The following is a 72,089-nucleotide window of genomic DNA, read 5'->3' on the forward strand; positions in this document are numbered from 1 at the left end:
GAATATTCCCCAAAGTTTATTTCTGGGCCCCTCCTCTTCTTATGTAGTCGCATTTCATTCAATAGTGTTATGTCAAATACTAATTTTATATAGATGACTTTTCAATGCATGTCATCCCTAACTGGTTTTCTGACTTTTAGATCTTGGCATCACTAGTAACCTGCGAAACATCTCCACCTATATATCTCATTACCATTACAAGCTCAAGATATTCCAAAGAGACTTTATTAATGTCCCCAGTATATCTTTTCCTACATCTGACTCCCTAATTTCTGTCATTAATAGCATGTCTAAAAATAGTTTAAAAGTTTATGGTTATTCTTGACTTTTGTTCTGTCTCATTTCTTATGTCCAATTGGTCACCAAGAATTGTCAAATCAATCTGCTTAACAATTTTCATATTTGTTTGCTCTCCTACTAGTGTCACCAACTGGTATAGACTGTCATGTACCATCCCACATGGGGCCAGTGCATAGTGGTAATTAGGAAAGGTTAATCTTTGCCTGGAGCAAGGGAGAGCAAAAGAGGTGAAAGCAGATGTAAGCCAGAGGTCAGTCCAGGTCAGTTACCAAAATGACTACCAGGCCCCAATAGCCAATTAACTAAAAAGAGTAGGAGAACCAGTATCAGTCAGGGTCAAGAGCCAAGGCATTCTATTAAAGATTAGGGAGCCAAAAAGTAGACATGCCAAAAGGTTCACTCCTTGTATTAACTTAGGCTACTTCCCAGCAGACTTAATTATTTTTTAAAAAATATTTACATATTTTAAATACTTTTATAAAATATATTTTTATTATTAATCATTTTTAAAATTATTTTATTGTTTTTTATTTTTAGGTTTTGGAAGCTGATCTCATTACCTACCCACCCTTGATGAGTCTTGATTGCATATTGATTTTCTTTATTATATTAATGTTGTTGTTTAGTTGCTTTTCAGTCTTAGCAGTCTTACCTGACTCTTCAAGACTCACATTTGTGGTTTTCTTGGCAAAGATAGTTGAAGTAATTTTCATTTCTTCTCTAGCTCATTTTACAGATGAGGAAACTGAGGCAAATAGGGTTACATGACTTGCCCAGGGTCACAAGCTACTAATTGAGGTTACATTTGAACTCATGGAGATGAATCTTCCTGATTCTAGGCCCAGCATTCTATGTACTGCACTACCTAGCCACCTTAATATATCAATAGACTATGGCAACCAACTGTTAGGTCTTCCTCTCTCCAACCTCTTGTCTCTCCATTATATCCTTGATATCTCTGTGAAACTAAATTCTCTTCTCTTGAGATCGTATTAAGTCATTCCTCTTTTCAAAAATTTTCTGATTATCTAGTAAAACTTTATCTGGAATTCAGGGTTCTCCATAATCTGGTTGTAGCTTAGCTTTATTTCATATTTTTCTCTTTTGTATGTTCTAGCTGAACTAGACTATTCTGTCCATTGAACACAACCCATACTTTCCTGTCTCTGTACTCTGTGCTAGTAATCTTCACCTGTTATATTACCAAACAACCTATAAAAGCTCAATGCAAATGCCATCTCTTTTATGAAGCTTTCCCTGATTCCTTTTATCAGCAACAACTTTCTCTTTCAGACCTCATATAACTTTCCTCTTTTTTTGTACCTTTAATAAATATCTTGTGATACTGTGTATTATGGCCATCTATATTTCTGTCTAGCTTCCCCTAACTAGATTGCAAACTTTGTGAGGGCAGAGACTGTGGCTGATTTAAACTCATCTTTCTCAACATCTAGTTATGTACACAGTGGGCAGTTAAAAAAAAGTTGTTTCATGAATTAAATTTAAAAATGATTATTAATATTACCTTGTGTTAGAAGAATTCTTTCCCCCTTAATATACATAGTAAATACTCTCTCTCATCCATAGGCCTTTTTAATCACCCTCTTTTTTCTTCTTAAGGGGAATAAACTAATAGAAGAGGAAATTCTATAAAGGTGCAGGAGGAATATAAGATTAGCAGCTATGCAATGGATAAAATGATGGACTTCAAACCACAAAGACCTGAGTTCGAATCCCACTACCATTTACCATCTGTGTGGCCATGGACAAATCATTTAACTTTCCTGAGCCAGTTTTATTAACTGTAAAATGGATATAATATGATCCATAGTTCCTTATAAGCTTGTTGTGAGAGTCAAATGAGGTAGTAGATATTGTCAAGAATATTACACTCTTCTCATTTTAGGTGCATATGCATCATCATCATCAAGATCTTTGTCATCATTGTCATCATATCTGACATGTACATTGGAGCTTTAAGTGTTACAAATTGCTTTCATTTAATTTGCTTCTTACAAAACTCCTTTAGGATCGGTCAATAAATTTATATAAAGAACCTTCTGGGTTCCACATGTTAAGCACTGAGAATACAAAGAAAGGCAAAAAATCAGTCCCTGCCCTCAAGAAGCTTACAATCTAATAAAAGAGACAACATGCACAAAGCTATGTACAAACAAGTTATATGCAGGATAAATAACTAGGAAATAAACCAAAATTAGGAAGAATTAAGAAAGACTTCTTGTAGGTGGTGGGATTTTAGCTTGCACTTGGAGGTAGCCAAGGAATCCAGGAGGTAGATGAGAAGTTTGACCATTCCAGGCACAAAAGAGAACCAGTAAAAATGACCAGAGTTGGGAGATGAAAAAATACAGAGAAACCTGGGTTATGGGAGTGATGAGATCAGTTAGAGACAAACTTTGTAAATCTTTTGTTTGCATTGTAAAAGGAACTTCCTTCTTCCTTCCACACTCTGAGGGCCCGACCTTCAACCTCATTTGGATTGCATTGTTTTTCTGATGGGCAGCCAGGGAGCACAGGCCCAGGAAGACCACCCAAAAGAGACCCCTCCCCAAAAGGCAAAATCTCCACTGAGGGACTTGGGTCATTCCCAGGTCACCACCCCCTCCCATGAACTCTGGAATTTAAGGAGAAGGAGGGAGGTATTTGGCCCTTTTTACCTTCCAGCCTGCTGCTGAATCATGGCCAGTAGCTGGCCTGGCCAATTCAATCAGCAATCCACATGGTCTTCTCTTTAACCTCTTTTAACTTTTCCATCACTTTCTTAATATGCTGTAACTTTCTTAAATAAAATCTATTTTCTTTCCAAAACCTGCATTCTTGAGTCTGAGTCTTGATACTTCACAGGGCAGAACTGAACCCAAGATACAAATCAGCAATGACAGAAGGATACTGTTTAAAGAATAGAAGATTATTCTTCTTTTCAATTTAGAGATAAGGAACTTGAGGTTTAGCTAGATTCACAGTCTTAAAGTTTTAAATTTGGAATGGACACAGTGGCCATTTAATTCAACCCATAATCAGAAAGACTCTCCACTCACATACTAAATTAGCCATGAAGTCTTTACTCAAAAGACCTCCAATCAAGGGCAACGTATTTCTCCTATGGAAGTCCATTCTACTTTTGGATGGTTTTAGCTGGGATGTTGTGAGAGAAATGATTATTAATAATCAAGAATTTGGGGAGATTCAGACTCCCCCCATTTTCTCTATTCTCATGTCCAGACTTCAGTGATTGAGCAACCTTTACCTCTATCTGATGCCAGCCAGACTTCAGGGAATCTCTAGTCTAAGATTGAGACCTTTTTGTCTAAATTGCCTAAGGCTGGGGATGGTCTGAGTGTAGAAATAGTCTCTCTCATCCAAAGAGGACATGATTTCACTCTCAGTCTCTCATTGGAATAAGCCCATTTCTCACTATAAAGTGGACTTCTCATTAATTGTTAGTCAATCAGAATTGATTACCACCCTGGAGAACACATTCTTCCAAGGGCAAAAAAACTGTGAAGCCTCCATCATGAGAGGTGGTCTAAGAGAAGAAATAGCTGAATGACCATCCTTTTATTAAAATGTTGGCATTATTAGTAAAATGATTAAAAATTATGACTCTTAAACCTTTTAAAAACCATATAAGCTTAAATTAACATTTTTTTTTTTACTTAAGCTCATTTCTCTTAGTTCTGTCATTTCTGGCCAAAATGGACAAGTTAAATCCCTCTTCATATACACATACACAGATATTATGTCCCAGTTGAGACTTCTCTTCTCTAGGCTATACATTGTTATTTCATTCCACAGATCCTCAATAGACTCTTATTATCCTGATTTCTCTTCTGCTTCTCAATGTCTAACTTCAATTATAATGCCTAGAAATGGGGGGGGGGGGCGAGGAGGGGGGAGAGAGATATGTTTTGACCAACACAGAAAACAAAGATACTATCACCTTATTATTTCTGGAAACTTTGCTTCTCCAGGCATCTTAAGTTTGCGTGACCTTTTTGTCTGCTTTATATCATACTTCTGACATATTTAACTTGTAGATCACTTTAATTCCCAGATCTTTTAAAGGCAGACTACTGCTAATGGTGCCTCTTTGTGAGTATATAGTTAGTGTCAGAATCAGGATTTGAACTCAGCTCATACTAGACTCTAAGTTCAGCCCTCTTTCTATAACACCAAGCTTCCTCATTTATTTTCCATAAAGTTAATATGCAGGAACTCAACTTTTTTGGTCAGCTAAGTGATGTAGTAGATAAAGTACTAGTGTTAGAGTCAGGAAGAATCATCTTCTTGAGTTCAAATTTGCCCTCAGATGCTTACTGACCCTGGATAAGTCACTTAAGTCTGTTTAATTCAGTTTCTTCATATGTAAAGTGAGCTAGAGAAGGAAATCAGTCCCTAACCATTCCAGTATCTCTGCTAAGAAAACTCCAAATGGGGTTGTAATGAGCAGACACAACTGAAAAATGGCTGAATTTGGTTTTTTTTTGCTCCACTCTTCATTTCTAGTTAGATTGTGAATTTATTGAGATCTAGAGTCTATCATGTAATTCATTTATATTCTTTGAGTACCGGCTATGTAACAAGAACTTAACAACCATTTTTGATTAATGAATACTTCCTCATCAGTAGTGTTTGAGGATCCTTTGATTAAAGAAATTTACTATTGCATAAAGACTAGGGTTCTTAGGGCAGATAGGTGGTACAGTAGATAGAGCACCAGCCCTGGAGTCAGGAGGACCTGAGTTCAAATCTAGCTTCAGACACTTAGTGATTACCTAGTTGTGTGACCTTGGGCAAGTCACTTAACCCCATTCATTGCCTTGCAAAAACCTAGAAACAAACAAATAAAAAGACTAGGGTTCTCTTAAGTGTTTCCCTTTCTGTTAACCTTTCTTTCAAATCCAGCATCTTATTCTCATATAATTCATTATTACAGATATATCCACCTTACTTTGTCTGATGGCAGAACAAAATTTTATCTATTTCTGTGTTCCTAACAATGAAGTTGGAGGTATACTGGTGTCCTCTTATTTCTTATTTTAGAACCCACTACATTCATGGAAAACTCATTAAAACTTGAGCCAACTTCCATCTATCTGTAATTAATTCCTTTGGGGAGTCCAGAGGTCATCTTTGCATTTATGCTCACTCTTTGATGGGTGGGGATAGCAAGGGGAAAACTGTTGGGAGAAACAGGCATCAGCAGGGATAGGAACAGAGCCAAACACAAAACTCAGTTCCAACAGAGGCCAAGGTGAGCAGGAAACAGGTTTTAGTTGTGACGTGGGGGAAACTTGGTGGAGTTGCTGGGCTGAATCTTTTGACACCAGGCAGTAGAATTCCTGGATAAATACTGTTTGATCCAATCTAATTTTGTTGGGTCATAATCATCCCTTGAAAAGCTGGCAGGATACTGGCTTAAATTTTATTTTGAAGTAAGGACAAATGAGTGATCAATTTGAGTAGGCAGAGGAGTCCAGAATGAGCTGAAGAATAACAAAAGGGATTTTAGCTTGTGGCCAGGTTAGCAAAGGCTTTCCCTTCTTAATAGATTTTCATTCTAGTATCACTAAAGGAATGTTTGCTGGAGCCAGCTTATCTGTGTCAGAAAGCACTGGGGATCACCAGAACCATAAGAATGACTTTGGATAATTTATGGCTTTGGATCTTTGGGGAATACTATAGTTTTCTCTTAGAGTGATTTTGAATGTTGATTTACAGATCTTGAGAGCTGGAAGGGAAGTTTAGAACTCAATTTAATCTTCTCATTTTATTTCATAGTCATTTCCTTTAGTGCTATAGCACTAGTCACTTTGAAGGTCTTCCCATTCCTTGTCACTTACAGATACTGATACTTTTGAAATAATGAAGAACTACAATGAATCTAGGGTAAAAATAATCCTAGGTTTGGAGCCCCAAAGTTGAAAGTTATTTGACCTCTCTGAACTGCTGTTTTGTTATCTAAAAAAATGGGGAATAATCTTTCTAACTTTCAGTTTTCTCATCAAAAAAATGACTGTTATTGTTCAGTTATTTCAATCATATCTGCCTCTATGTGACCCCATTTGGGGGTTTTCTTGGCAGAGATACTAGAATGGTTTGCCATTTCCTTCTCTAGCTCAGTTTGCAGATGAATAAACTGAGGAAAACAGGGGCAAGTGACTTGCTTAAAACCACACATATTAGTAAGTATCTAAAGCCATATTTGAGCTCAGGAAGATGTCTTCCTGACTTCAGGGACAGTGCTCTATCCACCCCCCCCACCTAAATGATACTTGTAGCACATATACTATTTGCCTTAGAGGGTCATTGTGAGGAAAACACTACATAAGTGTGAATGACTATTACTTATATTATCCCTACTGGGACCAATGCAGGAAGATTAAACAACTGCTTATGTAATGCAACCTAAAGGATGCCCTTAATACTCTTCTTCCATTTATACAAGGACAACACAATATTTGCATCTGTTTACTCATGCTCAAATTTCACCTTGGTATTTATTTCTTTAGCTCTGATCCCTGTTAAAATGAAAATATTCCTGAAAAATGTGGCTCATCAGCAATTTATACCATAGAATAAATCCAACAGTTTCAGATTGCAGATAGAGAAAAAGAAATAGGGGAAGGGAAAGAAAATATGAGGGCAGTCTTTTGGGGGGAAGAGAAAGGACTCCAGAGATTTGGTGAAAGGGAAAGGAATTGTATCAATACTCTAATAAAATTAGAAATCAGAACAAAGTCACAAACCACAACAAAGGATTGTCTTCACAGGGATACAACTTGAATATATTTTATCTCTTTCAGCCCAGGTCCTCTAAACCTTTATCCCTCCAAGTTACATCCAATTTAAATGCAGGAGGGGTCATCAAGAGAACCCCCCACACACACACCATTTATTTAACATGGCCAGTCCACTTGAAGAGAGAAAACTTTGTCTGGAAGATATACCTTCCATGATTGTCAACTGAGGCTCAAGAAGATGTGTTTTGATCCGGTGGAACCCTAAGGAGGAAACTTAAGCCTGAACTTTTTTGAGTTTTTCACTATTCTTTAAATTTTCTCAGTAAAATCCATATGGTACTGTACTTAATGGAGTCCTAAGAACCATATATCAAATCTCAGCAAGGAGCCAGGACTCAAGTCCAATTCTGAGCAAAATGACTCTTTTAGACAAAGGTGGCCTACTTGTAAACTCATCAGTTAGATCACTTATACTGCATAAATCAGAAGAAATCATGGTAAGCACATGCACAAACACACACATACTTTAGTGTTAGGAATTTCTCAAAGCAAAACAATTTTGTATTAATTTTTGCTAATAACAAGATAAGTACATTCAGAGATGTGCTGAAGCCAGCTGGAATGGACTCACAAAAGCCAATTGTTATATTCTCACTGTGAGTTGTTATACTTAGAAATTGGCAAACACTAAACATCAGAGTTTGATTTATTATTCTGTTATTGTCTAGACAAGAAAGTGATGGAGAAAAAGGTAATAATTCAGATTAAATTTAATATGTATCATGCCTCTTTCTATCTCTTTCTCTCTTCCTCTCTTCCCTTCCTGCCTTTCCTTCCTTCCTTCCTTTCTTTCTTTTTTGTTTCTTTCTTTCTTCCTTCCTTCCTTCTTTCTCTCTTTCTTTTTTGTTTCTTCCTTCCTTCCTTCCTTCCTTCCTTCCTTCCTTCTTTCTCTCTCCCTTCCTTTCTTTCATTTCTTTCTCTCCTTCCTTCCTTCCTCCCTTCCCTCTCCCTTTCTCTCTCTCTCTCAGCCAGTTATTAAACATTCACCAGTAAAACTCTTTAATACAATGCTTTAATTTTTTTAAATCTGTGTCTAGACTTGTAATTTTCTTGGTGTAGAATCAATAATTTATTTCTAAATTAGAGGTTAAAGAGTCTTTCTAAGATACTGAGAGGTAATATACTTGCCCAGGGTCACACTATGTCAGATAAAGGATGACTTGAACTCAGAACTTCCTCACTATGTAGGATTGTCTTGCACATGCATTATATATCTATCAAAACACACACACATACCACTGGCATTTATCTAAACAAAGAAATTTTCCACTTGAAGATTTATCTCAAAACTTGCTTATTTTTCAATGTGCAAACAAAAGCATGGGGGGAGCCAAAAGCCTTGAATTCTTATTAATGGAAAGTTAGAACTGGGCTTTAGAGATATCAGCTAGCGAAGAACTATGCTGCTGTTATACCTGATTCATGAAAATCCTGAAAAATCAAACTATCAGGACCTTTCTAGAATCCTGTGATTCTGTCCAGAGCTTGTTGTTCCTTCCTTCCTGTGCACTGTTCTTTCTGTGGTGTGGCCGTTTTGGTTTTTTTTGGATTTGACTCTTATAAGGGGTAGGTGGAAGGGAAGGGAAGAATCAACAATCACTTATTAAGCACTTGCTTAAGTGCCAGACATTATACTAAGCACTTTATAAACTTCTCATTTGATCCAAAAGACATAGATAAATTCTATTAGTCCCATTTTACAGTTGAGAAAACAGACAGACAGAGGTTAAGTAACTTGCCCAAGGTCACACTGCTACTAAGTCTCAAGGATCAGATATGGAAATCAGAACTTTGTGAATCCAGGTCTAGCATAGGAAGTCCTAATCACCACCTAGCTACTTATGACTGAATTTGGGCAAAATCTTCATCACTGACATTTAAAAGCACCTATTGTGTGCTATTATTGCCTCTTTGATGGCAACTATTGTGTCCAATTATTACCTCATTTGAAAAGACTGGCACCATTATTAACCTCATTTTCCAGTTGAAGAAATTGAAACAGAGTTCAAGTGACTTGTCTAGGGTCACACAGCTATTACGTAGACCTGAACTATAACCAGGTCTGGTGCTCTATCCACTGGACAATTTGACTGACTTATAAAGCTGCTTATACAATGTTGAATGTGCATTTGAGCATCTTCTATCTAAACTAGAAGCAAGTCTTGGGGGTGGGGGGCTTAGTAAAAGAAGGAGTTGATGACCTCAAAAATCCAAAAAATATTGCTTATGAGATAAATAACCCTGTTTAAGACTTTTTTTCAGCCCTTTAGTTCCTCCTTTCCTTTTTGTTTCTTTCTTGGTGCTATGTTTGACTAATGTAATTCAGACAGGCCTGTAGCCATGGAAACCATAAGAAGACTGGATTACAGGATTCTTTTCACTCAGGCACCTTTCCCATTGCTCATAATACCTGTTTCTTTGGTTACTGAAATTATTTACGTTTTAATAGGAACATGAAGATGTTGGAGTAGGTTTGAAGTCTTGCAAAATAGTTTGCATTGCCAGCTTTCTGCTTCATGTTGCAGATGAAGCAAGAATGCCTTTTGGGTTGCTTATGGCTGGGCTGCCTTGGGGTTGCTGAGAGAATACTACTAGATAAAGATGGAGTGATAAAGTTAAGCTTGTATTCATCATTATTAGTTTTGGAGTAATAATTTACAGTAAAAATCTCTTAATTACTATTTGTTGAGCTATATGCTCCTAGGGTATGTATCTACCTCTGCCTTGAACAAGGTTGCTATAAGAATCAAATCAAATCAGTTAAATGTATGTGAAAGAGCTTTTACACTTAGAGAAGCTGTATGTATCTGTAAGTCTACAGGTTGAATATATGTGTGTTGTATGTGTGTGTGTATACACACACACACACACATATATATATATACATCTATAGAGAGAGTATGTACATAAACATAACTTTATCAATACATATGCATATATGCATGTTTATGTATTTAGAATTCTGGATCCAGAGTTGAAAGAATGTCAGAGACCATCTAGTCTACTAAACTCTATATTTTGAAGTGCCTGTCTTGGAGACTAAATGATTTTCCCAGTCATGCAAATAATGTGTCAGATGTGGGATTTGAACCTATGTCATATAACTCTAGAGTAAATGCTTCTTCCTGGAATCATCTTGCCTTCTGCTATATTATGTTTGTTTCTGTATATGTAGGCGGTAGTTGATCTCTGTCATGGTGGGACTTGATGGCAGGTGATAAAAGAATTAAAGTATCAGAATGATAATAAAATGGAAAGACCTGTTAAGCCTTTATGAAGTATGAAGAAATTTCTCCTTGACAGGAAAAAAAAAGGGACAAAGATTAATCCTACCCATGAAGCTGAAACCACTAGTTCTGAGATAATCCAGGACAGGCTGGGAGCAACTTTTTTTGTTCTTGGCTCCTATAGCTATAACAGAGGGTACTAGGGAAGGGAGGGGATTATCTCTCTCTTTCCCATTGGAGCCTAGCAATTCTCCCAATAGGAGACTTTCATCCATCAGTTCAAACTTACAGTTCTGGAGAGTTCAGGACTCAGCTGAAAGAGCAGAGAGACACACACATTCTCTTCAATTAGGCACAGGAGCTGAGAGAAAGTGATTTAAGGGATGAAACTTTTTTTTGTTTGTTTTGCAAGGCAATGGGGTTAAGTGACTTGCCCAAGGTCGGTAATTATTAAATGTCTGAGACCGAATTTGAATTCAGGTCCTCCTGACTTCAGGGCTGGTGATCTATCCACTGTGCCACCTAGCTGCCCCAGATGAAACGTTTTTAAGGATCATGGCTCCAAGAAGTAAGGAATACCATCAGCTATGAATTCAAGAAATTAGTCCTGGCAATTGAAAGTCAAGCAATGAAGAGGGGAAGACTCTGGGAACCTAGGGGAATAACTCTTCCAGAGGAAATATTGTGGCCAAGTGGGAACTACATGAAGACACCATGAGGGAATAAAGGAAATAGGAATCTGAGTAACTGAAGGCATTACAAAGCATTCTGAGTTGCCATGACCACATATCTACAAATGTGCCTTTTTACCACTGTGCTCAAAATATTTGCCCATTTTCCCCAAAGATTCAGTTTTTGTGGAAAAATGTTCCTTAACTTTATGGCAGCAAATGTTTTATAGCTAAAGTTCTTACTAATTCACCTTTGTAAATGCTATTGCTTTGAGGTCTTTTCTTCTTTCTTTCTTTCTTTCTTTCTTTCTTTCTTTCTTTCTTTCTTTTTCTTCTTTCTTCTTCTCCCAGTAGGCCACTTCATCCAGCAGTTTAAATTTTCAATTCTGGAGAGTTCAGGAAACTGAAGGAGCAGAGACACACTTTCTTTTCTTTTCTTTTCTTTTCTTTTCTTTTCTTTTCTTTTCTTTCTTTCTTTCTTCCTTTCTTTTTCTTTCTTTCTTTTGTCCTCCTCCTCTTCCTCTTCTATATTTAATTGTGTCTATTAATTGACGCTTCCTCCTCTCCCACCACCTTTTTCTTCTCCTCCTCTCCATATGAAGTCCTCAAATAGAGAAACCATGTGCGCTTTCAATCCTGATCCTCCAAAGAACCATGGCCAGGGTGTTGTAATAGATATTCAACACAATTGATTGAATGAATGTTGTGCAAATAATTTGTTTTTGTTTCTGTTTATTTCCTCTTTCCTCTAACTTCCTCATTTCTTATATCTTTCCCTACTTCTCTCTACCTCATTTTCTTTCTGGCTCTTTCAGAGCTAGACCTAGGTGTCTGACCTTCTTCTTCCTCTCACCATCAGAACTCAGGTTCTTTCTCAGGGACCCTGGTCTCTTTTATATGAGCTTTTTTCTTATCTTTCCTTGGACTATTTCCAAAGCTTGTCACTGTACTTGACCTAAGCCCCCTCCTCTGTGAACCAATCTTTCCAATATATGTTGTCTTTCCCTAGAATTATATAGGATCTTTTGAGAGAAAAGATTGACCTGTTGGCTTATCTTGTATTCTTAACCCTTAACTCAGTGCCTGGAAAATAGTAACTATTTTACAAAACATTTTTCATTCATTTCATAGAATCATGGAATTTATTTTATTATTTTTATTTTTAATATTTTATTTATTTTACAACTATATGCAATGATAGTTTTCAACAATCATTTACTGCAAGGTTTTGAGTTTTACAGTTTTCTCCCTCACTCTCTTCCCTCCCAGTCTCCACCTGACAGAAAGCTATCTAATATAGACTCTGTGTATGTGTTTGTGTATGTATGTGTGTGTGTGTGTGTGTGTGTGTGTGAAAAAAGTATCAAATCAAATGAGAAAATGAATTAGAGAGAAAAAATAATACATGAGGAAACTTTTAAAAATAATAGAAGATACTAAGCTTTGGTTGGTATTTAAATTCTGTAATTCCTTCTCTGCACATGGATTGTATTTTCCATCACAAGTCTTTTAGAATTGTCTTTGATAATTGCGCTGCTCAAATGAACAAGTCCAGCATAGTTAACCATCACCCAAAGTTGCTCTTAGTGTGTATAATGTTCTCCTGGTTCTGCTCACTTCACAGCATCTGTTTGTATAAGTCTTTCCAGACTTTTCTGAAGTCCTATTGCCTCATAATTTCTTATAGGACAAAAGTTCTATCACATTCATTTACCATAATTTGTTCAGCCATTCCCCAATTGATGGGAATCCCTTTACTTTCCAATTCTTTGTCACTACAAAAAAAAAGAGCTACTATACATATTTTTGTACATGTGGATTTTTATCTTTTTTGTGATCTCTTTGGGATACAGGTCTAATAGTGGTATTACTGTATCAAAGGGTATGCACAATTTTATTGTCCATTTGATGAATTTAAACCCATAAATAAAACTTAAAAGATTATCTCTTTCAGTCCCCTTATTTTATGAATGAGGAAACTGAAGGTCAAGCTGCTTATATAACCTGTTTAAGCACAAATATAGGTACAGAAAAAGGTTGAGGCTAGAATCCCTTTCTTTCAGTGCTATTAGACCACATTGCATATCATAATGAACATAGGTTGGTTGTTCTAGAAGGTATCTCAGAGGCCATTGAGTCTAATCATCTCTTTTTTCAGATGAGGAAATGGAGGACAAGGGAAGTTAGATGGCTTGCTTAAGATCATACATATAGTGAGAATTGGAGGTGGAATTTGAATATTTGACCTCAATCAAAAAGGTACTATTTCAATTGCAGTATGCTGTGTATGGTCATTTCTATTTCCTGATCTCAACTTTTTCATATGTCAGTAAATATTTCATCACCTTTGCAATAACATTTCAAGCATACATACATTTCTTAGCTATCCTTGAAAGCTAAACTCAGCTTTAAAAAAACAAACAAACCTGGGGGTGGCTAGGTGGCACAGTGGATAGAGCGCCAGCCCTGGAGTCAGGAGTACCCAAGTTCAAATCTGGCTTCAAACACTTAATAATTACCTAGCTGTGTGACCTTGGGCAAGCCATTTAACCCCATTACTTTGCAAAAACCTAAAAACAAACAAAAAAACCCCCTCTGGAATTTTGCCTTAACTTAAGAATGGCAAAATCCCATAAGGCAGAATCAAGAGCACAGGTAAAGTTGCAAGAGGTGAATTGGACTTAATGTCAGAAAAAAAAATCCCAAGAATTTGAACTGTTCAAAAGTAGAATGGATTGATGTGGAAAGAAGTGAATACCCCTTACCAGAGACCTTCAAGTGGAAATTAAATTATCATCTGTCAGTTATATTACAAAAGGGATTCCTTTTTCCTATGTACTAGACTATTCCTTCTGTCTTAGATTTTTGGTCAATTTGTTAGATCAAATTTTGCTTTCTCTGTGAAGTCTTCTCTACACTGGCCCTCAATGATCTCCCTCCTCTCAAAATGCCAACATATATGGTCTGTGTCATGAAATTTAGCTTTTAATTGTTATTATCTTAGTCATTTCAGTTATGTTCAATTCTTCATAACTCCATCGAATTGGTTCTTACCCAGCTCATTTTACAGATAGGAAAATTGAGACAGAAAGGGTTAAGTGATTTGTCCTGCATCACACAGCCACTAAGTGTCCGAGTTGAGGTCCAGTGCTCCTACTGAACCACTTAGTTACCCAGTATTTAATTATATTCTGTCTAATATTGTCCATTGCTCTTTTCTATCCTTGGTGAGCTTCTCAAGGACTTGTAGAAAGTATATCTTTTATTGTTAGGAAAGTGGGAAACCCCTCAGGCTCTCCTCTAAGGGAAGGATTAGGCTTGTGCCTCCTTCAAGTGTTTGTTACAGCTATCCTATAAGGAAACTGGTAGATATTTACACAGAAATCCTCACCAGCTAAAAAGCAATAGAGCTATTGTCTGTTATGGCTTCTCCCACTGCACCAAACATGATCCTTTGTCCATTGTAAACCCTTCACTGATCTGATAAGATGTGTTCAGTTAATACTAGATTGTCTGAACTGTTACAAGCTAATTTAACCAGTTACAAGGTGATAGAAATAGAGAAATCAGAGAATCTTAATTGGAGCTAAATGAGAAGGCAATTAAAATGACAAGGATAGCAGCTGAGACTTAGAGAGATGAACCTAGAAAAGATGGCACAATGCTCCACTTCCATTATTTCATCTAAGAAGTGTGTAATAAAAATAGCCCTAGTAAAAGAAGATAGAATATTGTTGGAGAAAACGATGCCTCTTCTGAACACCTCAGAAATGTGAACAGTGGCTTGAGGCCATGAGAAAGAAAACATTTATTTAATCCAGTATTTATTGAAGAGTGGTACTGAGCTCAGTTGTGGTATGAGAATGAGAACACACTAGGGCAAATTTGGAGTACAATGAGGAGAAGAGTAGGGAAGAACAGGTGAGGAAAATCTAAAACAGTAGGATGCACAATGGATGTATGTTTTTCAAAAGAGAGATCTGGCACTTTATATTTGAATTGACCAGGGTACAACTGGATGGAACTCTCCCTCAAAGTGAGAAGAGAAGACCTGTGGCTTGATTTGTGTACTGCAGGCTCATCTGCCTCCAGGCAACTTTAATTATCATCTCTTATCTGTACTGTACCAGTAACTTATATTGGGTGTATGTTACTCAATTGAATGAAAAAATACATGACTGACTTTTTTTGGAGACATAATGACTGATCCTTAATAAAAAAAAATCATTCAGTTTGGCTGTGCTCTTGATCACTTTTTAATTAAAAAGTTAGTATCAATCAAATTACCTCAGAAGTTAAAGACCAAATGTTGACAATATGATCATCAAATTGTTTGACAGCACCTCCCCCTAAGTCAGTCCCACTAAAGATACATATCTTATCTATCATTGTCTTGCTCTTGTCCCACCTAAACACCCATCTTTTAAATTGTAAACAAGTTAATTTTCTTCAGTTGAATTCAGAGATTTCTTTAATGTCCTCAAACTATTTTTTCATCTCATATTTTAGAGCTCGAAGTGACACTGGGAGTTATCTAGTCTAATGCCCTTACTCTAAAATTATTGAAACTGAGACTCAGGGGTGGCTAGGTGGCATAGTGGATAAAGCACTGACCTTGTAGTCAGGAGTACCTGGGTTCAAATCCAGTCTCACAAGCTAAATAATTACCTAGCTGTGTGGCCTTGGGCAAGCCACTTAACCCCATTTGCCTTGCAAAAAAAAAAAATCTAAAAAAAAAAGAAACTGAGATTCAGAAAGGTTTAATGTTTTGTTCAAAGCCATAGAATTATGAAATTCGAGAATTTGAAGTGGTTATCTAATTGAACAAATAACAAAGCAGATAACAGAAAACAATTTTCCAAAGACATCTAAAGAAGGTAAATACACCACCTCCAGAGGAAGTTCATTCCAATTTTGGAAAAACTAAAATTGTCAGGAGGGTTTTTGGATTTTTTTAAAATTCTTGGCATTAATCCTAAATTTGCCTCTAATTTTTAGCAACTGCTACTGGTTCTCTCCCTTGGGACCAAACAGAACCATTCTAAACTTCTCTCCTCCACATGGCAGCTTTTCAAATACTTGAACATAGCTCTCATGCCCCCTTTCTCTCCTCCCTGCCCATTTTGCTCTCCCCACAATCCTTAGTGTTTCATTCTACAAAGACTATCTAGTTCTTTCAATTTAAAGGTCATATTATCAAGGCCATCCACTAACCTGGTTGCCCCATTCTGGATATTGTCTAGCTTATCAACAACCTTTTAAAACCATAGCACCCAGAATTGAATATAATACTCCAAATGAGGTCTGACAAGGGCAAAGTACAATGGGTCTTTCACTTTCCTAGTCCTGGAAGCTATGTTTCTTTGGCTGCCACTTCCCATTACTGACTCATATTGACTTCTCTTACTAAAACCATAAGATCTTTCTTCAGAACATTTACTGTTTAATTATCTCTCACCAATCATGAATTTGTGAAGCTGATTTTTGTTACCCAAATGTAAGACTTCACATCTATTCCTATTGAATTTTATTTTATTAGATTCAAAACAATACACAAATCTATGAAGATCTTTTTTTGACATCTTTTATCCACTGTGTTAACCATCTTCCCTAGCTTTTTGTCCCCTGCAAATGTAATAAATATGTCAACTGTGCCTTTTTCCAAATGAGTTATAAAAAGATTAAAGAACACATGGCCAAAAATAGATTCCTAGAGTACTCCAAAGAAGGTACAGTAGATAGAGTGCTGAGCCTGAAATTGGGAAGATTTGAGTTCATGTCTGGTTTGATACTTAGTATCTGGTTCACTTTGGACAAATTACCTCTGTCTGCCTCAGTTTCTTTATCTGTAAAATGGGGTTAATAATAGCACATATACACAAGGTTATTGTGAGCATCCCATAGTAGGTCCTTCACAAATGACATTATTTAGTAGTAGTAGTAGTAGTAGTAGTAGTAGTAGTAGTAGTAGTAGTAGTAGTAGTAGTAGTAGTAGTAGTAGTAGTGGTAGTACTCCTAACAAGTTGACAATGAATAATCAACAACTGACTTCTCTTTAGGAATCACTATGCAACTAGTTTTAAATCTACTTAGTTTCATTATCATTTAGTTCACATCTCCCTTTTTCTACAGGAATGTTATCTGAAATCTGGATAAATGCTATCCACAAAATTTCCCTCATGTGCCAGTTTAGTAATCCTATCAAAAAAGGAAATGAGATCAGTCTGGCATGATCTCTTTTTGCTGGAGCTACACTGGCTCTTTGTAATCACTGCTCCCCTTTCTAGATGTTCACTCACCATCTCTGTAAAATTATACAAATGGCAGACTCTGAATAAGATACTCTTGGCCTCCAAAATATTTGTCCACTGTTCTAAGAGTTATGTCACACACACTCTATCAAGGGATCATTCTTTCCACAGTACAGCCGTGAGCATCCACTGCCTCCTGGACCCTCACCAGTCATTATGACTTCTGTCTTGTCAATGGATTTTGATGACTCTGGAGGAGAGAGTGAGACTTACAACTTTGTGCAGCTCTGCTTTCTTTAAATACAATTCACAGGCAAGTCAAGGCATCACTCTATGATATCCTTGCTTCTCTTTGAGAGCAATGAATGAACAACAAAAACAACAATAGTGAAACTTCTTCAAACCTGGGAATTTCCACATACTGATTCTAGTATGAAACTATTTCTCCTTTAGTGATTGAACTATAAAATAAAACAAAACAAACAAACAAAAAAAAAAACTCCTGCTACTAGGCACAGGTTGTATAGGTCTAAAATTAATACATTCCTGATTATGTTATTTGCTCTATTGTTAGAGACTCTTAGACCCAAGATTTTGATTATTGTCATTCTAATAAATTGCCCCGATTTCCATTTTAAGCTAGCTGAGAAGTGGATGAGCAGAGTAGATGGCATATTTGTCAGGTTCATTCAATATGGGTGAATATGGGATATAATCTGAGAAAAAAGAGAGAGGATTCAACTGTTTTTATATTTTCTATGAATCAAAAGGTGCTAGAATGAATTTTAGTAATTTCTTATTAATAACGGTTTATATGTTTATCTTAAAAAATTTAAAGCATTTTTCTTTTATTAGGTTGCAACATTGGAGGGATATAAGAAAGACAAATAACAGGCAGCAAGCTAGTATAATAGAATGCTGGACTTGGAGTCAGGAGGACTTGAGTTCAAATGTGATCTCAGACACTTACCAGCTATGTAATCCTGTTTTCCTTATTTCCCTCATCTGTAAAATTGAGCTGGAGAAGGAAATGGCAAACCACTCTGATATCTTTGCCAAGAAAACCTCCATATGGGGTCACAAAGAATGCAACATGACTGAAAATGACATCATGATGTCAAAAAGATAGGAGGGATTGGTATACCTTAGGTGAACAGGTCCAATTAAAATTTCAAAAGTGATAAAGGTGCATCTAAGAATATTACTTTTAAGTATTATGAGATCTCATACAGTTCTTACCAAGCAAATCATACTGTGGTTCCATCATAGTGCCATAGGGTAGGATAAGACCTTTAACAATGGTAAAGAAGCTTACATGGAATTGGAAGATACTTTTAGAGTCTCAGTCTCTCGCTTTTGAGCCCCACACTGTTTCTATGGTAACACAGAATCTAAGCTGAACTAACACCTTACCAGATTTTCATCATTGGCACTTACTGAAGCAAGAAATCACAGTCTTGGGGAATTCAGAATGGGCTTTGCAAAGTACTCAGAAATTCTCCTGGAAGAATGAATGGACTGGAGGCTGTCCACCGTCCATCTCTGTCCATATAAAGCAAACTTTATTCTGCCAACATAGTAAACTAACAATTAAGTTATATTTCACAAGCATATTTAAATTAGCACACAGAGGGAAACACAGATCTTTCATCTCCAAAGGGAGTCATTCTTTTTTTTTTAAGTTTTTCTTTTTTGAGGGGCGTACTTGTGATTTCATTGGTAGATGAAGTTTTCTTGGCAGAGATACTAGAATTGTCTGCCATTTCCTTCTTCAGTTCATTTTACAGATAAGTAAACTGAGGCAAACAGGGTTTTATTGCAGTCACACAATTTTTTCTCTGTCTCTGATCAAATTTGAACTCAGACCCTCTCAACTCCTGATGCTTCCTTTTCTGCCAGAACTGGTTTACATTAGGAGAGCTTTGAGGTTTATTCTGGCATGTTAAAAAATGTTTTATATGAGTACAATGTGATTATTTTTCATTTAATTTTTTCTCAATTACATGTAAACAAAACATTTTTAACATTAAAAAAACTGATTTCCAAATTATGTCTTTCCCTTTCTCTCCTCCCCCTTCCTTGAGAAGTTAAACAACTTGATAGAGATTATAAATCTGCAGCTATGTAAATAATAAATAAAATAAATTAATAAATAAAAATTAATAGATAAAATAAACAAAATGAGCCATATTGCAAATGAAAATATAGATCAAAAAGAAGCATGATTTAATCTGCATTCAGAATCCATCAATTCATTCTTTGGAGGTAGATAGTATTTTTCAACATAAATCTTAAAATTATCTTGGACCATTGTATCACTGAGAGTAACTAAGTTATTCATAGTTGATTATCTTACAATATTATTGTTTACAGTGTTCTGTTTCGCTTCACTTTACATCAGTTCATGTAAAGTCTTGCCAGGTTTTTCTAAAAGCATATTTATAATAACTTTTTTAGGGACAGTGTCATGCATATGGCACTGGAAAATACCTTCAAGGTCGCCTAATCTAATCCCTTAAGTTTTTATAGACCAGGAAAAACTAAGTCTTAGAGGTCAAATGACTTGATAATGGTCTCATAGGTTGTCGTAGACAAGGATTTGGACTTTATTCTTCTGACTCCAAATCCAAATATTCCTTCTACTGCATCATAATTTCCACTCATCTTGCATTGAAAATTATTTTAACATTACTGTCAATTTAGCCATTTTAAGTTGCCCAGATATTCAAAGAAATCTGTGATCTCACTGATTTGGAAGCTCTAGGCATGCAAGTCATCCATGCCCTCACTTTCTTTATGCTTCTGCTGCTTATCCTTCCAACAGCTCATCATAAATTGTCTCCATGTGCTGGGGCCCTTCCTCATTTTCTGACAACAATAGAAGGCTACCAGTGTGCCACTCTCTTCACTTGTCATCCCTCACTCTTGCTGACATGGCCAACTCTTTTCTTTTTAATTTTCCATGAATATGTCTTTCACTTCTCTTGTTCTTTAGAACTTTTAATTGCATTTATGTTACAGTCTGCTTTCATCTATCACATACCTCTTCATTGCCCACTATGTGATATTCATTTAAAAAAACAAGTTGTAGGCACTGTGCTACTGCCTAGTTCTATTAGCCCAGGCAGAGTGATCTCAAATATTAAATGAAGGAATTAGGGTTACTTAATATTTATAATTTGAGAGTTTGTATCTTTCTGTCAGCACTTTTTATATTTTACCTCATTAACAGTTATAGAACTTGAATGAGGAAGGATTTAGGCATCATTTGTTATTATTTCACAGTTGGAAATACCTGGCACACATAAATGAAAATACAACCAAAGAAATCAGCAAAGAGGATAAAAAGAAGTCATCATCAATTGAGAGTTTGAAGTACAGTGACATAATTCTGTCTATAACTCTTGTCCGAGTAGTGAGTGGTATTGAGCCCATATGTTAAATTTAATAACTCTTTCCCTCAATTACCATATAAAGATGTGGTGAACATTTATTAAGTTAAGGTCTGAAGAAGATTCTGATCCTCAGAAAAGATTCTTGATGCAATTTAATCTCAATAGTCAAGAAGCAAGATCACGGCATTTAGAACTGGGAAAAGATCCTATATCTTCCATAGATACAGATGAGGATACACATCCAGAAAGAGGTTATATGATATGGCCAAGGTGGTATAGGTAATATAAATATTTATTTGTCTAAATGGAAAAAGTTATTTGTCCTTTGTGCTTGAAGAGGATCATCATGATATAGGGGATCAGTTGGACACAAATAGTCCAATTGAAGATTTGGAGTGAAGATGTCTCTAAATTTATGCATCTCACAATTCCTTTGTGCTACAAAATTTTGCTTTGTTCATGGAACATAACACCTTCTCTAATGAGGGTATGCCATGCTAAAAGGTCCTATGCCAGTGTCTCCATTGTCTCACAATCATTTCCAAAGTTCTTTAGAAAGACTTAACTGTTAACTGGAAACTTATCTAGATGCTCAAATAAAGAATGAAAAGAATATTAGAACTCATAATATGACTGCATTGGAAATGTGTACCCTGACTTCTTGTTACCTAATCTTGTCCTCTGACTTAGGATTCTTGATTTGAGCTCATTTTGCTTTAGTCAGACACAGCCAGACATACTGAACACTGATCCTCTATATCATGATGATCCTTTTAAAGCACAAAGAGCAAATAATAACAATAATAACTACCACTTTTTCCCTGTTAGAAAAGGAAAGATTTATACTACTTATGCCACTTTGGCCATATCACATAACCCCTTCCTGATTATGTATTATTATCTATATCTATAGGAAATATAAGTTCTCTTCCAACCAACAGCAGTTGGATGTCATCAAAGGAATCTAGGGAGATTTTTATCAATTCTTTCACATATCAGGGTGATATCAAATTGAAGAACAAAGCTTATCATTACTGTTTTAGTAGATATAATCTCTCCATCTCCAATAGGACCTGGCACACTGAAGGTACTTAATGAATCCTGATTGAACTGAAAAGTACCAAGAACCAATTGTCTCTTGGCTCGAATGGAAAAAGTCTTCTTTGAAGAGCCATCCAGGATATAACTGACATTAGTGTCAATGAGAAATGTCAATCCATTAATTCATCTACCTTTTCATTCAAGAAACATTTAATTCAGCATTTACTCTGTACCAAGTATGGAGCAAGGTGCTAGAGAAACCAAGATCAGCATAAAACAACTTGCTCTCAAGCAGTTTTAATCCTGTTAAAGAAAAGTACACAGATGCAGATGATTAAGTATATAATATATACATATTCATTTCATGGAAGAGGAGGCCACTGGCACCTGGGAGATGCTCGAGAGCAAAGCATTTCTTTGCTTCAGGTCACATTGCTTAGCAACAAATTCTGCCCAATAAAAATTCATTGATTGAGTACTGAGCTAGTCCTGTAGAAGTGTGAAGATCCTTCTGACCACTGCCATATTAATCTCCTAAAGTCAGACATACCAACAACCTGCTCAGAAATCTCTGATGGTTTATCAGCTACTAACTCCTTAACTCCTAAACTTGGGATTCAAGGCCATCTACAATCTCACCACAACCTTTCTTTCCAGCACTGATTCCTATATTCCTTTTCACATCTGTTTCAGTAGCTATTCTGTGATCTCATTCTTCTCTCTCTCTATGGCTGAAATAGATTTCCCCCCCTGTCTCCTGCAAGAGGAGAGAAGAGGAGAGGAGAAGGGGGGAGGTGGGAATGAGATGGATGAAGAGGAGAGATTCCCTCCTAGAATCCTTTTCCTCCTTCTAGGTCCAGTTCAGGGCAGTATGGTGACAAAGTGGATAGAGAACATGATCTGGAGTCAGAAAGCTCTGATTGAATCTCAGATACTTACTATCTGTGTTTCCCTAGACAAGTTACCTTATTCTATTTGCCTCAGTTTCCTTATTTGTAAAATGAGTTGAAGAAGGAAATGACAAATCACTCCAGTATTGCCAAGAAAACTCCAGAGGAGTCTCAAAGAATAAATCATGACTGAAACAATTTAACAACAACAAAGGTCCATTTTAGGGGCAATTTGTTCCATGATCTCCAACTGCAAATGGTTATACTCCTTGAAACTCTTATGGCATTCTGTTTGCCATTTTCTATGTGTTTAATTTTATTAGAACATAGCTATTTGTTTTCTACCCAGACAGTAGGGTTTGCAGGAAAGTCTAGAACCTCTGTTGTGAGAATTGCTGAGCCCCTTTCAGGGCTGTTTTCCATCTTTAGTGTTCATCTACATCCAGCTCTCACCTGTGGCTCCAAGAAACTGTAGCATGGGCAGCAGCTCATAACTCATAACTGAGGGGTCTCAAATCCCTGAATGAGTTTGGGGCTGGGAGTGTCTACCTCAAGCATGTGATTACTTTTCCTGGCAGAATGAACAGATGAAAGCAATTTATTCTAATAGCCATGAAGGAGGCTAAAACAGATACCATGGACCATTTAGAGTTTGGCTATACATTGAAGACGCCAAACTCATTCACTACATTCTGAGCCATCATCAGTCCTCTTGACTTTTGTCTTGCCATTGAACTTTGATGACTCTGGGAGAGTGAGGATGATGATTTCCTGCAACTCTGCCTCACTTATATCCAAATTAGTTATGATTTAAAAGATATACCCATACCATTTTACCATTTTTATACACCTCAACAATTCTATAGCAACAGGCAAGTGACAAATAGCAAGTCCAAATAAACTGGGAACTATTGTCCCAACCCTATACCCATGTGCAGGTCATAGAGTCATCTTCTAACTGGACTGAGGGAGCAGTGGGATTTGGCAATCCCTTGAGTATTTGAGCAGCTTTTTAAAAGGACCACATTGCTCATCTCCTGCTTTATCCAACCCCGACTTGCTTACCACAGCAAATAAAGATCTACCTCATGGTTGAAATACAAAGAAATATACAAAAAATTTTTGCAAAGATGATTCCATTGACCATTAGTACATAGAATGTGCTCATGTACATTATGGAAATTAGAAAATCCAGTAGACCTGAAATATAAACAACTTTTGTTGTGAGGGAATTCAATAGGTATCACATACAAATAGCAGTCCTGAGTGAAATAAGACTGGCAAATAAAGGTTGACTTACTGAAGTCAGAGCTGAATAAAAACTTTTTTTTTGTTTGTTTGTTTTCTAGAATGACCATAGTGATGGCTGGTGTAGGTTTTGTAATCAAAACTAATCTACAACAAGCTTGTATATCTTCCAAAACAAGTCAATGACAGACTCATAACAATGTGATTCTTTTTGCAGGAAAGCACCACACCACCATCAATCATTGCATATGCTCCCATAATGAATCCTGATGAGGTCATAGAAAAACTTTATGAAGACTTGGAGACCCTTATCATCAATGTGCCAAAAAAGGACAAATTTATAATTCTGAATAACTTCCAGAGAAAGAAAAATAAAGCAAAAACAAACAAAAAAACACAACCCTTGAGAATCAGATGAATACTTTATAAAAATTATCTCTTATGTATCTCTTTCCCTTAATCATAATTCCTCATACCAAAAGTAACAAATCTTTAAACATGTTTATCAAAAATATGTATACACAATGCTGATTTGATTGTTCGACATTGAGGGAGGGGTTTGGAAAAGGAGGGTAGATGGAAATTTTGTAACTTAAAAATATATATGTGTATATGGATGAAAAAAATTAAAAAAAATTCTGAGTGACTTTAATAGACTCAGACTTTCCAACATGGCTGTCCTGGAGTTGGGAATAGCGATAGAAAGTCACTTACTACTGAAGACCTTATGAATGTCATGGCCTTTTCATCAACAATACAATCTTTTGTTTTCTTAAATGTAATCAAAAATACTTTGCAGATGCACCCTTCAAGTAACATAGCTCTGGAGTCAGATAGCCCTTAATACTTACTAGCAGTCTGATCTTGTGCAAGTCACTTAACCCTGGTTGCCTCACATCCAGAATAATCTCCAGTCATCCTGATTCATATCTGGCATCACTACCCTGATGTCATGGTCTTCTTTGAGAATGAAGGGCAAATATCATCATTTAATTGACTATCATTGTACAAAGAAGAGACAGAATGTGAAAGTGATGAAAATGATGTGTGGAACAGTGTTCAAATGATTATAGATTCATCCTCTCCAAGATAAATATTCATAATAAACAAAAGTGGTGACTCCAAAGCAAAACAACTATCAGAAGATTTAAATTCAATAGATTGTAGCTCTTCTCCATGCAGGAACAGTTTATGGTTAACTGTCAACTGAGTCAACACACAGTTGGGAAAAGTGCAAGAGAAACAGTGTGGGCAGTTTTCAGAGATGAGGTGTATAGCACCATATTTTGTTATCTGGGTCAGAACACTCACATACAAAAATAACAAAGAAATTAAAAAGCTGGAAAAAAAGAGAATTCTACAGAAAATCATCAGGATAGTTTGTCCATCTCTATGAAGGCAGTGTTTAACACTATCAAAAGTGCAAATGAAACTTAGATGTAGGAATCTTGGCTCAATAAGAAAAGAGATGAAATTCAGTTTTATGCTGATAGTAACATTAGTACTGATGGAGTCACTTTGATTAGTGATAAGGGCATGATGTTGTAGAGATAGACTGAACACTTCCATAATGTTTTCAACAGATCATCATCAATCAGTGTTGAAGCCATTTACTTCAGCTTGAAGTCAATCCCTCTCTAGCTGAACTTCCAACTGAAGCAAAGATTTTAAATTTCATTTAGTTCCTCTTGAATGGCAAAGTTCCTGATGCTGATTTTATTCCAGCTGAGATTTCCACTGCTCATATAAAAATTGACAGAAATTTTAGGGGTTATATGACAGTAGGAAGTTATCCTCCAGGAGTTTAAGGATGCCATTATTGTCCATCTCTTGAAAGGAAGAGAAAATTGATTATCCCATTACAGCTACAAGGAGGACTCTCTCTTAATCACTACTGGCAAAATTCTTGCCAGAGTTCTTTTTAATAGGCTAATGCTTCACTTGGATGATGGTCATTTATTTGAGAGTCAGTGTAGCTTCAAGAAAGGACTAAGGAATGGTCAATTTGGTGCTTGCTGATCAACAACTCCAGGAGAAAGGCCAGGAACAGAACTTTGGTTTGTATACAATATTCATTGTTCTAATGAAGACCTTTGATACAATTTAATTGCCTGGAGAAGATCCATCAGTATGGTATATCAATTTTATGATAGTATTCCAGAATAATGGGCACAATGCTCATGCTTTCCCAGTCACCAATGAAGTGAAGCAGGGCTGTGTGCTTGCTCTCATATTTTTGGCAACATGTTTTTTGTGATGTTGTAAGAAGCCTTCAATGAGGAGAAAAACTGCATCAAGGTCAGCAATGTTACTGACAAATTATTTAACTTGAAAAGCTTCAAGTCAAGACTAAAGTGGAGGGAGAATCACCGTGCAACTTTTTGTTCACAGATAGTTTTGTACTCAATGAAGCCTCTGAGGCTGAGATGCAACTTTTGCCACTTGTGCTAATTTGGGCCTATCAATACCAAGAAAACAACCAACTCTACACCACCATCCATATAGGGAACCCTCCATTAATACAAATGAAGATATTTTTAATGCTATGGACAAGTTCATTTACCTTGACAATATGTTTTCCAGGAATGTATACATAGATGATGAAGCTCACACATGCATTACCAGAGCTAACTCAGTATTTGGGAGGTTCTGAAGGAAAGTGTGGGAGATAAGAGTTATTAGTCTGTCCACCAAACTTAAAGTCTATAGAGCCATTGTGTTGACATCATTGTTGTATGCCTGTGAAACCTGCACAGTCTACCAGTATCACAACAAGAAACTGAATAGCTTCCACTTGAATTGCCTTTGGAAGCTGCTGTAGATCACCTGGCAAGATAAGATACCAGACACTGAAGTCCTTCCTCAAGTTGAACTGCCAAACATTCAAATGTTGCTAAAGAGGGAGCAACTATGATGGACTGGCCACATTGTTTGCATGCTAAAAGTACATTTACCTAGAAGACCATTTTATGGAGAACTCACACAAGGCAAGTGCTCATATGGAGATTAGAAGAAGTGAAACAAAGACACTCTCAAGGTCTCATTTTGATTCTCTTCAAGATCCAAGGCTTACAATCATTTTCTTAAAGAATTAGCTCAGATGTCACAACTGAAGTATTTTTTTTTCTTTCTTCTATCTTCTTCCCCATTCTGCAGGCAGAGTATAAGTATAATGTGCATTTGAGGGCAATTCTACATGTCTTTCAAAAGCACCAAGTAGTGTATATATAGTGCTCAATGGGAATTCAATGAAATAAAAAATCTAAATGTTTAATAGACTTCCTTTAATATTAATATATATATAACATTATTTTAATATAGTTTTTCTATATAAAGAATTAACCCTCACCTCAATTCACTGAGAAAACAGGAAATATGAGACTCATTATATATGTGAAATAATGCAAAATATGTATGTATGTATGTATGTATGTATATATTCCCAAATACCATAGGAGTTGAGAAAAGGGCCCAGTCCTAAGACTAAAAGGCATGGATTATACTCAAAGCTCAACAAGGTTTAAAGAAAGAGTATTGACCTAGGAGTAAGGAAAGAGTTGAGCCCAAAATCTACAGCTGAATTTCAGTTTTCTTCTCTGAAATATAGGACAGTAATATCTCTTTCAAAAGCTTTCTGGAAAGTTCAAGAAGCATTAATGTATATAAAGTACTTTTTAAATACTACAACCCTAGTCCACCATCATTCTTTGTAGGAGGAATCAACTCACTGATCTCATATGACATTATCCTTTCTGTGTCTTGCAGCATCATCAGGCTAGTTTTCTTTCCTAACTGTATTATTGCTGACTCATGCTCAGTTTGTACTCCATTAGAGACAGGAGATCCATATCACTAATTAGATAAATTTGCAAGAATTTGCATCATCCCTTTCTTGCCCAGTCTTAAAGGAGGAAGTAAGGAAGGTGGGAAAGCCTGAGGAATCCAATCCAGATACCAACCTATCTAGTCAAAATGTGCATTCCAAAGGAATTATTGCAATGAATTAAGGGAAATTTCCATTTAAATTGAGGGAAAGTCCCTCTTTCAGGAATTTAGGACTTTGATTCTTTGTCCTAGTTAATCTCTGCCTAGTCTAAAGAAGCAGTGAGAAGATTCTCCCCTCTCTTCCCCCTCCCCTCCTCCTCCTCCTCCTCCTCCTCCTCTCTCTTTCTCTATCAAGTAATAATAATAATAATAATAATAATAATAGTTGTCCTTCTTTCTTGAAGAAGGTCATGACATTAGGGAGGTGATGCTATAACAAGCACACATAAATTGGATTTGATTGAGGGGAAGCTGTGCTAAGTCACCAGCCTCACTTTCTCTTCCAGAGCCATCTAGGTCCAATGGCCAGATAAGGAATCAGAATGACTGGAGATGACTCTGGGTGCCAGGCTATTAGGGTTAAGTGACTTGTCCAAGGTCATACAGCTAGTAAATGTGTGAGGCTGGATTCAAATTCCCATCCTCCTGACTCCAAGGCCAGTGCTCTATCCACTGTGCCATCCAGAAGCACTCAAGCTTCTTGGAAAAAGGAGACCAGAAAAACCTCATAGCTTGTTAGAAGTCAATTACAGTGGTCAAGCTCCAGGTTATACCTAGGAGGCTTTTGCTTCAGTGTTTTTTCCATATTAGTCAAACTCCACTTTGAAGTTTTATCCTAAAGCATGAATGGAAACCCCCGAAATCATGTAAAAGCTTTTATTGTTCTCACTGTAAGGTGACTTAAGGGTACTTTGGATTTTCAGGGGGAACCCCTTTATGCAGTGATAGGAGAACTAGCTAGTCATTATTGATGTGTGGTCTCAAGGTATCTGGAGTGTAGTTTAGAGATTATCTCCTCTAGTCAGAGATGAGGAAATTGAGGATTAGGGCTGGAAAGATCCTTGCCCAAGGTCACACAGTTCTGAGGTGGAATTGGAATTCAGGTTCTCTGACTAAAAATTCAGTTGAACTACTATGTGCTCCCTACAGGTACAGGTGTTTAAACTTGGAGAGAAGAAAAGTCCTGGGTCACTTATTCCAATACTTAATGTAGTTGTGTTCTCTAATAGACAAGACCAACAATAAAGAGACCCTTAACATTTTGGGTCTTGGGACAAAATTCCCCAAAGGTGGGAGTGGGAGGGCGACAACCTCAACCCAAACAATCCTTTCCCTGAAAACAAAGCTGAAATCAACAATGAAAACTTTGAAATGGAAAGACAAACCTCTAGATCTCTGAATTTCTAGTTTGCTCTAGCTTTTGTTCCCTGAGTACTTCATTGAAAATAGGAACATTCAGATTGTTTTGAAGTCTAATAATAATGTTGCTTTGTCACTGGAAAAATTTGCAGTTTTATTAGTCATGCTAAACAGCAGAACCCACCTTGTTTCTTAGTACCTATAGCAGGGAGTGCATTCACAAATCTTCTACTAATCTGAAGGGTCAGCCCCTAACATCTTCTGTTTCTTTAATTTTTTTCCCCTTTTCTTTCTTTCTTTCTTTCTTTCTTTCTTTCTTTCTTTCTTTCTTTCTTTCTTTCTTTCTTTCTTTCTTTCTTTCTTTCTTCTTCTTCTTCTTCTTCTTTCTCAATTTCTCTCATTCTCTCTCACCCTCCCTTCCTCCCTCCCTCCCTCCCTCCCTCCCTTCCTTCCTTCCTTCCTTCCTTTCTTTTTCTTTCTTTCTTCTTCTTCTACTTCTTCTTCTTTCTTGATTTCTCTCATTCTCTCTCACCCTCCCTTCCTTCCTTCCTCCCTTCCTTCCTTCCTTCCTTCCTTCCTTCCTTCCTTCCTTCCTTCCTTTCTTTCTTTCTTTCACTCTTGCTTTCTCTCATTCGCTCTCATTCTCTCTCACCATTCCTTCCTTCCTCCCTCTTTCTTTCTTTCTTTCTTTCTTTCTTTCTTTCTTTCTTTCTTTCTTTCATTCTTTCTTCAGCTAGTAACTGTCAAATCTCTCAGTTCTGATTTGAATTCAGGTCCTTCTGACTCCAGGGTCTCCATTGTGCCACCTACTTTACCCCCAGATGTGTTCTACCCTTTATCTCAGTTGTTAGATCGAACAGCCCGAGGGAATAACAATGAAAGGAAGTCTTCAGAAAATTTATTCTCCTGTCTTTTTCAGATAATGAGGGCCAGGAAGAATGACATTTAAGCCTGAGCAAGCCACAAAGCAGAGTGGCAAGGCCAGGGATAGAATTCCATTCTCCTTCCTTCACAGATATATAGTCAGTCATAGTGTATAGAGAATTACTACACCTAAGTGCAAAAAAGGCCTTTATAAAGTACCCCAGGGTACTGAGCCCTTCTTTCTCTGAGATACCTGAAGCCACACAGAGCCTTCCTTTTTCTGACAATTCTGGGGAAAGTAAATGTGTCCCATATCATAGAGAATTTCTTAAATGTTTTTTGTGATATTGAATTTTCTACTTCTGTATGACATTTCTATAATCCAGAAAACATTCTCTAAGGGAACTTTGTGAAAACTATGAACTGCTTTAAAAAGGGAACTTATTACAAAATTCATTCTAGAAAATCAGAACAAATTCAATGTGACATTCAAGAGACTCCTGAGTCTATTTTTCTTTCCTTCAGCTGCTTTTATAATCATACTCCTGCCTGTTTGTCTGATTTCCATAGAACCCAGCTTCCAGATCTATCACTAAACATTATGTTTAAAACTGAGGGTAAACTCCCAATTGAGTGAATTTTAAAAGGGTGATTAGTTGGCATGAAGTTGAGGGTTTCCCCCTTGATACAGATGGAGAAAATAGAAAGGTGTTTGGGGGTTGTGAAAACACCTCATTATATTTTTTAAATGTCTTGGGCTGGGCATTTGTTCAAAAACACATTTCTCTTCCCTTGTAAATGTCTATATATCTCAAATGAAATTTAATCTGGATATTTTAAATCCATTAGCATTTTTTCTCAGACAAAACCCCATTTTTTTGTTCTAGCTTAATCTTACCAATTTTTAAATTTCCTTAAATTTTTCAATTTCAATTTCATTCATTGATTCATCAAAAAATATCTAGTATCAATTGTGTACTGGTCCTAGGAAGGATTAAAAAAAAATTCTGAGTTATGATTCTAAGCCTCAGATAAGTCTTCTAGTTGAGGGGAAAAGACAGACTTGTAAAAAAAACTAAACAATAAATTAGGAAGCCTAAGATTAGAAATTATGATAAATTTATATTGTTCATATTTTACTTTGGTTTTTATGTGTGTATATTGTTTCCTCCAAGAGAATGGAAACTCCTTGATGATAAAGCTATTTTTTTCAATTTTGTGTTTGTTAACACCCATGCCTATATAATAACTAGAATGTAGCAGATGCTTAATTGTTTTTTATTGATTGATTAAGTGTCAATTGAATGATATTGGCAATTAATGCTAAAGAATCACAGAAGAGGGTGATATCAGTGGGGACAGGAAAAGTCTTAGAAGGGATTTATGTAAGATGTGAGACTTCCACTAGTCTTGGGTAAGCTTAAAATAGGGAGGAATAGAGAAGATATTCCATAGGGAGGACATCACATGGACAAAGGCAAAGAAGTTGGAAAGTACAAGATAGTATGTTTAGTGAGGCGTTGAAGTGGGTATAGTGCTGGACCTGAAGTCAAGAAGACTCATCTTGCTGAGATCAAATCTGACCTCAGATAAGGTAAACTGCTCTAGTATCTTTACTCCACCAACAATCTATTCTCTCTCTCTCTCTCTCTCTCTCTCTCTCTCTCTCTCTCTCTGATCTAGTATCCCTATTTCCTGAGTCACAATATTGAAATTAGTTCAATTAATAACCCTACAATGGCCTCCAAGTGTATCATTATTATTATTATGGCGATTATGTAAATCATCATGTGATTCTTCCCTCCCCCACATTGAATGATTTCATATATCTTCCTGAATTTCCCTTAATTTGTCAAATTTATCATTTTTAACAACCCAATAAAATTCCATTACATTCATTTATTACAATGTAGTAACAATTCAGTTGATGGACTCCTATTGCTACCACCACAACAAAAATAGTTGCTATAAATATTCTTGCATCTTATCCCTTTGTTTTTAACTCTTTGGAACATAATATCATTGGGACTAGGACAGGTTAGTGATTTGGAGGACATACTTCTACATTGTTTTCTAAAATTCACACCAATTCTATTAATTGTGCATTAGTGTACCTGATGTGTTACACCCTGAAAAATTACTGTTTTCCTCTTTTGTTCAGCTTTATTGGATGTGGAATAGAATTTGAGAACTCAAGCTTAGTGATGGGAAGCATTCTTCCATTCAATAGTTGAATGTTTATATACTTTGCCCTCATATTTTGGGGAATGGTGCTTATTCTTAAAACATCTGTATCCATTCTAGATCCCCCCCCCAATTTGCCTTCTATTTCTAACTGTATATTTTGGCTTGAGTAGATAGAGGCTGTTTTCCCTTTGGAATCTTTATTCACTGTTTATATAAGAATTAGATCCATTAATCATAACTGTGAAAAGTATATACTATATAATCAAATTAAAATTACTTTTTTTATATTATTGTTCAAGATCTGGTTCTATTAGGCCTTTTGATTCAATTATTTTTTCCATTATTTTCCTTGACTTTCTTAACTATTCTTTTCTTTAGATGAATTTTGTTCTTATTTCTCTAGTCTATGAAACAAAGGGCAGAAATCCTTACATTCAAATAGATATCATAGCCATTTTCATTAGGTTGGGAAGAAATCAATAGCTCATATTAGGTGCTAAAAAAGATACAAATCTTAGATAAGACATGTTCTCTGCCCTTGTGGGACTTATAGTCTAGTAAAGGGATATGTCTGGCATACAGACAGATGACCAAAATTCAATTAGTGTTTTACGGTGGTATAAAAACAGGCATCTTGTGATGGGCCAAGGGGTAAATGAATGTTACTGACTAGAAGAAAAGAGACCATGGAAGATTCCAATTTAGAGAGCTTTGGTTAAGAACTCATTGGGCAAAAAGGGAAAGGAAGGGCATTTTGTGCTTTGTGAACAATATGATCAAAACTACAGATAGAGAAAAGTATAGGGTGTATTTAGAGGATAGAATAACATAATCTAGAGTATAGGATAATGAAAGGGAGTTTTATGTAATAAAAATGGAAAAAAAGTTTGGTGCCAGATAGTGGGGGAATTTTGAATGCTAAATAAAGTAGTTTGAACTTTACCCAGAAGGCCATGGGAATTCCTCCAGTCAAGATTTTTGATCAGTCTAATAGGAAAATGAAAGATAGACTAAAGGCAGGAGAGAATGGAAACAAGAAAATCTCTAAAGGGGTTGTCAAAATAGACTAGGTGATAATAATGAAAGTCTGTACCAATGGAAATTGAGAAGGCAGATATGAGATGTGAAAAATACTGTGGAAAAAATATTTAACAAAGCAAATTGGAGATTATATGTAATGTTCCACACCCATGTACTCCCATCTCTGCATAGGAACAAAGGGATACATCTTCTCTTCTCTTTTCTTTAGAGTCAAGTTTGGTTTTTATAGCTTTACAACATTTAGGGCTGCATCATTATTAATGACCTAATTTTTTTTATGATAGTCATTGACAACTCCATGAAAATGATTTTGGAAAAAAAAGATGAAAAAACTGAAGCATATTTGAAATACTTGCCTTGAAATGGTACATTTGTCTTCTCCCTTTTTCCCAACAAGGTTCATATATTTTATAAATTCAAAAGTGAATTAATTTATTGATGTGATTTTATCAGCTGTAATAATGCAAACTATTGAAAATGAATGTAAAATAAAAAAATGATTAGAACAAGGGTATTTATCATCTGAGTCTTCTATTTCCATAAATGAAAGCATGTTGATATCTTTTATAAATGATTTTGAACTTTTACTAATTTCATTGACTGCTTTAATTCAGAAATAAAATTATTATCAAATCAAAATAGGAATTCAGTTCTCCTTTGGATGAGTATATAAACCTAATAATGGTTAATGACATTTACCACAGAAAACTATGTTTTTCTTCCATCAAATCTTGGGGGGAGAAATAAATCTTTTATTATTTTTTTGAAAATGTAGTCAAACTTCAATTATCAATTTAGTTCAAGAAATATTTACCAATTGTCCACTTTGTACCAGATACCATATAAAGGACACTTGGAATATAATGACAATTGATAATTATAATGATAGTTTCTCTGCCTTCAATGGGGTTTACATTTCTATGAGTTCAAGAACCCAACCACAAAGGATACATAAATAAATAGAATTAATTATTTTACTCAGTTTTATGAGAGAGAACATGGTATTTCTTCAATCCCTCCCTCCAAAAAATTGACTAAGTCAATATCAGGGATTGATATATGTTCTGGGATCCATATAGAAAATGTTTAGTCTCCTGTATCCTGTATCTATATACCTCATTAAATGGAAATTAGTATGTTTTTAAAAATTATCATTCTGGAATACTGTAAGATCCTCAGCTATCAAAGAAAGATACATTAGATTTAGTGTGTTCTGTTCCCTAAGGAGGGCAAGTGAACCACAAGATGTGGTAGAATTATTAAGTTAGAAGACTGATTTCTACAATTCACACATGAAATGTTTCATTATTATAGTGACACATTTTAGAAAGATTTTCAACCACAATGTTAGGACAATTTAATTAAGCAGAGCAGCTTTCACATGCTGTTTAATAGATATTTCAGTATATTTTTAAAAATTAATGACACAAATACCATTCTCCTGGCCCAGACTAATTATACCTCTGGGTAAAGACAGAAGTTATCCCTAAACTATTGTTAGTAACCTTTGTTGATTCATGAAAAGCAAGAGAAGTATCAGTAGAATGGAATAAGACAATAAGACAATAATCTTGAGTAATCCTTCTGATCTATATTTCAGCAGAAAAAATTAAGAACATGGGTTCATATAGTGGAATGATTTTATCCACTCTCCTTTTCTTTTCCTCATTTTTCTTATGAAAGGCAGTTAAGATGCTTAAAACAATTTAATTTAGCAAGCATTTATTGTGTATCTACCATGTTCCTTTATCAAGTGTCTCCTAGATGAAGGAAAGCATCTGGATAGACTCTGGAAATGTATACGATTGTTTTAATGAGTTCAGACTTTCCCCTGAAACAAACCCCCCCCCCCCCAAATATTTTTTCCAGGAATGTTGAAGGGTTCCAAAGAATTAAAGTGATGAGTCACTCAAAAAAATAGTCTTTTGAATGATGACTGTGAATAGTTTGAAACATAGTATGAGGAAAGAAATATCTAAAAAGAAGTAGTGAGAAGACTTTGAGAGATGAATTGTTTGACTAGAAAAAAACAATTCTTTATATGAGAAAGGGGAAACGATAAGTTAGTAAATGCTATGCCCATTTGAACAATTAGCTATTACACAAAGAACAGTAATGTGTAAATAATCAATATGGGTATAATTGATATGATATAAAGCAAGAGGATACTGACTTCTATAATTCAAAGATTCCCAGATATCACCATCAGTAGAGAGGTTCCCTCAATAGGTGTGAACAGCAATCATGTCTTTTCATTTTCTACTGTACTTCTCTGGCTTTTCTATAGAGGATTATACATTGCATATGTTACTTTTCTTCTTTCTCTTTAAATTTGAATCAATGCAGATAGTACTTATTTTGTGTTTACTATGCTAGAGACTATGTAAATCTAAATGTTGTAGATTTACTGATAATTTGGTGTTCTTCCTTTTTTTAATATCAAATTATCTATTTTATTGTTCATCAAACCAACTCTTAGTTTTACTTATTAGTTCAATAGTTTTCTTACTTTCAAATTTATTAATCTCTCCTTTGATTTTCAGAATTTCTAATTTAGTAATTAATTGGAGATTTTTAATTTGTTCTTTTTCTATTATTTTTAATTTGCATGACCAATTCATTGATCTCTTCTTTCTCTATTTTATTCATGTAAGCATTTAGAGATATAAAATTTCCCCATAAACTGCTTTGACTGTATCCCACAAGTATTGGTATGTTGTCTCATAATTGTCATTGTCTTGGATGCAGTTATTGATTATTTCTATCATTTTCTTTTGATCCAGTCATTCTTTAAAATTAGATTATTTAATTCCAATTAATTTTTAGTCTATCTTTCCATGGTCCTTTATTACATGTGATTTTTATTGCATCATAATCTAAAAAGAATGCATTTGACATTTCTGCCTTTCTATATTTAATTATTAGGTTTTTATACCTTAATAAATGGTCAGTTTTTGTGTACATGTCATGTACTGATAAGAAAAAGGTCTATTCCTTTCTATCCCCATTCAGTTTTTTTCCAGAGGTTTATCATATCTAACTTTGCTAAAATTCTGTCCACATCCTTAACTTTCTTCTTGCTTATTTTGTGGCTAGATTTATCTAATTCAGAGAGAGGGAGGTTGAGGTCCTCCAATAGTATAGGTTTGCTGTTTGTCTTCCTGTAAGTCATTTAGTTTCTCTAAGAATCTGGATGCATAACTTGATTTATATATGTTTGGTATTGATATTACTTCATTATCTATAGTACGTTTTAGGAAGATGTAGTTTTTTTCCTTGTCTCTTTAACAAGATCCATTTTTGCTTTTGCCGTTTCTGACATAAGAATGATACTCCTGTTTTTTTTTTTAAATTTCAGCTGAAGCATAATATATTCCATTCCAGCCTTTTACTTTTACTCTGTGTAGGTTTCTTTGCTTCAAATATTTTTCTTATAAATAATGTAAAGGAGGAGTCTGTTTCTGAAAGCACTCTTCTATCTTCTTCCATTTTATGGGAGAGTTCATCCCATTCACATTCTCAATTGCCATTACTAACTCTATTGTTCTCCATCCAATCTTCTCTCTGTTTATACTTTTCTCTTTCCTTTCATTTTATCTCTCCTCATCAGTGTTTTGCTTCTGACTGCTGCCTTCCTCAATCAGTGGATTCCTTCAATGAATATTTTACCCTCTGGTTCTAGGATATCAAGGCAGGTTTTCTTGATGAATTTTTTTTTGCAAGGCAAATGGGGTTAAGTGGCTTGCCCAAGGCCACACAGCTAGGTAATTATTAAGTGTCTGAGGCCGGATTTGAACCCAGGTACACCTGACTCCAAAGCTGGTGCTTTATCCACTATGCCACCTAGCCACCCCATTTCTTGATGAATTTTTGAAAGATATTGTTCAGTTTCTTTTTTTGATCATGAGTGGTCCAATAATTCTTAAAGTATATTTCCTGGATGTAGTCTTCCAAGTCAATTGCTTTTCCAGTGAGGTATTTTACATTTTTTTCTAATTTTTTAAAAATTTTTCTTGACTGATTCTTGATATCTCATAGAGCCATCAGCTTCCACTTATCTAATTCTATTTTTCAAGAAATTATTTTTTTCAGTTGACTTTGCATCTCCTTTTTCATTTGGCCAATTCTATTTTTAGAGGCATTGCTTTTTTTTTTTCCATTTGCCCAATTGTAATTTTGAAGGAAGTTGTTTTCTTTGTCCATTTGCTGAATTACATTTTTTTTGGCAAGGTAATGGGGTTAAGTGACTTGCCTAAGGTCACAGAACTAGGTAATTATTAAGTGTCTGAGACCAGATTTGAACTCAGGTCCTCCTGACTATAGAACTGGTACTCTATTCACTGTGCCACCCAGCTGCCCCAAAGTCTAAATTGTATTTTTAAGGGAATTGTTTTCCTCATTGAATTTTTGTTCTTCTTTTTGCAAGATGTTGAATTTCTCTTTCATTTCTTTTTCCAATTTTCTACTTAAGTTTTTAAAATCCTTTTTGAGCTCTTCTAAGAGTTTTTTTGGGACTAGAGGCCAATTCATATTCCTCTCTGGGGCTTTACATCTAATATCTTTTCTGTCATCCTCTTCTGAGATGGTATTGTCTTTATCACCAAAGTAACTTTCTACTATCAAAATTTTTTTTCTGATTTTTCTTACTCATTTTGAGGTCTACTCCTGGACTACATGGACATTGTCCCAAGCTTCTTGTGTTGGGAGAGGAGCCTGATGACAGACTTTCCATTTTAGGAGTGGCTTGCTCACTGGGCTGTGGCCATGGAGCATAGTTGAATTGATTGTACAGGGAGACTGGGGCTCCACTCTGCTGACTGCATCTATGTTGGTGCCCTCCCAACTGTTCTGCTGTATTGTTGACTCACTGAGCTGGGATCCTGGGGCCTCAACTACAGATCTCTGCTATGGCTGAGAGTCTCTGGTTGGCCTCCTCTGAACCCCACCTAGCTTCCTATGCTCACCATGTTCCTTCTCCACCCTAGCAAAACAGACCTTTCCTGAAATCCTTTCCAGATATCTTAAGCTGGAAAATTCTCCTGCCTGTTCTTTTGTGGGTTTGGTCATTCCAGAAACCATTTAGAAGCTTGATTAATGTTTCTGAGGGAAGCCTGTGAGAGCTTAGGGAAATTCCTCTTCTACCATCTTGGCTCTGATCTACTAGATGGTGTAGATATAAAAACAAACATGAGATATGTTCTTGCCTTCCAGTTTCATACATTCTAATAATATCTCATTATTAGACATAGAGGTTCATATATTTAAAGCTGCAAGGGACTTTATAGGTCAACTAGTCCAATAACTTTCTCACTTAATAGTTAAGAAACAGGATCAGAGAAGTAACTTGTCTAAGATCACACAAATAGGGAGTAGCAAAGTTAGATTTTGACTGCCCCTTGACTTGTTAATGTGACAATGATTGATATTTAGACATTAAAATGACATAGTAGTTATTGGACCTGGAGTCAGGTAGACTTGAGTTTACACTTAGCCTTAGTCATTTACTAACTCTTTGACCCTAGCTAACTCATTTCACCTCTGTCAACTCCAGTTTCTTCATCTATAAACCAGGAGTAATTACACCTACCTCCTAGAGTTGGTGTGAGGAAAAGATGAGAAAATATTTGTAAAGTGCTTTGCAAACCTTAAAGTATAAATAATAATTATATATTATAATATAAAACCTAATATAATAATAATAATAATTTCCTTTTGTACTAACATTTGCTGTGCATTTTGCAAACCTTAAAGAATTGTGGTAATAATCATTATAGCTACTCTTGACTATAATAATAATAATTATAAGATAATATTTGTTACACTTTAAAGCATTTTATATAACTGAAATATTACTGAAGTGTTTTGCAAATATAATTTTTATAAATATCTTATTATAATTATAATTATTATTATTATTATATCCTTACCAATGAAAGTGTTAGGTGGCTATTATCTCATTCTTGCCAACTAACCTTTTTTTTCAGTAAAACTTGTTATTGAGAATTATTTTTTCAAATCAATTTACATGTGGAAATCATCAGAAGTCATGTGTAACAAACTAGTGATACTGATATCACATCTTTCCATCACCTTTTGGATCAATTGCCATTTTTTCTGCTTTAGATCATTGATATTCCAGGGTTCACAGGCAAATAGTATCACAAGGAAAATATTGGTGCTAAAAAGACAAGCTTTTTAGGTACTATGCAGCTTGGGGTTTTTGAAAGTAAAGTTTCCAAATATGACCCACTCTAATAGTTCAGGAGAAAGAATGCTGGACTTATAGTCAAGGGAGACTTAGGTTCAAATTTTTCCTTCTACATACTACCTTTGTGATCACAGTTAAGTCACAATGAAAAAAAATTGACCTTGCTGAACCTTAATTTCCTCACAAAACAGTAATAACAGTAGTCTATTATTCTTATAAAAAAATCTATTGAGAAAATTCATTTAAAAAAACAATAAAGCTCCATGGTGTATTACATAGAATGCTAAACTTCAACTTAGGGGTTCAAACTGAGTTAAAAATCTTCCTCAGATACTTATCAGCTATTTGATTCCATGTAATTTCTTGCCTTTCCTTAGCTTCATATGTAAAATGGGCATAATAATAGTGTCTATCTCACAGTCTTATTGTGATGCTTCAATGATACAACAAATACAAATGTTATAAATAATGTAACATATGTAAAACTTTATAAATGTTGAACCATTATATATAATATATATTTTTAATTTTGGAAAAATTATTTGTGACTTTTTCTATTTTATTAAATGCTGTCAGTGGGTTAAAATGCATTAAAATGTTTGGAAAATTTAATAATAAGTTACTACATGAATATTGCTATCATAATATTATTATTGTTAAATAATTAATACTATAATACTATTAATCACAGTTATTATTATTATTTTTATATTCTAGGTCCTGTTAACACACTAAAATAATATATGTTCTGTGTCAGATAAGTGGAGGAGTTAAAGCAGTTAAGAGGAATTAGTTCTGGAGTATCAGGTTGGACTGTGTCAAAGAGGGAGGACTAAGCTGACCCTTAAATAGTGTCTAGGATTCAGATAAGTATTTAAGAGGGGGGAGAAGGGCATCCCAAGCAGGATGACTAGAGTGAGTAAAGATTAGAAGGTAGTAATATATTCTTATAGTGTCTAGAAGACAATGAACTAATTAGCTATCTTTTTAGTAATGAAATCTAATGTATATCTTCCATATCTGGAACTGGAGGTTGGTAAAAATTTGGTAGCATATTTCAGAAGCAGTCAGAAAACATGGAGTCTTTTGAAAATGATGTTCCAATAATGCTGCTAGCCTGAATGGAGAATGGACGCTCACTCACAAATAGTCCACATAGTCGTCCAGCTATGTGAATCCTCTGCCACAATCTCCTAGCTGGGAATGGTGACCATGATGTGACTGATGTAGCAGGATGTGGTGATTTAATGATGGGGGCTCCTTCCACAATCACAGGAAACTGGGGAAATCCTCTCCAAAATTAGTCAACTTGAAGTGACTTCTTGGTCTACTCAAAAATGTGGTCATCATGGGTGAGGGAATCCCAGCAGGCAGAGGATGAGGATCATATATTTGGGGAGGAGGGAGTATGTAATCTTTTAGAAACAGGGAGGAAATATCCTCCAAAGACAAGTCAAAGGTGAAACAAAAGAGTTAGTTCAGGTTCTCAAAGAAGTTTCTGGGGACAATGTTAAGCATATCTTGTTTTGAATGGATTTGTTGCTATTAATTTTATTTTGTGATTTGTATTTTCATGAAGAATTATGACAAGGGGGCAGCTAGGTAGTGCAGTGGTTAGAGTACCGACCCTAGAGTCAGGAGGACCTGAGTTCAAATCTGGTCTCAGACACATAATAATTGTCTAGCTTTGTGACCTTGGGCAAGTCATTTAACCCCACTGCCTTGTGAAAAAAACTAAACAAACAAACAAACAAAAATTATGCTAAGACTTTTGTGAATCTAGGGCAGCCTTTGGAAATTGACATTACCAGAGCTGGAACTAACAATTTTTGTATCTTTTAAGAATGAAACCCACTGAATTTAGAATATAATTTATTTAATTGAATCCAACTCTTTGGACCCCATTTGGAGTTTTCTTGACAAAAATACTAGAGTGGTTTGTCATTTCCTTTTCTAGTTCATTTTACAGATGAGAAAATTGAGGCCAACAGGCTAAGATCAGATTTGAACTCAAGATAAATCTTTCTGATTCTGATCTCAGCATTCTATCCACTGAGTCACCTAGCTACCCATTGAGGTTACATGCATGAAAATCTACTTCTGTAGACAAATTCAATTGGATGGTGGAATGGAACAAAGATCCTTTGGCAAGTTAGAAAGATCAATCCTGGGTTAGGGTGCAGCCACAAGGAGAATGAGGATGCTTCCTATTTAGTGGAAGAAGACAACTTAGATTTGATGACCAGGACAATTTCATAATAATTAGAATAGGCTAAGGTGGAATAGGCTATCTGGAGAAGTGGACATATTCCCTCCCCAGATGTCTTGAAGCAGAGGTTGGATACCCCTTTATTAGGCATATTATAACAGAGACTTCTTTTATGTATGGTCAGGATGGCTACTGGAATTCCCTCTGACCCTTAAGCTCTGTGATTTTCTGATTCATTTTTCAACTTTTCTGCTGGATAACCACAGAGACAATACAGTATAATTAAAAATAATATTTTTATAATGCTTATTATTTGGCAGATACTTTGCAATTATTATCACATTTGAATCTTACAAGCCCTGGAGATGGATACTGTTCTTATCCTCATTTTATAGATGAGGAAGCCGAGGCAAACAGGGTTTAAGTGACTTGCCCAGAATCACAGAGCTAGTATTTGAAGCTGGATTTAAACTCAGATCTTCTTGGTTTCAGTGCAGTGCACCCATCACTCTATCAAACTACATATATGTCTTAAGAAGGCTGGCCTCAAACTGGCTATGAGATCTTGCAGAATACTTAAGCTCTCAAAGCCCCAGGCAACTCTTTAAAACTAAAAGAATGGTTGGAATCTGCAGGAGGCCAGGAAATTCTTTACTGGGAGTACACTATGCCTATGAAATTGCAAATCTAACCAAAATAAAAACTTTAGATGAGAGAGGGATTTCTAAGTCTTTTGTTGTTCTCCAGTTCATTTTACAGAAGAGGAAACTGGAAAAAAAAGGGTTAAGTGACTTGCTCAAACTCATCTGTTAAGTCCAGATTTGAACCCTTGAAGTTGAGTCTTCCTGATTCTTGTTAAATGATCACAAATACTGGAAATTTCCAATCACCCTATCCTAGTAGTAGTAGCTTGGTAGGTCCAACAGTCTTTAAGCCTTCTCAGTTAATTAACACATACAAAATGACTGATCATTCTTAGATTTAAAATATATGAATTCATAAAAATAGTATTTCAAAATGTCCCTCAATGTATCTCCCTACTGTGTTGCTTCTAAAGGGGCTGACCATACTACCTCTCTCTTACCCAGGCTTTATTTTTCATTAGGAAAGACTTTCAAATAAATGTTCTTTCTTCCCAAAGCCAGGGCCTGGTGCTTTAAGTCTAGTGATATGCATGATAAGATAGAGAGACACATCCATCTGAACTGACTGGGCATTCTGCCTTACGTCAAACCATAGACTGGGCTCACAGACTATCGTCAGATCCTAGTGCATGTGATCCGGCTTTTGGGGTCCAGAGGGGTGGGGGAAGGGCTATTGTCGACAGTCTGAGATGCACATTGTGTTATAGAGGAAAATATAGCAACTGTTGTTCCACTATAGAATGCCGGCTTCTGAGACAGATGTTTTGGGTGGGAGTGAATAAGTAGGTGGGAGAAGAGAATTATACACAATTCTTCTGCAAGCATCATTAGAATTGCTGCAGCGGCATTGCCGGGCATGGGAGATGGATTAAAAAGCAGGCAGAGGAGGAGGAGGTAGTCCTCCTGACTTGGGGAATGGGATGCGTTTGAAATAAACAGACAGTTCAGAGGAAGCAGCTATTTCTGGGAGGAGTGGAGTAGGAGAGAGATGAGGGATCCCAGGTTTGAATGGAAAGCACTTGAATTGCCATTTCAGTCATGGGCTGGAGCTGAAGGCTTCTTATGCTCCTGTGGTGAGAGGGGTTATTCAGAAAGGACAGACAATTTTCATGCCTGTGATGGATCATTTATTTTGATAGCTGCAGACCGAACACAATAGAGAACCAACTCAGCCTTTGCTTGCAGGTGTTCCTCAGTGAGTACAGATTAGCAGCAGGCCTGGATGGTGCAAAGCCTGTAGACTTCCTCTACAAATAGAAGCTGGGAAAGCATCCAACACGTCCCATTTTCCTCAGAGGAAGCAAGACATAGGAACAGGAAGGCTGTGTCAATAAAATCTTAGAGCTAAGTATTTTGCGATTGTTTGGGGACCATAAATATTATGCGGCAAGGCCCAAGACTATGTGGGTTTGTAACAATTGTCATCTGTTGACATTCTGAGACAAAATGGATAAAAAACAAACAAAAAAGAGGACCAAGTTTCTGGACTTTATCAGCAAAACTTTCTTTAAAATAACATAAAGGGCATCTCCATTCAGGAATCAGCCTCATCAAACACAGAGCTCTAATTAGGGTATCGGAAATTGGGCTTCCGCAGCACCCCTAGTTCCTGGGCAGAATCAGGATGTGCGTGAGAGACTTCCTGCTTGGGCCAAGAAGCTCAGCTGTTGAAGAGATATTTCTGAGTCAATTTTCCTAAACATTTATACTGAGCCTCCAAGTGAGTCTAGTATCTCTCTGTCTCTGTATTTCTTTGCTCTCTCTCTCTCTCTCTCTCTTTTTCTTCTACCTTTCTGTCCCTCTCTATCTTCTTTTAGACCAAGAACTAATAATCAAGTCTGATGGCATTCATAGATGGTTTTCATGAGAATTTGTGAATTTCAGTGTGTGTATGGGGGGAATTATGTATTATTTTCACAAATCCAAACTGAAATTTGACATTCTCTTTTAATTATGTTACTTTTTAAATATTCACAGAAAAGGTCCATAGACTTCACCAAATTGAACAGAATACAAAACTCCTTCATTTCTTTATCCTCTATCATCATGATCATTCTAAGTACGCTTTCTTTGATGATAGATCCATAACCAGAAATTCTTGCACTTGAGAAAAATTCAGCTGAGGCTGGTGAAAGAGGAGGGTTGTGTCAGTGGGGCAAAGGATAGTCTAGCTATAGTTGTACTCACACTAGAAGAAGGTGCAGCTTTTCCTCCAAGAGTCTAGCCCATAGATATGTAATCTTGGGATAAAATTCATACTCTCTCATTTGGCATGTTAAATAATGCATAGTCTAGGCTTATTACATATTACTTCCCTTCACATACATTATTTCCTTCTTGCTTTTCCTCATACAAGATATTCTATTTCTCATTTATCTACATGTATAATTTATTCTCTCCTTACTTCTGTCTCCTAGAATATCTTACAAATCAGCTGGAGCATCACTTCTTAAATGAAAGCTTTCCTGATAGCAACCCTTCCACCTCAACTCCTATTGCCTCCTCTTTCCAAAATAATTTTGTACTGATTATAATTATTTCATATTTACCTACTTACATATGTTGTTTCCTATGATAGAATATGATTTCCCTGGACAAAGACTTTAATTTTTCTCTTTTTATTCTCTAGCATGTTACCTATCATAGAGTGAGAACAAGAATGTCAATTAACCATGATTGCATTGAAATGGGGCATGCCCTTATGAGGAAATTCCTTCTGTGAATGTTATTTGACATCTTCTCTGAAACATATAGCTGTAAAGAGTTGACTAGAGCCAAGAGGGGTTAAGTGGCTTGCTCAGCACCTCAGAGCTAGTATTTGACAGATCAATCCATCCAATAGATATTTATTAATCATCTAGTATGAGGCAGACTTTGTGCTAAGTGCTGTCTAGACAATCATAAAAAGGACAGATCCAGCCTTGAAGGACGAGGGGGAGACAACAGACAAAAAGAGGTAGAAAAATGGAGGTACATAGGGGAGATGAGACAAGAGGGAGTACAAAGAGTAGGGGATCAGTAGATGCAAAATGGAATAAGTCCAATTTCTGACTTTTATAAAGGAAAGAATTGGGAGTAGTTTGGTGCTCTGTCCTTCAGTCCTCCAATTAGAGGGAGTGGGTGGTGGTATTGTGCAAGGTTTGAGATAGCCACATGGTAATGAGTTTGGAAGTGATGAACTTTCCTTGTTCCATGGAGTGGAAACCAGGGACTTGAAGTAGGCCAACCTGGCTCTGAGGGTAGCTCCCTATTCATTATGTCCTGATGCCTCTGGCATGTAATGGTCACTTAACAAAAGCTTATTGATTACCTGGGCCCAAGGGAAAAGTAGAAATTACAGGCACCACATACACCTGCCTCTTTTAACTTCTCTCTTCAAAACATCTCCCTTCACTCTTCTTCTAGTCATCTGGCTCATGTGAAGGAACTAGCTATCAGGTTCCCTATGCTTATATCTCATATTGCATAACCTAGAGGAAATAGTAATAATTTAGGAGAAAGAAGGGATTGCTTTGGCCTGTGGCTGTCTGAATTGTTTCAGCAAAATCTCCTTTACACCTTTCTCTGGATGTGACATGTCCATGCTAAGGGACTTTGCTCCACAAGTATACAACCACTTTGTTTCTGCATTGAAGCAGAAAATGTTGCCTAGCTATAACTGTCCAGATACACGAATGATTGCATTCATCATGATGCTTTTGTTCAGTTATGAGGTTTCAAAGTTCATGCTTTGGTCTGGACCTCTCAGTGATCCCTTTGAAAATTCCTGAGTTATGACTTCATATTTAATGAGTCAATAGTGACCAGTATGACCAGGAACTGCTGAACAATAGGACTACCAATAACAATGCTAACCGGTTCAACTTGTGAAAAGGTCAATGGGTGGAACAATGATTCTACACTGTCTGTATATGAGAAGTTTCAGGTCATACCTAGTTCCCCATAGGATCAGGAATAATAATTGAGTGGGCTCAGCCACATTGATACCTGTTACCAAAATTTAGATAGCTTTGTTAAGGTGGCTAGGGTGTTAGGTCTATGGTCAAGAAGACTTGAGTTCAAATCTTTCCTCAGACATGTACTAGTTATATGACCCAGGACAAGTCATTTAACCCCTAGCTCAGTTTCCTCATCTGTACAATGAGACTAATAATAGCACCTATCTCCTAGGGTTGTTATGAAGATCAAATAAAATACTATTTGTAAAGTTCTTTGCAAACCTCAGTATTATAGAAAAGTGAACTGTTAAACCTCCAAACATGTCATAATTCTTCAGCATCTCATATATTACCATGCAAGTGCTAAATCAATGTTTCTTGTTGTTGATGATGATGACAGGCAAGACTGTTACCCTTCAGAAGAACAGTATAACTCACAAGGTCATGATATGTGCAAATGTAGAGACATCTACACTCCAAATATTCATATGAACTATTTCTACCTGACCTGTGGTAGAACAGTCTAAATTTGTATTGGTCTTATCAACCATAGTAGGGTGTGCTGTACCATGACCCCATCATAGTAATGACATTTTGGTCCTCTTCAACCAAAAACTCATACATAAGAAATAGTATGCTAGAGTGGTGAGAGTGCTGGACTTTGTTCCACAAAGAACTGAGTCCAAATCTCACCTCAAGTGTTCTCTAGCTAACTCTAAACCAATCATTCATTTTTTTTTCACTCTCAGTGTTCTCATCAGTAAAATGATGATATCAGTAGCACTTACCTGAAAGGGTTGTTGTGGTGAGAGAATGAGATAATGTATGAATAGTTTTTTGGAAATCTTAAAATGCTATATAAATGTTAGCTGTCTCTTGAGCCTTAGTTTCCTTATCTATAAAATGAAATGGTTGAGCTAGATAATTTCATAGGACCCTTATATTTCCAAATGAATGATTCAATGATGATGTTATGATTATTAAGGAAAATAAAGAAAATAAAATAAATGGTTTAAACCCCAAAGCCTGTTTCTTTGCTAATATTAGAGTCACAATAACTATCCTATAAAGGACATTGCATCATTTGTATAAAAATAAGAGGCATTTCCTAGATGATAAAAGATTAATGGATACAAACAGGTATTTTTCAGGAGACATCAAAGTTATAATAAGTCATTTAAAAAAATGCTCTAAATCTCTATTGATTAGAGAAATGCAAATTAAAATAACTCTGAGTCAGTAGAATTAGGGGCACCAATACTTGCCACTTTTTATTTCTTTCCTGTGTCTTCTTTCCAAACTTCTCCCTTTACTCTTCTTCCAGACATCTGGCTCAGATGTCAGATTAACTAACATGACAAAAAAGGAAAAATCACAAATGTTGGAGAGGATATGGACAGATTGGGATGCTAATGACCCTTGTTGGAGTTGTGAACTAATCCAATCATTCCAGTGAATAATTTGGAACTTTGCCCAAAGGGCTATAAAACTGTGCATACTCTTTGATCTAGCAATACCACTACTATATATATATATCCCAAAGAGTTCATAGAAAAAGTGTAAAGGACCTATTTGTAAAAAAAAAATATTTATAGCGACTCTTTTTTCGTTGGCAAAGAATTGGAAACTGAACGGAGGTTCATGAATTGGGGAATGGTTGAACACCTTGTGGCATGTGATTTTGATGGAATACTATTATCCGAGGAGAAATTATGGATGGGATGATTTCAGGAAAACCTGGGAAGACTTACATGAACTCATGCAAAGTGAAGAGAGCAGAAACAAAAGACCATTTTTCACACAATAACAGCAATATTGTACAATGACCAACTAAAAGACTTAGCTGCTTTTAATCAAGACAATGAAACAAGAGAATTTCAAAGGACCATATGGTGAAAAATGATATTTTCTTTCAGAGTGAGAGAACATATGAATCTGAGTGCAGATAGATGCATTTTTTTTAAACTTTTATTTTTATTTTTTGGTATCCCTATGTGTTTTCTTTTGCAAAATGGCTAATATGGAAATTTTTTTGCATGTCTTCATATGTATAATCAATATCATATTGCTTGCTTTCTCAAGGTGTAAAGAGGGGTAAGAGGAAGTGAAAGAATTTGGAACTCAAAATTTAAAAAAATGTTAAAAATGTTTATATGCAATTCAGAAATATTTTGAATATATTTTTAAAAATCTTTAATACCCATTTCTGGGATTATTGGGGGGGGAATGACTGGAAAAATTTAAAGTCTTTTGTAGAGTAGAATTAATAATTTTATCATTATTATTTGAAAGAAAATATAAAGAGTCATTTAAAGAAAATATCAAATAATAGTCTACTCTCTCTTTTAGATTGGGGAAATGATTAATAGAATGCTTGAGAAACCCTTACTGGGTTTCCCAATATTTTTTTCATACAAAATCACCAGCTTCTATTGCAACTGTGCAGTACTGATTACTTCACTTAATATCTGGTCAGCAATAACAGCAGAATTCTTTATACCCTTTTGTTATTTTCTTATGTGTTAATGTAAATCACTTTGTATACATCCTATTTGCTTAGCTCAGCAATTCTTTGAGATAGGACATGAAGTAGGAGATACTGAAATCTCCATTTTTACTGAAGAGGAAACTGAGGGCACAAGAGATTAACTCATGGTCCAAAGTCATACAGACAGTAAATATCTGAATTGTGATATATCCAATTCTTTATATTCAGCTTAAATAGTCAATCAGTAAGTATTTACTAAGAAACTATTTTATGTTGGCACTGTGTGAAGTGCTCAGATGGGCCTAGATTTCAATGATTTGACTATCCTCTCCAGACATGAAGATTACAACTCACTTTTGCTTTCTGACCTTGATTGAACCTTCCCCTGGTTCTTCCACAAAGGGATCATCCAACATTCTAAAGGTTTTTCTCTGCATCCTTCCTTTGGCATTTTGTGGACACCAAGCGAACACATGACTCTTTCATACTTTTCCCCTTATTCTTATTATATGACTGGTCCACTTCTATTTCAAGTCTGATATCTCCAGTGACAACAACCATTTTTCATTCTCTATCTCCAACTCTGCTTGGCTTTGTGCCACAGAACATTATGCCTTCTCTCAGAATAAATCAAAATAAGATCACTTAAAATCTTTTCATCATGTTTTCAGACTCAGTTTTTGATACACAACATCTTGTCAACTATCTTAGTTCATTCACCCCTTATATTGGAAGATTAGAGAGTGAGGCAGTACCCTTCTCTTTCTCTTTATAACTTTCTTTTGTGTGTTGTTTTCTCTCCCTCAACTGTAAGCTCCCTTAAGGGAGACTATCTTTATTTTTCTTATTCATATCTTTTAGCACAGTTCCTAGCATATGGTAGGGACTTAATCAATGTTTATTGAATTGATATGAATTATTCCTTATTGTCAATATATTTAGAGCCTGATTTGTTCCCACTATGGATCTTTCTTCTGTCCTTTAGGTAAGTCTCAGTCTTAGTTCTTCAAATATTGTGGTATTCCATATCTTTTGACCATACAGTATTTTGTTGTTGTTTAGTCATTTCCAACTCTTCATGCAGGTAATGATACTAGAGTGTTTTGCCATTTCCTTCTCTAACTCATCTAACAGATGAGGAAATGGAGACAGAGTTAAATAATTTACTTAGAGTCACACAGCTAGTAAATGTCAGAAGTCTTCCTGACTCTATCTGCTGTTCTACTTAGCTGCCCCTTCTGCAAAATAAGGACATTACTTGAATTACCAATCTTACCTGTTCTCAGATGTTATGTACGACCAAGGATGACTGATCTGGAGCTCAACTTCAGTTCAATTCACCTCAGTAGAACTGTGCCTTCTGCCATGGTCCTCCTCGTTCTCTTTGGCTATAGTCATCTCTGGATAGTCAATCATATTTTTAATATGAAAGAACATTAATTCAGGGGAAAACTGAATGAGACAAATCATCCTTTTGTCAAAGACTAGTATGAGTCTTCCCAAAATATTTCCCCCTGATAATTCTGCATTGGCTTGGATGATTGCTGAGAAATTCTTGGAATTATTTATTTCATGAACTTTGGTCTGATTTGGTGTGGCATTATTTTTTATACTCTTATGTTATGACGGAACACATGCCCATTTCCATAGTAAGGTTCTCTCCTTCAGACTTTGTTATTTAGTCTCATTACTATTAGCCTTAGGCCTCAACCCTGGAGAATTCAAGAGCCTGGTAATCTTAACTCAGCTATATCTCTTGCCCTGCTTATCTTTGTTTTATGGCAGTGACTTGCTAGCTACCATGTGCTACCCTCTGCTGCATTGATTTTACTATTGACTCAGAGAAGATAACACCAGACAAAATGATCCCAAGTATCTCAAACTCAACAGGATTCTTGGCCTTGCTGGAGAATGAGGTAAACTTTCAGAGTTTCCTGGATGTGACCTTCCTTTCCTTCCCATAAACCTGGAAGACTTCAGCTAATGACATTCCTATGCAAAAGTTGACACAATATGTATTGCACACTTGCTTAGTCATTATCATTGTTCAGTTTCTCCCTATAACCTTTGTGGTCAAAATTAAACTGTCTTAGACCCACCCTAGTCTGTATCTATAGACACAGATTTGAGAGAAAAGTGTATTGAATAGTCATATAATTTGTTTTCAAAACTATGATCTCTAACTTCTTCCTCTCCCTGAACCCCTTACTCCAACCTCTGTCCCCTCCACTTTACACACTTACACAAAACAGATAAACCATATATGTTCAGAGATTGGACTGTCATATAAATCAATTGTGTAATAATTAATAACTTTTATGAATGCCTTCTATGTATCAAGCATTATACTAGATTATGAAAATACAAAGAAAAAATAAATCCGTCTCTGCCCTCAAAGCACTGATATTCTATCAGGGGACACTTACACTCTGTTCCTTGTTTCTCTTGGCTGGAACCAGGCCTCCATACATCTTTCTATACCATAGTTCCTTTTTCATTGCAATGGACATATCCTTCAACCCTGTCTCCTTTCCTGTTCTCTTTGCCCTACCCCATTAGAATTTAAGCTATTGTATGATCATCTATGCATATGTATATATACATATACATATATATATTTATATATAACATATTCTAAATAAATACAAGGTAATTTGGAGAAGGAGGGAACTAGCAGTTGGTGGATGATCAAAAGGTAGAAAACTACATTTGATCTGAGACATGAGGGAGACAAGGAAGGAGGGAGTATGTTTTAGAGATGGGGAAAGCCAATGCAAAGGATGGACAAGAGAAATGGCTTCATCTCTGATAAACATCAAGAAGGGAGTATGGCTTATCTAAAATGTGGGAAGGAATGATATATGATAAGATTGGGTGAGTGAGTTGGGGTTAGTTAAAAATGACTTTAAAAGTCAAGCAGAGAAGTTAATATTTTATCCAAATGGGTGATATGAACTCACTGGAATTCATTGAATAGGGGAGTGATATGGCTGGATTTGTCCTTTAGAAAACTCACATTGGCCTCATTGTGGAAGAATGATTAGAAAGGGGAGAGAGTAGGGGAAGGGAGATCAATTGGAGGGATACGGTACTAGTTCAGGCAAGAGGGGATGAGGACTGAATTAGGGTGATCACTTTATGAGTAGAGAGAAAGAATCACATTTGAGAAGTGCTGCAGAATCAAAAAACAAAACAAACAATATTTAGCAACTGTTGGGATTATTACAAAACGTGTTCTTCTACTGGACAAAATGTCTGAAGTTCTGTTGATTTTAGGTCTACCAGACATCTACACCTGCATACTCATACTTTTTCTTTACCCAAGCATACAGGGTACCCTAAAAGACAAAGAAATACAAACTTCTATAAAACATAGAATCCATCTTCTGTGACAAAACTCCAGTGAATTTATAAATATCAGAAAGAGTGAATTTTTTATATTTCTTATAAGCATCAAAAATGAAAGTTTCCCAATTCATATTATCATGATTTTTCTTGTTGATAAGGGTAAATCAGTAGAAGTGACAGTGCTATTCAGTTGGGTCTGACTCTTTGTGATTCCACTTGGGGTTTTCTTGGCAAAGATACTGGAATTGTTTGTCATTTCCTTCTCTAGTTTTCTTTCTAGATGAAGAAACTGAGGTAAACAGGGTTATATGACTTGCTAATAAGTGTCTGAACTTACAGATGAGTCTTCCTGACTTCGGGTCCTTGGCACTCCATATGCTGTGCCACCTAGCAGCCCCTAATAAACTTTGTAGTAACAGAAAATAGAAATTGACAAAATAATATAAAATGCTAAAATGCTCACTATCTGGCAGAGGAATAACACATACTTAAAACATAATAGAGGATACTATGGCTAGTGGAATTGGAAGTCTTTAACTATACTGTTATCATCTAGCAGAAAGATAAACAATTGCCATTTAAATGGTATCTTAAAGCATTCAAACACAGTTTATCTCATTCATGGCTTATAACAATCCTATGAGTTAGGCAAAAGAGGCATTATTAAATCCTATTTTCCAAATAAGGAAATTGAGGGTCACAGGGTTTGAGGTTTGTTCATAGTAACACAGCTAGTAGATGCTAGAAATAGGATTTGAACTGGAATTTTGCGGTCTCTCCTGGCTCTAAATCCATCACTTTATCTGAAAAAATAAAAAAAAAAACAAAGAAGGAAGGAAAGACAAATGGAAAGAAAGGAAAGGAGGAAGGAGAGAAGGAGGGAGGGATGAAAGGAACCAAGGGAAAAAAAGAGAAAAGGAGGGAAGGAAAGAAAGCAGGGAGAAGGAAAGGTGAAAAGGAAAGAGAAAAGAAAGGAAGAGAGGGAAAAAGGGAAGGAGGGAAGACCAAAGAAAATAAAGAAGTAGAGAAGAAAAGAATGAAAGATGGAAGGAACAAGGGAAAGCAATGGATGAAAACTATTTATAATTAATCTGAGTGAGGGTATGCTATATCTCCAATAGAATTGAAGCTGAGCAAGACTCTCATCTGCATCTCTTTCATGATGCAGGGTGGTTGGATTGGAGCACTATGTATACAGAATTGGAAGCTATCTCAGAAATTATCCAGTACAATCCTCTCTTCATTCTTCTATGAGACATGAAGAGTTTAAATTATCTGAGAATTTACAAGTAGTAAACATCAAAGGAATGACTTCCCCGCCTCCACCCCCCTTCTCCCTTCTCTCTGTCCCTCAGTCTCTCTGTCTCTCTGACTCTGTTTCTCTGTCTCTCTGTCTCTCTCTCTCTCTCTCCTCTTTTTTCCCCTTCTCAAAGTGTTTACATCTGCCAGGCTATGTATGGAATACAGTCAGATTATTAGAGGATCTTATTTTACTGTGACCACTTTTTCTTTTATTAGGGAATTTATCTGTTGATGTAGACCAGAGAGGAAATGGAATAGTTTTTGCTTTTGCCCCATAACTCTGGTGGAGTGGCAGCCTCTTTCAGGGTGCCCAATAGAAATCACTAATCACAATGATGGCTCCTAGTGCAATGTCTGGAAAGTAGCCCATGTCTCCTTAGCCTTTGTTGAATTAAATCAAACTGATTGCCAATCACCACTAAAGGTAAAAATCAGTTCACTGCTGAGTAGAATGAATTGAAAAGTTAGACATCTCAAACCAAGATTGAATCTGGCTGAAGTCATCCACCACTTCTAGTTGCTATTTATACCAGATTCACCTGGAACATACAATCCATCTTGGAGGATAAGATCTAGATAGCTCAGGAAATGGCTCTCCTATTGTTTACTTTCTCATGACCTTCTATCACATGTCATACAGCAGGTGCTTTCAGAAGAATTGTCCCTAAAAAAATAGGGATGATATCTCAGTTGAAAGCCCTATATGGAAAATGCCACCTTAAAAGATTAATTGAAGCTAGGATGTCCTCATGTTCAAGAAACAATGAAAGTCACTTGATCTTCCCAACCATCTGCAAATCTCTAGTCAAGGAACTTAACAAAGATCTTGGAAAGCATCCAAGTTCTTGCTGGTTCAGTGAATAGAGCACCAGTCTTGGAGTCAGGAGGACCTGCGTTCAAATTTGGTCTCAACCACTTTGCACTTACTAGGTGTGTGACCTTGGACAAGTCACTTGACCCTGATTGCTTTGAGTCCAACCCTGTCTCCATTCTTCCTGATTCATTTCTGGCCATTGGACCAAATGACTCTGGAGTAGAAAGACTGGTGACTTAGTATCGCACCCCCTCATTCAAATTCAATTTACTTTCTTGTCATGTTATCACTTCCCTGATGTCTTGGTCTTCTTCAAGAATGAAGGATAAAAAAAATCATTATCATCATCATCATCATCATCATCATCATCAACAACAGCAGCAGCAGCAGCAGCATCTGCAATAGAACTGAAGCTGAGCAAGATATTCATCTGCATCTCTTTCATTTTACATGTTTCTGATGTTGTATTTGTGATATGATGTACACCATCATTCTGTAATGATAAGAATCATAGAAATACTTGAGAAAATGGAGGAAACTCTTAAATGCTGAGGAAGATGGATGAAATAGTTACTGGGAAGGAGGAAAAAATGACAAGGTATTATTTTGGAATGGATCAAAATTGATAATGAAGGGGTAATAAATCAAGGAGAAGGGATTTGATTTGAATAAAATGTAGTTTAGTTAAAAAATTATTTTGTAACTTTGCTGGATAAGAAAAATGGAATCTTAGCATTTCCTTTCCCTTTAAGATAAAAATGAATCAACCATTCATTTTTATCAATCACATTATTTCCCCAGGAAAGTAGATTGTATTGGCAGATAATAAAGGAGAATATAAACAGATGCTCCCTGTCAAGTTTCAAAATGTGAAGCCCATATATTACTTAGAATTGTCCTTAGCATCAAGGCAAAATAGGCATTCATATGTTCAAAGGGATAGTGCCTGTGTGATGCCTTTTCTTACCCCCTAGTTGAAGTCTAAACTCTCAATTCTTTATCTTTTCAGTTTCAATGCTTGATACCTGTTTGAACATTTCCTATAGGAGTAATATAAATGTAGCATAGTAGTCATCAGTCATTCATGCTTTAGTAGAAATGAGGTTTTTAAAAAATCCCTAAAGTTCAAATTACAAAGTCATAGATCTGGGAAGGACCTTTGAAGTCATTTAATCCCAAACCTCTTTTTTATAAGATCCAAAGAGATCAAATAGTTTTCCCATGATCATGTAAATAGTAAATGTCAAAAGTAAGAATCCCAAACCTAAGTCCTCTGATTTCAAATTCATTGATCTTTTCATAGCATCACTTTTGAAATCATGAAGCATATACTAAACAGCTTTGTTGGTATGCCACTGTGCCAAATGGTAGAGGAGATAATTTTAAATAAGACATGTTCCCTACCCTCATGAAATTTACCAGCATAGCTACTAACTACAAGACAAATTAATATGTGCTAAATTTAAAGAAGTGTGAACTCTATGCTACATGAGATTGGGGAGGAAAACAAGATTATTATGGTATAAGAGAATAAGAATGCATAGAGTTCATGAAGGATGAGAGGGAAGGAATAACTTTTAGGGGAAATATCTCAGAATAGAGAGTTTGGAGGTTCAAAATGCAAATTACTGCAATAACCTGACTGTCTCTATTTCAGAAAGTTATGGATAGATTTTTTTCTTAGTCTTTGGTGTGCCTGTACTTTTAAAAAGCAAGCAAGATACTGACTCTATATTTACTATGTAATTACAAAAACTTAGTTTTTCTTTGTCCATGATTGGAGAGGGTCATAGGTAGGAAGATAGAAGTTAGAGATAGGATTGCCTAAAAAAAAATAAAGAGAAAGAAAAGAAAGAAAAGAAAACCATTGAAATATGTTTTTTGAAATTCACAAAAAGCAAGAGAAGAAAGCTAGTCAAAATCACAGGCAAATAGGATAGCTTTGAAAATAACATATTGGATTTTCTATATATTAAAAAAACCAAACTAAACATAAAAGATTTACAGTTATATGTACAACCACATTTTTATGTTCTACTTGGTATAGGAGGAGTATTAATTTTTTAAAGTTCAAGATAAAAAAATGGGGGTAACTCTTAAAAAACAAGCCAAATTAACCTGGTGTAAAGAAATTAAGTCTATCAGTGTAGAAATCATCTCTCATCTGTGCTTGGGTCATGCTGTTTAGTAATATTACTTTGGAGTTTTATTTGGTGTAAAACTATTGGAATGGTTTAATCTTTTTCTTCTCTGGCTCACTTTAGAGATGAGGAAACTGAGGCAAATAGAAGATAAGTGACTTGCCTGCAGTCACACAGCTAATATGTATTTGAATTAATCCAAGTCAATTACTGGAAGGCTTAATCTTCTTCTTAGGGTAAATGTAGGAGAATGGGGGATCAAAGAAGGGGGATCAAGAATGGGCTGTCAACCACTTTATGGATAAAACATTCTATTCAATTCACAAATATATATTAAGTACTAAGTATGGTATTGTAATAAGCATTGTAAATAATACAATGCAAAAAAGAAAATAGCTCTAGCTCTAGCCCTATGTGAGCTTACTTTTGACCACTTTGATTATAGTCATGAAAGAGCATGTATACCTTATTTCCAAGAAGCCAAATAAATAAATGGTCACAAATAGCAAGAAAATACACTCTCATGAGGAAATGCAAAAACATTGGGAAAATGTGGTGGAGAACTTTTTGGTGAGAATCGGTGGAGGGAGAAATCAAAGTTAAACTGGAAATACATTAACAACCACCTGATCAGGGATCAGGTGTTCCACAAAACTAAAAAGGGAGGATAACATAGGAGTAGTTTGATACTTCATCCACCTGGTTATCTCTTGGATTTTTCTAGCTTCTAAAAGTATAACAGTTGATAAATTCTTGACTAGCTTTATTGATAATTTCACTATTTAAATGAATGTTCATGATTCTTTTCTGACTGATAAGGTAACTGAGCTGCTCCACATGCTTTCCTCCTAGTGTCGACTCTCCAATATTAGAATGAGGCAGGTAGATGATGTAGTGGTTAGAGGATTGGATCTGAAGTTCAAATCCAGCCTCAGACACTTACTGGTTTTATCACCTTGGACAAGTCACTTAACCTCTATATACCTCAATATCTTCAGCTATAAAATGAGGCTAATAATATCAACTATCTTCCAAGGTTGTTATAAGGATTAGATGAGATACAGTAATGAATTACTTGGCCCAGTACCCAATGCTTATTAGAGGCTTAATTAATGATTATTTCCTTTTCTTCCTTGAATATTATTAAGAAAACACCCTTTTTATTCCTCATGAACTTTTTTGCCAGTTTCAGTTCATCCTGAGCTTCAGCATTCCTGAATTCATCTCATAGTTCTTTGCCACATTTTTGGTATTCATTCTGTTAGTTGCCCTTCCCCATCTAATGTCTGTGACCTTTAGTATCTCAGCAGGTGATGCATCCATATTAGTCATTTCAGACAAGTCTGTTGCTTCCTCATTTAAAATTTTCCCTTCTTATCTTCAGAATTTCATTTTTGATAGTTTCTAATTTCTTCTTTGACTGAATTCTGTAGAATTTTATTTCATAGGATCCTTATTATTTTTCTATGAATCCCTTGAAATCTATCCTTCCCAAATCTAAAATTCATTGTACACTGTCTAGCTTTCTTCTCTATCAAAAATTAGAGGCTGTAACAGTTCCCTATCATTTCATCCCCAGGGATCAACTGCTCTCTCTGTTGAGGAAAATCTAATCCAGATTGGTTAAACCACCGTAACTTTGTTCCCTGTCTCCTCCCTCTTACCCTTTCTTTCTTTTTCATTGAGATTGCTAGAGCAGTAAATGAGAGAACGCTAAAGATATAACTGTCTTCCACCAAGAATTTGGTATTTTTTTCATTATTTTCTTATTAGTAAAATAGAGAGAAGTGGAAGGGAAGATGGCACTTAGGTAGATTTCATTCTGGTTCAACAAGAGTGGTGATTAATGACTTGAAGGCAACTCACAAGAACATTTTTAGTAGATTGGCATAGATCATTAACTTTACAGCTGACACACTGCTAGGGGAGATAACTATGGTCAGTTAGATGGCACAGTGAATGTAGCACCATTCCTCTAGTCAGGAAGACTCATCTTCCTAAGTTCAAATCTAATTTCAGAACTTAGTAACTCTGTGTTCCTGGGCATGTTACTAACTTTGTTTGCCTCAGTTTCCTCATCTGTAAAATGAGCTGGAGAAGTAAATGACAAATGATTCTAGTATCTTTCCCAAGAAAACACCAGATGGAGTCATAGAGAATAGGATACAACTGAAATGTCTGAACAACAAAAGAGAAATAACTAAAATATTGTAATGCACCGTTAGGATCTAAATAAAAATTCTAACAGGCTGGAAAAATGGGTTGAATATAATGAGATGGGCATTTTTGTTTTGATGTTACTTTAAATTCAAACATATATACATATATATATATATATATATACATATATATATATATATATATATATAATATTCCTGATAAGGAAACCTCCCCCATTCCCCTAATTATTTATTAATTTGTTTGTTTTTCGACTACATACAAAGATAGTTTTCAGCAATCATTTTTATAAGGTTTAGTGTTTTACAGTTTTTCTCACTTTCTCCCTTCCTTCCCCCAATTCTCTGACAGAGAGCAGTCTAATATAACAAGGTAGATTGGTACTTGCTGCACAACTTGAAGATTATGAGATAATTTGGGTTTATGGCAATATGGAATTTATGAAAAAAGACCTTGGGGTTTTTGTGTACTCTAAGTCAACAGTATGAAATGGTAACACTTAATCCTGGGGGGGATACTGGCATAACTTGCTTGAAACTAACAATAACTTGGCAATAGCTCTATCATTTTTGTCACTTCCTTTCTATTGGAACTGCTAAGAAAGCACCCTATTTTTGGTACTTATTATCTCTCATCTGGACTATTTTAATAAACACATAATTTCCCCAGTGGTAGTCTTGGTCTTCACTCTCCCCCACCTAACAATCCAGTTCCTACTTTATTTCTACCACTTGATAGTCTATCCCCCAGGATATTTATCTTTGATTATTATACAGTCCCCTGCTTTGCACATAGTAGATATAACACACCCATCAATTTGAATTAAGCCTGTCAATTCTTAATTAAGTGGAGAAAATAGAATCTTTTGAAGGAGCATGAACAATCAGGAACTTGTGGGGTGTTGTCATGAATGTCTTTGCTTTTGAAATGTTGGAATCATCAACTACTCCAGGCTTGTCTAAATTCTTAAGATTGACAGCTTATAAATCCATGCAGTATATATTTAGCTACAAGATCATTCACTCCCACAATGACATCAGGAGTCAGTTTTGCATATTTTCACTGTGCCCCAGGAAGATGGACTTAACTGCCACCATGGCAAGGCTAAGAATGAGGAAGTTACCAGGAAATTGAAGACTCCAGAGATGAGGATATTTTGTGGGTTCAGCAGAACCCTAAAGCATAGTGTGATGAAGAGAATAACATCAGCAGTCCTTTTCCAATTGACTCAGCTCCTTGTGTTTACATTGATTGTAGTGTAATTCAATTCAGTTCATATTTTTTTAATTTTGATATTACATGCCAGATAATATTAGGAAAAGAGAAGTGGGGGGAGGAGGAAAAAGGGGAGCAAGAGAGAGGAGAAGAAGAAGAAGAAGAAGAAGAGGAAGAAGAAAGGAAGGAGGAATGGAAGAAAGAATAGAAAAGAAAGGAAGAAATGAAGGGAAGAATGAAAAAGAAAAAGAAAAAAGAAAAAAGAAAGGAAAGAAGAAATGAAGAACTAAAGAAATGAAAGAAGGATAGAGAAAGGAGGAAAGGGAAAGAGTCCCTGACAAAATGGACTTTACATTCAACTAGAGGAAAATAATATGTACAAAGATAAGACTAATTTAAAAATATGTCCATAGTAAGTATAAAGTAATTTTTAGGACTATAGATGGGAGATGGGGTGATGAGAGGAAAAGAACTTGAAAGTCCTTATGTAGGAGATGGCCCCTGAGCTCTGCTTTAAAGAAAGTTATAGTTTCTTTTTTAATAGAAGTACATTACAGGCATGAGGGAAAATTATGTAAAGGCATTCAGAACATGGAATATCATGCATATAAGATAACAACACAAATTGGTCATAACATAGTATGATAGAGAGTTGAAAGAGAAGGAAATTTGTCTGGAAAAGTAAGATGGAGTCAGAAATTGAAGGACTTTAAATACTAAATGACAGATTATATTTTATCCTAAAGTCATGGAAGTTTATTGATTAGATATGGAGGCAAGGAAAAAAGATGATTTAAGAATGACTTTGACATTGAGGACTTGGGTAAATGGAAGGATTGAGATACTATTGAAAGAGAAATATGAGAGAGGTCTTGGAATCAGGGGGACCTACATTCAAATGCCACCTTCAATGCTTAACACTTTTGTTTGGATTCTCTACGCCACAATTGCCTTATCTGCGAAATTGGAAGAGGAATAGATTTGATGTATACTAAATGCAACTCAAAGTTCTAGACATCACAGGACCATAGATTTGAGAATTGGAAGGTACCTCAGCAAAATTATATATATATATATTTATATAAAATTTTGTTTGCTTAAACATTTTTTCATTTGTGTCTAATTTTTCATAACCCTATTAGAAGTTTACTTGGCACAGGCAGTGGTTTGCTTTTTCTTCTCTAGCTCATTTTATAGATGAAGAACAGAGGCAAGCAAGTTAAATAACTTGCCCAGCATCACACAGCTAATGAGTTCTATATTTCAGCAAATTGTATATGCTAACTATATAGTATGTATTATATAGCATGTTGTATACTATACATAATATATATATATACAATATTTATAATATACCTATATAAATATGCTATATAAAATACATACATAATTGTATGTGCATAATACACACGTATATGTTTATGTGGATAAATAATCTCTCAGTTATCCCCAACTCTTAAAAGAAGATGCAGAGTTTGTTCTGAGTATTGGTGGAGGGAGTTTTCCTGTCTGGAAGGAATCTATGCCAGTTTCATCACATTGTATTCCGACCACTGATAAGTTTTTAGGTGTCTTACAGCAAGTTGTGAATCCCATTATGAATGTTTCCCCTTAGTGAGTCTTTAAATGGCAAAGAGTAAAATTTAGAAGACACAAGATCAGGACTGAATAATGGTTATAGTAGGGGTTCAAGAACTAATTTAGGGTTGTTTTGACATCTGGGAAGTGAACATTCTCCCAGGGTAGGGAAACACCAAACCAAACCAAATAAACAAATCAAGAAGTGTTAATATAATAAGTCTTTTCTTTTTTTTTTTTAAATTTTTTTTTGCAAGGCAAATGGGGTTAAGTGGCTTGCCCAAGGCCACACTGCTAGGTAATTATTAAATGTCTGAGACTGGATTTGAACTCAGGTACTCCTGACTCCAAGGCTGGTGCTTTATCCACTACGCCACCTAGCCACCACCTAGCCACCCCCTATAATAAGTCTTTTCAACCAAATCACTATGCCTCAAACAAGAAAGGTACTGGAAACAATAACTACTGAACACATTTTGGTCTTTGAAAATGAAACTCAGGACTGATACTATGAAACCTCAATAGACTGATAGTCTTTGAGATAGGAGATGCTCTTCATTTTCAATTTTCTTTTCTTTTAAAATTCTGAGTTCCAGATTCGCTCTCTTCCTTCTATCCTTCCTCCAACTCACTTAGAGTGCAAATAAAATGATATCAATGAACAAAATGATATCAATGTGTGAAATCATGCAAAATATAGTTCTAGATCAGCCACATCACAAAAAAAGTGAGAAAAGTGTGTTTGAATTTTCAATGAGTTCATCATTTCTCTTTCTGGAAGTGGATAGCATTTTTTTTTTCATCATGAGTCCCTTGGAACTGTCTTGAATCATTGTATTGAATAGAGTACCCAGTTCCTCTCACTTTACTTTGCATTTTTTCATATAGGTCTTGCCATCTTTTTCTGAATCACTCACTCCTCCTTTTTCATTTCCACAGTTCAATTGTACTCAATCACAATTCTATGCCATAACTTGTTCAATCAATTCCTAATTGATGGGCAACCCCTTGATGTCCAATTCTTAGCCAATTCAGAAACAGTTGCTATAAATATTTTTGTACATGTGAGTTTTTTTACCCTTTTTGGTAATCTCTTTGGCATACAGACCTAATAGTGGTATTGCTTATCCTATTCATATTCACAGTTTAGATAGCTAACTGTGTATTTCACTCTATACTTTTACCTTCAAACTTGTTTAACCTATCTGCTAGACAGTTTTACTGGGGTATGACTGTGGCACATACTATAGCATCTTGGAACCCTAGGTGAGAGTTGGAACAAAGATGGACATTCAATGTGAGTGAGCAACCCTGAAAAGGGCTCTTCAAGCCCCAGAGTTCTTAGTGGTGGTTCTTAAACCTATTGATGAGTTAGCTTCAGGCTTTTTCTTGCTGCTGTTTTTCAGAGGTAGGTCCAAGGTTCTGTAAGTTCTCAGTGCTTCCAAGGTGATATGATCTGGGGAGAAGTACGGTCACTGCTTTCTTGGTCTGTGTACTATTATTAATATAGTTCCCTGCTCCCTTGTAACTAACCACAAGTTTTCCTCTCTGCCCTGGAATTGCTCTCCAGAATTGCCAATGGAAAATAGACTTTCCAATCAGTTCCAGCTGTACCCAGTGCTAGCAAAGTTCCCCTGAAATCTCTTTCTGACCAGTTGTCCAATCCCCTTAGTATTTCTGTATTGAGTTGCTGCTTTTGTGGCCACCTCCAAGACCCATTATTGATACTCTTTCTCTATTCTGGATTTCAATAACCTGCCCTGCTGACCACCTAAATTTCTTACATTAGAAAAAATGTCTCTCTTTGACTTCTGGTTGAGTCTGCTACCCCAAAATTTGATTGAGATATTATTTTAAGGTTGTTTAAAGGGGAATGTTGGGAGAGGCAATCTGAGTCCTGGCCTGTACTCATCCTCTACCTGAGGCCTGTCTTCTCATCTTGAAGAATTTCTTTAAAACAAACAAACAAAAACCCTTTCTTTTCTAAGTTGTTTTGCTATTTTGGAGATTTACAGGTATTCTATGATTCAGATTAAGTGAACATGATATGAGCAGCTTTTCTAATTATCATTTGGCAGTCATGGGATACTCTTTTTAAACTGTAATAATCTTAGGGAAGATGTACAAATTACAACCAACTCCCTGTCTGCTTTTCTGTGAAGTAAGGATTTTAACAATCCTACCTGTCCCCATAGCAATGTATTGTGTTGTGCTTGCAAAGTGAAATTGTTCTGTTCTGGTTTCTAATTAAAACATGACCGAGTCCAATGTTAGAACAATGCTAAATGTCTGACAAAAAACCCCCTGAAAGCAGGGTGATTTAGGGAGATGAAGTTGGAACTCGGCCTCTTGCCCAGGCTCTTCTGTCTCTGCATTGCTCTATACATAATATATTAAGTTATCTGTGATGCTGTTCTGAAAGCTCATTACAGGTAGGGAAAGTAAAGTGAGTTATAGGCAGAAGTTCTACTCTAAAGAAAGTCTCTGAGAGTAGGCAGGCCAAAAATATAACCAGCTTTTTCTTATACTGGAAGTGGTCAGGAGGCTCTGATAAATGAGGATAATTGTTTTGGGTCCCTGTGAGGCAGGGATAGGAGGCTGCCCTGCCCTTGGGCCAGACAGTAATGTTGAAATCAGGGGAAGAAGATTGTCCAGGCTAAAAAAAGACAACAGATTCTTAGGCATAATAAGTTATAACTATCACCCAGGCAATCAAATCAGACTGTAATGCTTTGCTTCTTCTCTATACCTTCTCCATCTCTTGGACTGCCTTTTAGAAACACTTCTACTCCCCCCTCCCCCCCACCATTTTCTAAAGGACCCTCATCATTTATTCTCATCTGCTGCTTGTTAGTCTTCTATGACCAATATTATCAGGCCAGTTAGTTGAAAATAGAAATTACATAATTCAGAAGGCATCCAGTTAGGAGGGGGAAGGGGAATATTAGTATTTTTATAGTGCATTGAAGTTAAAGTACTTTATATTTTTCATTGGATCCTCATAACAAACCTGGAAGATAGGTATAATTATTGTCTCGATTTTACAGGTGAGGAAACTGAGGTTGAGAGGTGACTTATCCAGGATCACACAACTAATAAACATCTATCTACTTGCCTCCTTGATGTTTATGTAGTGATAGGTTACTAAGCCAGAGTTCTTTCCCAGTTTGAATCTATAATGATTATATTAATAATAGTGGCTCATATTTCTATAACAGTTTAAGGTTTGTAAAAACTTTTTACACCTCATTTGATTTATGGACTCACACACATCTATTCAATCTAAAGAAATCCACATGGGCCTGATGAGCTTTTCTAGTACCCCAAATCCTAGACAACTTCAAATTCTTTCATTCCACTGGCTCTCTGATGGCCACACTTTCTCCAGACCCTGCTCTGCTGCAGAAGAGGGAGGTCCAGTGAGGAGCTTTGGCAAAACTAGAGAAGTAGGCAGTAGTTCCTTCTGCAGTCCAAGGGAACCCCAACTAATGTCAAGGAATTGAGGCAAGCCTTAGACCTATCACTTTTGAGGTTGGAGATGTTGGGAGAAGGAAATTCTCAATGTTACTTGCACCAGGCAAAATGTGTTCTTGTTCTTATAACATAAATTATTATTATTATTTCTTCCCAATAGTTAACATTTATAAAGAGTTTTAAGGTTTTAAAGAACATTTTACAAATATTATCTATTTTTTTTTCCTTACACCAATCCCTTGGAGGTGAGGAAACTAAGGCAGTTATTAGTTGTGTGCCCCTAGAGTCAAGATGTAGTAAATTCTTCATCTGACTAAAGCATTCTGAACCTCATTTTCCTTCTCCTTGAAATAAGGGGCTTCTACTAAGAAAATTCTACTAAGAAAAATAAGTTGGATGAAATGCCCTTTCTTCCCCAAAGCCTTCCTTACTGTCTTTAGTTAGTAATGCTAGATGGAGCTGCTAGATGGTGTAGTGGATAGAGCACTGACCTCGGAAAAAGGAGGACAGGAGTTTGAATCCAGCCTCAGACACTTGATAATTACTAGCTGTGTGGCCTTGGGCAAATAACTTAACTCTGGCATCTAGGGCCATCTCCAGTTATCCTGATTCATATCTGGCCACTGGACCCAGATGGCTCCAGTGGAGAAAGTGAGGCCCCTCACTCAAATCTAATTCATGTGCTTGTCATGGAGTTATCTCCCTGATGTTGTGGTCTTCTTCAAGAATGAAGGACAAATATTATCATTATTATTATTATTATTTAGTAATGCTCTTTCCCACCTCAGACCTTAAATAACCCTGTCTTTTGAAAAAGATTTATGTTATCCTTCTATTAATGCTGATAGTCTTTTACCAACAGAGTTTAGACTGAGTCAATTTTGGTTTTATAAGCTATGCAGACAATACATTTTTTGTTCTTGGAAGTTATTAAGCTTGGATGGGTAAGGGGAGAGAAAGACATATATTTAATTCTTGCTTCATCAAAATCCACAAAATATTAAACCATGGTTCAAGGATATCCAGTGATCCATCTCTAATAGCAAAAAAAGATCGGTTGGACTGAACTAGAATTTTAGTTATTTTTTCCATGAACAATATTTTTTTTATTGGAGCTCTTCTATTTATAATAAAGATTATCATGGTTTTTGCAAGGCTAACGGGGTTAAGTGGCTTGCCCAAGGCCACATAGCTAGGTAATTACTAAGTGTCTGAGACTGGATTTGAACCCAGGTACTCCTGACTCCAGGGCCGGTGCTTTATCCACTACACCACCTAGCTGCCCTGTGATGGAATGTTTTCTAATAAATTTTTCTTGAGGTGGATTTCATTGGATCCCTGTTAGAATGCAAGAGGTAGACTTTATGATATTAATATTTCCTGCAAGGTCTTTGAGGCCATCAGAGCACTATGCCATGTGTCATTTTTTTTTTAGGTTTTTTGCAAGGCAAATGGGATTAAGTGGCTTGCCCAAGGCCACACAGCTAGGTAATTATTAAGTGAGACCGGATTTGAACCCAGGTACTCCTGACTCCAGGGCCGGTGCTTTATCCACTACGCCACCTAGCTGCCCATGTGTCATCTTTTCTCCAGGAATAATATTACATGTGGACTTTTGGGGCATTATCCTTGACAGGTCTGAGACATGAGGACTTGATACCATTCCCATCTTATTCCTGGAAAAATGGTTATCACACTATGAATAACTTAAGGATGATGTCCAGCTAAGGCTGAGTGAGACATATGCTACTGTCTTCTTCAATACTTTAATGGACATGTGATCTACTCGATGTAGGTCTTCCCTTCAGTGATATAAATAACAACCAATCCATACCCTATCAGCCTTGCGGCTCTTGACCATGTCCTCTTATAAATCTTTCATAGGTAGTTTGCCTGTGGTACTTGGGACCTTTCTCTGATTCTCCTGTCATTTCATGAATAACCATGGAACACATATGCTTTCTGGGGGAGGTCCCTTAGTCTTGTCACATGCCTGGTGCACATTTTCTTTTGGCTATGCATAATCAAGAAGCATTTATTAAGTGTTTACAATGTGCCAGTAACATACTAATATATGAGATACAAATACACATATACATATGTATTTATATGTATGTATGCATCTGTATTTTGGAGCAAGGAATCAAAGGTGAGAGAAATCCTTGTTTTATGGCACTTCTATGCAATTTGATCTTGAATGAATGTAGGAATCATTTTCTCTCCCTGTTGTCAAATTTATTAGAGAAAAGATCAAAATCAAGAGCAACTAAAAGAAAAAGCACATGTAAGCAAATGTAGTATACAGTTGTCTTTTAAAATAAGTTGTTGAGGGGGCAGCTAGGTGGCACAGTGGATAGAGCACTGGCCCTGGAGAACCTGAGTGCAAATGTGGCCTCAGACATTTAATAATTGATTAGTCACGTGACCTTGGGCAAGTCACTTAATACCATTGTCTGAAATAAAAAAAAAATTTTAAAAGAAAAATTTAGCTCCATAAAACCCCATCTGTGTGCAGAATATTGTACTTGAGCTGAGAGAAGTACAAAGATTATGTAACATAAATCCTTGTAGTCACAAAGCTGACAATTTAATGGGGGGGTAAGACACTACAGAGATGTCTGCCATATAATACTTTAATGGATAATTAAGGTGAGAAATAAAGAGTTATGTGAGTTATAATGGAGAAAAAGAATCAGACAAAATCTTGTTGAACATCTGAGTACTTTCAATGACATTAAGTAGAACTTTCAATGTCAGATGAGAAAGGAGAAGGAGGTCATCCCAAGCATGGTAAACAGCCTGGGCAAAGGCATGAGAGAGTGCAGAAACCTAGGGATTGTTGGGCATATGAAAACATATCTAGTTTGACTGGAGAATATGTGATAATAATGATAATCAATATTTTATAGCATTTTAAGTTTTGCAAAATATTATTTTTTTACAAGGCAATGTGGTTAAGTGACTTGCCCAAGGTCACACAGCTAGGCAATTTTAAGTATCTGAAGCTGGATTTGAATTCAGGTCCTCCTGACTCCAGAGCTGGTGCTCTATCCATTGTACCACCTAGCTGCCCCTGCAAAATATTATTATATATAACATATATAATACTTTGTAATCTATATAATATATAATATAACATGTAATATTATATTGTATATGCAGGAATAGGAGTGTATATATATCTCTGGTGTGATAGCTTGGTAAACCCTGTTTTAGGGCTGCTCATCCACCCTGCTACCTACCTTCACCCAACTTTTATTTGTAACTCCAAAAAGCTATAGCATGCATGGCAGTTACCCGACCGCCCCCCCCCCCCCCGGGGGAAACTGGCTCATCACACAAGCTGAATGAGTTGAGGGTACCTGACAGGTCTCAAACCCATCAGTGGATTAGGGAGATGTCTACCCCAAGCATATGAAGCTCTCAAACTTGGAATGGGCAGATGAGAACAATTTGTTCCACTGGCCATGAAGGTGACTTAAGCAGGTGCTGTGGAACACTTAGAACTTGGTCAGATATTGGAGATGCCAAGGTCATCCAGTGTATCCCAGGCCATCATTAATCATTTTTGAATTTTATTTTGCCAATGGACTTTGATGATTGAAAGAGTGAGTGAGGCTGATGCAATTCTGCTTTAAATCCAATTCACACACAAGTCAAGACATCATTCAGTAATGTTGTTGGTCTTTCAAAACAAAAGACAAATATCAGCCTTAATGATAGAAGAGAGATGAGGGAGGGAGGGAGAGAGAGAGAGAGAGAGAGATACATATACATATACATATACTTACATGTATATTTATATGTATGTATCTGTTCAGTAATGTCGTTGGTCTTTCAAAACAAAGGACAAATATCAGCCTTAATGATAGAAAGAGAGATGAGGGAGGGAGAGAGAGACATATACATATACATATACATATACATATACATATACATATACATATACATATACATATACATATACATATACATATACATACATGCATATTTATATGTATGTATCTGTATTTTGGAGCAAGGAATCAAAAGTGAGAAAGCCTAAGTGACTTCGCAGGATTCAAGGAACTAATGTCTCTTAGGCAACATTTAAACTTGTCCAACACCATTTTCATTTTTACAGATGAATAGTGATGCTTCTGACAGAAATAGTGAAATAAGGAGTGGAAAGGGAGGAAAGATAGGAAAAGAGTTTAGAGAAGTTAGAACCTTTTGTGGATTTCTCAATTGCAACATGAGTTTCTCTTTCTATCAGTTGTTCAGTGTCAGGACCCTAGTATGGGCTCTGGGAGAGGGATGAAGTCCATCTCATGAAGGCAAGGAAGACTCTATGTAGAGGTTAACTTATGTTTTCTGCATATATTGAAGCTTTAAATGGAGCATCTATGGCCAGGAAAAATGCTCAGTGGAATATTTTCCTGGTATTGGATCAATCAGTCAGTGAATATTAAACAAGGACTATATGCTGGGATAATGTATTAAGTACTGAGGACATGAAGAATGGAAAAGAACAATCCCTGCCTTTAAGAAGTTTATAATCCAATGGAGGGGAAACAACACACATACCAGTCTGCACAAACAAGATCAATATAGGATGAAATGGAGATAATTAACAAAAGGAATGCACTAGTATTAAGGAAGATTGAGAAAGGCTTTCTGTTTCAGGTGAGATTTAGATGAGGTTTGAAGGAAGTTAGGGAATCTAAGAGGTAGAAATAAGAAAGGAGATCATTTCAGGTATGGAGGGAAGAGTCAGAGAAAATGCCTGAAGTTGGGAGACAGTTTGGTTTGAGGAACAGCAAAGAGGCCACTTACCAGAAAGGTTGGTTAAGAAGGGCGGGTCATGAAGGACTTTGAATTTCAAACAGAGAACCTTTTATTTGATATTAGAACTGATAGAGAGGCACTAGATTTCATTGATTGGGAGGGAAGAGGTGCCACAAGTAGACTTCTGGGTAATTAGGAAGATTTCTTAAACAGATGAATGAAGGAGGGATTAGAGAGGAGACCAACCAGCAGGCCACTGCAAAATTCCAGGCATGACATGATGAGGGCCTAGACCCTGATGGTGATAATGTCAAGGAATGGGGTATATCTGATTTTACAAAACACAGTTCAGGAAGAAATGCAAAATCTCTTCCATTATGACAATGTTTCACAACTAGGTTGTATTAGGTATGACACTAGATAAACTCTTGTTGACTGATTGACTTGCTATAGAACAACCTAAGAAATGTATATTAGCCATGACCTTTAACAGCAGTAGAGCATATAATGTATGAGCATACACTGATATACTACAGAGAATATCAATGGAACAACTTCAGACACAGAGTACAGACATTAATGAGATGATACTGGGACATCTAGTCTACCCTCATTCATTGTTATGCTCCAGTAAAAATAAATAAATTTGAAAGACTAAATTAAAAAATGAGAAATGGAGACATATCAGAGAATTTTGTATGGATGACAGGGTGCTTCTGACATGATGAATTTGGAGTAGGCCATTGCTAATATACTCATTCATTTAAAACTATGGGCTGCTTTGGAGAGGAATCCTGATGAGTAAATTCCAGGCTTGAAGAATCCCTTAAACTAATGATTCTAAATTTTTAGTTCTCATATATCATGTTCAATGTCACTTTACACAGTGCTGCCATGAAATCAGGGTTGGAGTTGACCAGGAGTAGACTTACTAGGGAAAGTTATTTTTTTTTCTATTTCTTGTATGTTCTGAAAAATATAATACAGCCATACATACAGGCCAATGTGTTTCTGATTGTACTTGTTTTTCTAGACTACCCCCTCTCTCCTTTCCTGCAGAGTGTGATGATAAATATTTAATAATCAACTTCCTTGGGGAGAAAAGCATACTGGAAAGGAATGAGAAGTAATAAGTACTTATTAAGCACCTACTATGAGTTGGAATGTGCTAAGCCCTTCACAAATATTTTCACACTTTCTGGACATGCTCTTAAGTTTAATCTACATTATTAATATTTTCCATTATTTTAAGTGTGCCCAATCAGCAGAATGATAAATCAAGTCTTGATTTATTGCATTTGTCAATTTTCAAAATACTCACACTGAAAATTTAATAATGGGCTATTATGATTTAGTAGTAGCTGGATCCAGCACATCCCTGCCACATCACTGCCCCTTCCAGGTGGTACTTAAGAAAGTATTTCAGTAAAAGCATAAAACATATTTTCTGTCTTCACTGGCTTGGCTCAACACCATCCCATTTCTAGTCACTCTGAGAGATGTTAGTATGGTAAGCAGGGAAACCTTATAGGCCTGGCAAAATGGAAGGGAACAAACAGAACTATTTTGTGAGTGATTTGAACTTCCATTTCCAATGTGAAGAGATGGCCCTTAGCCAAGATGCTTAAAAAAGAAAATAGATGACAACTGATGATAGTAAACTGACCACAAGCCAGTTTCACTGGGGACTTTTCTGATTAGGAATGGAAGACATTCAGATCCATCTATAACTGCAACAAGTAGGGAAAGGCACCACAGTGATTATTTGTTGGACTTATTGGGGACTTTTCCTTCTTTCTTATGCTGGATGTGTCTTTCTGGTGAGCTAATCTTTTAGGAAGGAAATAGGGATGTGTGTGTGTGTGTGTGTGTGTGTGTGTGTGTGTGTGTGTGTGTGCATCTGTATATGTGTGATGTCATGTTGTCTTCTGCCTTAGATGACTCATGCATAATGGCTGGCCTTTGTTGTTGTTATTTGTCCTTGGTTTTGGAAGAGGATCAATAACATCACAGGGTGATATCCTGACTTGTACTTGAATTGGATTTAAGGGAGGCAGAACTGTGCAAAATTGTCAGCCTCACTCTCTTCCAGAGGTCCTGACAAAAGTCAGGATGACTAGCAGTGATCCAGAATGCATTGGATGACCTTGACATCTTCAATTTCTGACCAAGCTCTAAGCCTTCCAGATAGTATCTGCTACAGCTGTCTTCATGACCTTTGGAAAAAATTGTTCTCATCACCCATTCCACTGGGGAAAGTCTTCTCATGTTTGGGGTAGATATTTCCCTAATTCACTTATGAATTAGAGGTCCATTAGTTACTCTCAACCTGGTTTAGCCAGTTTGCCAATATGGTTTTAATGAGGTGTGGCCACTTTGTATGCTACAGCTTCTTGGTGCCACAGGTGAGAGTTGAATGAATCAGGTAGCCACCAAATGTGGATAAAAATCTGTGGTAAGAAGAGGACTATGAAAGCACATTACTGAGGGCCGGCTGCATATCTGAGTACGGTTTCTGGAAAACAAGTTAGAAACAATATTTATAGTTTCAGCCATCTGTGGAGCCATTACATATTATAACATGTAATAAACGAAAGCAAATTTGAGGTTTTAAAACAGTAGAAGGTTTTTAAATTTAATTAACTTTATTTAATCAAATAAT

The sequence above is a fragment of the Macrotis lagotis genome, chromosome X, assembly GCF_037893015.1.
Source record: "Macrotis lagotis isolate mMagLag1 chromosome X, bilby.v1.9.chrom.fasta, whole genome shotgun sequence".
Classification (NCBI taxonomy): Eukaryota; Metazoa; Chordata; class Mammalia; order Peramelemorphia; family Peramelidae; genus Macrotis; species Macrotis lagotis.